Raw genomic sequence first — 72,089 nt, 5'->3', positions numbered from 1 at the left:
GTTGAAATACATTTCTGAATTAGAAGTTAATTTTCAGAAGTCAAAACTTAGACGAACTGCTCGAATAGACTAGACTTTCAAAAGTTAAAACTGAAGAAGTCATTCAAATACTCGGATCGTTTGTTGCACTAGAAAGAAGAAATGAGCATGAAAATCGGAAAAAGATAGATAACGTAATTGTCAACATAATGTATAAGTACGCTAACTTTACCTTTAGAATTTTTATTTGGAACAAATTAGTACTACCTACAGTAATTCATCTGTTGAGGGTTACAGGGTTATCTGAACGATTAGCAAAAGAAGTGGATAAAATATCAAATATCTATAGCAGGATTATATGTATATATATATATATATATTTATTTTTTATTTGGGGGCTTGTTTTAGAAATCTTTTTTGAAAAAAATCCCAAAATTATAGTTAAATTTCTGAAATTTATTTCCAAAAAATTGTGATTATGACCTTTGATATGCTCAAAGCTAACTAAATGAAATGTAACGACAGCTAAGCTACGCTCCTCTCAAATATTTTTCAAATGGTCGGGATTAGCATATTAATTTTCAGTTTCTTCTTTCCCACCAAAAATATCAACAATCTGCAACCATAAGCATAATCTTTGTTTCCTTTAATAAACCCATCAAAAACTGGAAATGAATGCATGAGTCACTCAAGGAAAACTCCTTTAAAGAATTGAGGAAGTGAATCAAAGTGATCATAATGATACAAAAAGTTGCCGAGTATTTTGTAACTCTTTGAAATATACAAAAATAAACAGCTTTGCAGTAAGAAAATACTTCAATGCTCAGCATTTTATTCAAATAACTTTGGAACCTTTAATATTTTATCACCAAATTATTAGTTATTTTTTATTGTAAAAATTTATAAATTATAGTCCTTACAACATATTCTAACCCAAATGAATTTTTGACTATGATAATAAAAATATGATAGAAACTTGAAGATGATTAACAATTAATGATCAAATCAAAATCAAAGATTGTCCAGTTATACTCATGGATTTGATTTTTTGAAAAATTTTACGCAGACAATATGAGTAATTTTAAATGTATAGTCCTAAAAAACTCTATTAGGTAATTATTTCAATTTATTCCACATTAAATATGGTGTACGTCAACATAAAACAACCTTGAACAAAAATCAAGAAAAATAGAAAATCCCAATTTATGATTTACTTAATATATATACACTCAGCCCAATACTTCATCGACAGTTTTGAATCAAATATAGCCTTATTATTCAAATTTGTGGGAAGAGTTTAGATATTCAATAGTTTTAGCTATAGTTTAGAAACTTTATATAATTAAAGAAACTTTTGTTGGGCCCGATATAGCCTATTTTATATAAAAAATATCAATGTATTACTTTTTATTATGATGATCAATTTTGTCTACTTTGAGTGCAATTTATGGTGCCTCCAAAGGGTTAATAAAAATAATTTGTTGATAGAAATTGACGAAAATTTCTCAAACAATACAAATGCAATCCACACTTAATTTTGAAAGAAAAAAAAATCATTCTAGCGTGCTTTTGAGTTGACATGCCACATATAGCATATATTTTTTATATACATATATCCCTTAAATTTTACTTCATAACCTGGATTTTTGTCACTTCTGAGGTAAATAAGTTACGTCGTTGGAAATGTTATTTAAAGACATTAGCCATTAATCTAAATATTCATTCAATACTTCTTCTAAGGTTTGGAGACAGCCCACTTGGAGGAAGACGACTTGACTCTTAATTTTAATAGTATGTTTATTGTTTTTCTAATGACACAAACTAAGTGTTGTGAACATAAGTGATGTCACAGGCTTAGAATCATTTTTAGACACTCTTTCATCTGGGAAACGGACTAACAATTTTTTTGGCACTTTTAGAATTGACAACCGACTTGTGTTCTTATGGAGTACCTCAAACTTTGACTATATCAAAATAGATAAATAAAAATCGTCTTAAATTATATAATGAAGATGTTTTTTGATGTTTATTCAATTTTAAATTATACAATAAATGTTGGACTAATTAAAAACCTATAAACTTCAAAATAACAGTATACCATAATTCTAAAAGAGATTACACTAATCTTGAATCATTATTTAAAATATAAAAAGTTGTTTTTCACAACATTTATAACATATAACCACAAAACCTTTTTAATTTTCTTCAAATATTTGAGCCAAGTCATGTCCAATGTTATTAGAAATAAGACATCTTTAAGTATTCTGATTAGAAAAAGGTTAGGAAAAAAAAAAAAATCAAAGTGGGAAAAAACAGGGATTGCACCGAGTAAAAATATGCCCTTCAGGAGAAGGGCAGTGTTCTATGAATGAAATACAACTATTTTTAGGTGCTTCATTTAGAGAGTATTCAATTCAAATGATTTTTTACTGGTCTTCCATTACTCCACTTTCGAACGAAGGAAGTGAGCTCCATAATTAATTTTTTAATAAATTTATGTGTTATTTTTTTTTAAGCTTTTTTCTTCCTTGGTTTCTTCCTATTTGGTGATTTCAATCTGGAGAGTGATTTACACCATTTTAAAAGCGAGAAAAAAGTACTAAAATTTTTTCGTTGTGTTTGGGGTTCACAATTTCACAACGTTCCCCTTTTTATTCAAAAAGCCTATTATTTTGTGTGTTTTTATTCGAAGGATAAAATATAATTTTATGTGATTCATCTCAAGAATTGTCTATCTTTTTTTTTTGGATTCCAATTTCTATCTAATAAGAGAGGAATAAATATTTATAGTTTCAAATAAAACTTTTCAATTATAATAGTAAATTTAAAATTTTTATTTCTAAGAAAAAATTTATTATTGTTGTATTCAAATTGCAACTTGTTTAAAATATATTATTTAAAGAACCTGTTTAGTTTTATGCATTATTCTTTAATTTTTAAAGTTACATTTGTATACAAAAAGTTGCGAAGCATCACGCAACCTTACAATTTATTTTTTGTTTAAAATATCTAACGACTTGAATGTTTTCCCCTAAAAACGTAATTATTTCTAAGTTAAAGATTTGCAAGTATCTTTTTTTCTTTAATATAAGTTATTATATACACAATAATATTATAATGTGTTAAAAAGTATTCATCTTTTTCACGTAGGTATTTCATTTCATGTGAATGGTTGAAGCCTCCTAGATATATATTTATTTAATTTTGTATTTGATTTGTAGATAATTCTGCAACTTTTATTTGTAAATTTTAAATTAAGAAATAATCATTTTTTATATGAAAATGGAACAGCATTTTTTTCTTAATATGAGGGGACATTTGGTATATAAAATATTTTGATAACTAAAAAAGTTAAAATTACATTAGATGAAGTTGCTATATATATATTTATATAAATTTTTTTTTACATAGATAATTTATTTGATAATAAATCAACAGTGAACTTGTCAGTTATCACCCATTGAACATATATTAAGTGATAATTTCATGCACTGTTTATCATAATCCCTCCCAATATGATTGATCATATTACACATTTCGGCATCCTTGCAATCGATTTTTTCATGAGCATTAAATAGTATTGGAAAATAACCGAGTTATCTTCTGCTGAACATCTTTTTTGCCGGACTGAATCCATCTACTCTGGGTGTATTTCTCCAAAGCAAATAATTTTGTGAACTTATTTCATGGACAATAATATATTTTTCACAGAATTTATAAAATTCACTTCTTTGCTGTGGCCCTCCATCAGTACAAATGTATCTCAGAAATCCAAACCAATGACTCCATGACAAAAGAATTTTTGTGACAGTATTTATTGGCAATGAATTAAATTTGGCTACAAAAGAAAAACCACTGAATCTATCAATCATTAGAAGATAGTGAACACCCTTATACTCAAAGAGATCGGAAGCCAAATGTGACATCGCATATTCGGCCTCTGAATTAATGATTGGATCATCTGGCTTATGTGGTTAAAACTTCTGACGAGAATAAAATTTCTCAAACATGTTTTTTATATCATTGTTGATATTTGGGCAAAAGTAGAGTTGCTGTGCCGCCTTCTTTGTTTTCACAACGCTTGCATGAAGTAAATGAAGCAATTGTATGATTTTTTTATCGATCGGCCGAAGGAACAAAAATACGATTGTTTTCATAAATGAGGAGTGCATATTCATTTTCATCAAATAGAGATAATTGATCCCATATTGAAGAGAATTGTTTCGCTGGGTGGTTCATTGGAAATTTCTTCATTTGTATGATCTACCTCAATGCTTTTGATATCATTTGATATTCACAGTCGTTTGCTACTGCGTCGATCAAATCTTGCACACTGGAATCTGTACAAATTTTGTTACATAACACTGTATTATCCTCAAACTCCCCATTCGACTCCTCAGATGGCTAAAATACCGGAGCTCTTGACAAAGTGTCGACTATCTCACAGGAGTTACCTGGAACGCATTCCAATTCGAAGTTATAAACAGTTAATTTCTCCCAGAAATGGTGTAGGGATTTATATTGGATATCCATAATTGTTTTTTGAAGAAACCAAAAAAGTGGACAATGATCACTAAGACTAAGAAATTTTAGTGAGACATACAGGTAAAACTTTTAACGAGCAACTGGTCATTGCATCTACAATCACTCAATTTCCACTATAGAATATATAAATTCCATTGAAGTTAAACTTCTTGATCTACATACATTGAATTAGTTTTAAGCAGTTGTTGTTCTCTTGTTGTAATAAAACAAATCATGTTCCATTCAAACAAGAAGCATATGTTGACTATTGAGTGGACAACTCGACATTTAAATAACTTAACTTTTAACTAAGCAAGGTTTTTTTTTACTTGTTCAAATGAATCTGTGTGGTCTTCTAGTCATAAAAATGTTCTCTGGATTTCAATTAATAGTTAAAAAAACTTGTTGCCTAATTCGCCTAAGAACCTGTTATGGAGTTATATACTTTGTGTGTTAAAATAGGCAAATAATAACGGATGGATCGAAATTGACATAGTTATGCTGAATGTACACTAAGAGAGCGCGGTTTGAGTACACTTTTTTTTGAGAGCATGCTTGAGAAGAGCCGCCTCTTTCTTAGGTTTTTGACGAATCTGTGTATACTTACTCTTGTAACAAATTCAAGAAGAGTCCTAAGTATCCATTTTTGAATACATTGTATCAAGCACCAAATCCTAGAAGATTCAGAATTAGAAAATATCTACAGGGTGTCCACAATAAATTGGAACTACTTTAAACTTCATCCAGATCCATAATGTGGATATTCGGGGTTAAATCATACAAATATAAAAGGTTGCGTGGACAATACACTATAACTTCCACCACAATTGTTTTGACAACAAACAATAGTCATCATGGAAAAAGCAAGGAGAGACGCCATCCTCGAATTGGCTCGCGCGGGAATTCCCGCGCGAGCCAATTCACAAGCCCTCTGCTATCTACAAGCTTCTTAACTACCCCAAGACCAGGTTGTACCAGGTCTTCAATGCCTGGGAGGTGGAAGGGAAGGTCTACCGCAAGGCCTACAACATGAGAAGTGACCGAATCCGCACTCCCCGGTTCCTTGAAGGCCTCCGGAAGTCCATCAAGTCTTCCCCGGGGACTTCCTTGTCCCAGTTGGCCTAGAACCGTGGAGTGAGCAAGCAGCTCGTCTCCAAGGCTGTGAATGAGGACCTCTGGTACAGGTCATACTGAATGGCCAAACAGCACATCCTCACGGTATCCATGAAGGCAACCAGGCTCACCAACGGTAAGCATCTCCTAAATGACCGGAAGAGCCATGGATGAAGAATCATCTTCTTCTCCGACGAGAAGAACTGGACTGTCGACAGAAGCTACAACGTCCAGAATGACAGGTGGCTTGCCAAGGAGAGAAAAAAGGTCCCTGCGGTCTTCACCACAAAGTTCCCGGCTCCATTACGAGGGAGTGGAATGCTGTCGATTCCACAGAAGTCATCAGGGCATGCAAATCCTTTAGAGGCAGGATGGAGAAGATGGTGGCTGCTGAGGAAGGACATGTTGAATAAATTTATTGTTTAATATCATGTCTTTCTTTTTCATATTAACAAATACAGTCCAAATTCCATTTTTATCAAGCAGGTTTAATTTTAAGATAGTTCCAATTTATCGTGTATCGTAGTGTTAAGAATGACATACCTAAGTCAATTATGGATATTAAAAACTGAATCATACAGTTTATTGCAGATAATGGAGTTTATTGATGGAGGAGATAGATTAAGGCAATAGTTAATTAATGGATTATGGGGTCTCATCTTTGACGCATTACATCACTTATATGCAGAACATAAGAAGCATAATTATAATTATTATAATACACCATAGATCAACTAAATTCAGATAAGAAGCAAGACGTCATTAGTCTTCAGTATTCTGGCGAGGAAGCTCGATAAAGAAACAATAAATAATAAATATTAATCAATTGGTGAGTGAGGATTTTTATTTATGAGGCAATATTCGCTAAGCCATTCGACTGAGGATGATACAGTATAATTTACAGCACTCCGCCCCGCCCCCTCCTCTTTACTACTATCATGTTTAGCAGGGTCTGATCTCCGAAATCATCAGCTTGCCTACAGAGGGAGGAGCCCAAAATAAAAATCATCTTCGAGGCCCTATAGCCTCAGTAATAAAAGTTCAACAATTTTTTACTTGGTCCATTTGAAAGAAACAGACAAAAAGCTACAATTTGATGTTTGTTTAGTTTTTGTGACTTCTAAAATACTCGAGCTACTAGAAATACGGCAGAGGCTTTGTGATTCACTCTATGCACTAGTTGATTTCCAAAAAGAAGATATTTACAGGATCTGTTCGGAACAGGAGAAATGATCGCTTCTTGGTAGAATCAAGAGCTCATGTTGAGGGAACCTTCAGTACCCAACATACATCTTAGGTAATGGTTATCGGCGTCGTGTTGTCCGATGGCAGACAGATGTCTCCCTACTTATTCAAGCTCATCGAGACAAAGTCAATACAGTACTCAGGTACCAATTACAATGTCTTGCTATTCTGGGGCAAGAGATACGGGTCGCACCTGTATGTAACGTGGGCGTGAGCTTTCGCTAAGGTGGACTCTAACCTATATACAAAGTTCATAATATTGTAGAGAAAAACGCGTGCAAGGAGAAGGGGGCAAAAAATGCATATGGTATCATTGTTTAAAATACTGATGTGATTATCATCTGCTTGCTTTATTATGATTTTTGAGGGTATAACGAAAGGATTTATTAGCAAAATTATATAATAATGATAATAATAATCATTATTAATAATTATAATAATGAAGATTTCTACGTATATCAATTGACTTAGAAGTTTTTTATCCGTTATAGTAGATTTGAAAACGTCACACTCCATGAAATTGTAATTCATTATGAACCTTATTCTCAGAATAATAGCTAATGAAACGACAAAGTAGAGTATTTCGAAATATACTTGAAGTTCCAAGTTTAAAAAAGAAGGTTTTAATTAAATGTAATCTACATAATTAAAAATATACCATCATAAATTTATGTTCAATATACAAAATTAAACAATTGGAATCATATAACTAATAACAATAAATTATCTATACAGAATATTGAAATAATAGATTGATCCAAATAACATTTTCTTGTTCTGACATGAATTCAGTAAAATATATCATAACTTTAGGTTGCAAAACACAAGCGAGACGTGGAGTTTAATCAAAAAGATAATCACCCCTCTTCTTCATGTGGAAGTTGCTATATACAATTGTGCACAGGATAGATATATCTCTACCGATGAGATCTAACTAATTATTAATAGTAAAATAAATGTCAAAATCATAAAATTACACAATAAATATACTAATAAAAAAAATGTTAGAAATAAATCCATCTTAAAGATTTAGAGCAAAAGCTAATTATGTAGTAATGTCCGGCGATATTACTCCTTATTAAGAGCATCAAAAAAGATATATAAGAACATACTATTATCATGAAGGATATACACAATTACTAATTATAATGCTACACCCAATGTAACTACCCCCGTTGTTGTGACCATTTAAGCAGTTGTTTTTGGCCTTTTATGAGTTTTCTGAACACCATTTCTTGGAGCCTATCAAACATAGCTAAGCTTTAAGTAATAAAAAAGTAATATTTATTGACTATGTAATATTGGAAAACCTAATTATCATACCCAAGTCTTTAAGTGAAGAAACTAGTCTCAGACAAACTAGTTGCGAACCATCCAAAGCTACTACCCCCGTTGTTGTGACCATTTAAGCAGTTGTTTTTGCCCTTTACTGAGTTGTGTATCATAATTCTTGATATGTTTAGCTAAAATAAAATCATATTTTAGGGTTAGATTTTAAAAAAATTGAATATTTACTGTTAGATAGTACAAAATTTAGAGTTCCATTTCGTAATTTGGTGTGAATGACTCTTAAACATGCTGAAAATTATCTTAACTTCACAATTTACAATGGGGGTATTTCTATAAATGACATCAGTACCAACATCCTCCATTAATTTAATAATGGTTCCTCGGGAAGTGAAGAATTTACTCGTATATTTCTCCATAAATTTTTTGAACGTAGATGATTAACAATGGATAAAGTTATATTACATGCAATAAGCATCTTTGTGAGATCAAAGTTAAAGTCTGACTTGATGTATTCATCGTTAACTTGATTTTATAGATGAATATCCATACTCTTGATATGAGATGAGGATAATAAGTGGCGTGTAATTCTTGACAGGGGACTAAAGGCCCATTTATATCGACAAATCCAACAAACCATCTGTTTCTTATCCGGTAAGTATTTTCCAAATTCCTGGGCCTCCATTTTCATAAATCCAGACAGAAGGCGAAGTTATTTTAGGCATTCTATTCAGTTCGCTATCGACTATCACCATCTAATATTATATTAATATTGAATAATAAAGGCGGGAATGATAACGTTCTTGATTGATAGAAGAAGATGTATATTATTTAATCAATGATGCTATAAGTATTTCTTCTCTTCTCCTCGCACGCTTTTCTATTCTTACCAAAATTATCACCCTTACTATATATATTTCATATGTGAAATTGAGTCTTCAAATATAGCATTATATTTCCTTCTTAACAACTCACCACTCCCCAAATCTTCTTCCAGGGAACAGCATACCTTAGGGTGGTTGGGTAAGGTTTCGTAAACAACCCTCAGACAATCACAAAAACGAAGTATAGGTTGACCAACCTCAGTAACAATAAAGCGTCTATCAGGAGAAGTATTAAGTTGGATAGAGGCAATAGTTTTGATTTCACTACCTCCAAATACATGAAGAGGACCTGTATTTCCTTCCATGGGTATGTAAAGGATAAAGTAAGAAGGTTATAAAGGTGAATCAAAGACTATTTAAAAAGAGCATACTATACACACTGAATATAAAAACCAAGGTGCACATAAAAGATTACTACAAAGTATACACATAAAATTACAAGTAAAACCAGGACATAGATCCCGTCTAGATCTACTAGACGTAAACACAATAATACATAACATCTATTGATGATACAATGATTTACTTTTGATTTAAGGTAATTCCGATTCCGTTATAATATAAACAAAATGATGCTGTGCCAAATAGAAGCAAGACGAAATTATCCACCCTCAAAAGAGCCTCGTTGATAAGATGCACGCGTTTCAAAGTGTGACATAATGTGTGAATATGTAAATATTCTATAAGAAAATTTAAATTAAATTTTTTTTTTTTTTTTTGACAGCTAATCTTTTGAATTTATATTATAAGGTATATTCTTTAGTTTTAGCTATAATGTAAAGCAGGAGTTGATAACCTTTTTGGCTGAGTAGCCCATGAACGCCACATGTTTTAAAATATAAATCCGTGAGAGGCATACAATATGTTTACATTAAATACAAGACTGTTGTGCTATTATTCCGTTCCTACCTAATAAAATTTGTCCGCCCTATGACCGGTCCTTATCAGTATTTTATGATTATAACAACAACTGAAATGACATAGTTACTATCTCTTATCAGAATAACTAGACATTGGCTAAACGACAAATTCAGAATTCCAGTCCCCTAGTTGGGTACAAACACGAAGTTGCTGTTGACCAAAGTGCACCCTGCACAAAAGATCTTGAAATGATTTCTTCCTGCTGTCCCCTGCAGGATATTTCGATACAAATGTAGCATGGTGTTTTTGTTCAAAGTTTCACTTATATTTGAACGTTTCATCGATGGAATTTTATCCTTGCATAGTAGACAGACTATAGCAACTTCTCTCTCCACAAATGCGAATTCCTCAGTCCATTCCTTCTGAAAAGTACGACACTCTTAATCTTTTTTTCTTATTTTAACCATCTTCTTTTCAAAAGGGGTTCTAGAAATAGCTAGCTGCCTACTTGATTAAGAGGACGGAGTTTACTTACTGACATAACATCGACAATTTTATAATATCACATCCACAGGACGACAAAGGAACGAATGAGTTTATAACATGATGTCGTTTAAAACTCACGCTCAAAAGGTTATTGTTGACCACAACCACTCCTCAAGAACAACTTAATTAACGACTCTTTCATCCTCCTGCTCTCTACACATCCAAACTCTCTCCTTTTTGCCGGCTCTTTCTCTCTCTCTCTCACACACACATAGACAGGCACCCTGCTTCCAATGTCACTCACTGTGCTATAATATTTGTATCGTTATCATATCAAAATTTGTCTGAGAGCCAGAAGCAGTTATTAAATGTACCACATCTGGCTCAAGGGTCATGGGTTTCCTACTCCTGATGTAAAGCAATTGAAAAAAAATATTAGCTTCCAAATATAATCCTTCCTTCAACTGGATTTTTGTATGATGAGACAAATTTTGTAGGAATTTTATTAAAAATAACTTAAAAAATAGTTCATCTTTTCAATGCTGGAATGTTTATTATCAATTGTCATTACCTTTAATTTTCATGTATATAGTTATTTCATTTCAAAAATTGGCTCTTAATCGTAATTATTTGTAAAACTATGATTTCTAAACAAGCTTTAAAAGCCAAATGTATTCTAATTGAAAAATTGAATGGCTATTTTCGTGTTCTATGGTTAAATAACAAGAATAGGTCTGTTTTAGCTGGGGGACGAAAATACTGTTGCATAGTGTTGTGATAAGGGATGGTTTTTTGTAAGAGCGCGAAGAGAAGGCGGGAGTGAGACATATGGTACACCAAAGTTAAGACCTTTGTTAATATCAGCTGCTCTTATATGATTTTGGATGTAGAAATTACTGCTATAATGAGGAGAACCTTCAACATCTAAAATAGCATTAGTCTTGGGGAAAATATTATAATTAAATTAAAATTCATATATATTTATATTATGTATTTTTACAAAAATTTACACCAAAGATAGGCGATAACTCTTCAATTAGAAGGAAATGTTACCACACACCCACACCCACGATTATTTAATAATGTACAAAAAAGAAGAATGAGCACACGCAACAACCGTTTTTATTTTTCCAAAAACTATACTTAGTTTTTTCTTTACATATATCCCCCCTCTTTGTTGTGTTGCAATTTTTTGAGGCAAGTGAAAAAACTCTTTAGAAAAGTCTTGTATTGTTCAGCAATCTAATAAATCTCCCATATAGTTTTAAAAGTTAAACATATAAAAAGTCGATTCCTTTTGTTTCTAATTTCTTGTTTGACTTAACCATTCAACTGTCTAAAGGAAAGCCAAAAGATTTATTACAGTCAGCCTTTTCTCATTTTCTTAAATTGAAATTATATCCCTATATATACTCGTACATACCTTTGTTTATACAAAAGTATATGGTTTTTAGGTATACAGAAGCACAACATTATTAAATATCTACTAATTGATTAATTGTTATCGAAATACAATACAAACTTCGATTACAAAATATCAGTAATAGTGGGGGGCTCTCTTAATGAGAAAATGATTTATAAAATAGGTACCATCACGGAAAACGTAAATAAAACTTTATTTCAGTGCGTGTAAAATAATAACAATATAATTTGACATTTTTTTTTTTAAATTGCTTTCCCTGTCATAGTATTGCCAGAGATGGGATTTTTGAAGAGAAAAAATACAGTTTAGAGATAAGAAAACGAAAAATGTTTGTGCTTTTTTTCCTTTTTTTGTGTTTATTTTTCATACTTTGATGTTTGCTAACATCTATTTTTAAAAAAAGAATTCCCTTTTAACTTTTGTATATTTTTAAAAACATGCATTATGAAATAATATTTATATATATTTTTATTAAATATATTCTATTTTTCTTACACTTATTTTATTTTAAATATAGAAGGTTTATATTTGTAGCAGTAATTGATTTTCTCCCAAAAAAAATCTATAATAGACAGCTGATGATAAGGTTCTTAATTCAGTTATTCAGAAAAGTCTTTCTATTTCTAGTTCACCCTCTTACATTACTTAATTATAGCAATATTTTTATAATAACTGTAAGAATAAATTAAAATATGCTCACAAATTTAGTAAAATAAAATTTATAATAAAAAAAGTCATAAAGAAGTTCAACGAAATAAGACAATTCCATATAAATTAGATAATCCTTCATCTCGGAACAATTTTCTAAATTTAGCTCACACAACCTAGGTTAATTATGATGGTATAAATACTGTATACGTCTATTATAAACATAAGAATCTTCTACAGCACCGGACAAAGGTAACTGTTGCTCCTGATGACATTGACCATACTTTTGTGAAGGGGTCTACCTTTGCACCTTACTGCGTACATCATGGAGATGGCTTTAGTGAGAATGGAGTCTGCTTTTAAGGAGTGGAGACCTCCAGCTGAAATAGCAAACATCCAGACTGTTATAGCACTCTTCGTTAGAGTTAAAAATTTCCCTCAGATTTAGGGATATGGACGAAACAACTTCAGATTTAAAGATATTTATTGAGAGTCCAGATTTTTACCAAATTACTTCAAGACTGAGAAGCTCTAGAACTAAGGCATGTGTCACAAGTAAACTCCCCGTCAGGAACACGGTTAGATCGTCAGGGTATAATGAATATCCCATGTTTTAAGTCCCTTTATTTTTTTATTTTTGGTTATATCTTAGCATCGGAAATGGATGGTAATAATAAAAAGCATTGGAGTGAAAATGTTACCTAACCTTACACCTCTAAACTTCGATTTATTACCTGAGAGGTCAATAGTACAAGAGTTGACCTCATAGTTGAAGCAATCATATAGATGAGTTCCCCAAGAGATATTATATTTTGTGAGATGATTTATAATGAATTGGTCAGATATTGAATCTGACAAGAGGATGGAATAATCTGAAACGGGATCCTGACTGTTTTTACGAGTATCGTCCATCATGCAGTCTCTAATCAATTCTTTATGAGATTTATTGACAATTTTTGGAGCGTAGTTTAAAAGCCTTTTATTTAATATACTCGAGAGTATTTTATAGGTAGTGCTGAGCAGAGTTATCAGCCTGGAACTTTTAATATCGAATTTATCTTTGCCTTTGTTAAGCACTAGTTTCAGAGTGACCTCATTCATAAAGGGTGGTACAGATCCTTACTCTCTTCCATTTTTTCACGCTCCTTAAATATCCGTAAGCATTGCTAAACTTAAAGTCAATAAGAAACCAAAATATATTTATGGATAAAGCAGGTAGTGCTCGAAAGTAAAAAAAAAAATGCACCATCAATATATTAAACAACAAGAGAAGGGAAATTACGTCATAAATACAAATTTAATGTTACAGATTTATAAAGTTTTTTCATTTCTTTATTTTTTAATCTACTGTCAACAGTTTTGCAGATTGCAGTATGAAATATTTATTATTATTTTATAAAAAATGTTATATAGGAGTTTTATTATTTTTTTTACAGCTCTAATCATCACTCTTTTTTAACTAAAGTATTTCCTTAAAATGTATACTGTAAAATTGTATACAAAGCCTTTCTAAGGTGGTTTTCTTTTACAACTTTAATTTTTGGAGGGTTTTCCAAAAAAATTATTACTGATTAATTAACAAGACATTATATAACACAAAATCGCAAAATATTGAATGAAGTTCTCCGATAGATTTGGAAACGCGGTATAGTTATTCCTGGGTCTCATGCATTTGATTTCTTATGACTTATGAAGAGAGGTGTATGCAATATGTCCTACAAAGCGGGAGCGGTTTTTTCTAGTTGGTAAAATGAACAAGTGTTTTTTATTTTCCAAAGCTGTTATAATTATTATTTAATTCTTGAACAGGAACATTAAAGACATAATAATATCATCTTATTTAATATAATCAAACAAGTCATAAACTTTTGTCTACGACTGGGTGAATTTTTATTTTTAAATTGTAGTTTTAAGTATGTGCTACAACTTCTATTAATTAATTTTTTTTTTTATTTTATTTTCTACAAATAACATTAAGTAAGTATTATTCAATTCTCAAATAACCGTATTCATTCTCGAAACAGTACTTTTAGTGCTGGTTTGAAATCTAAATTATTCAGCCAAAATGTTTCATCTATAATCTGACAAAATTGCATTAGCATGGCATTAACAATTTATCCAATATTTAAACGTTTTAGTTGTTACTGATAACTAATAAGCGAGAATTATTAATAGCTAACACGATTCAATTCATTACATAGCTTTCCCCCCCGACAACAGCTGACTTATGTATAATCCACTACTGCAGTGCCATCAACTATAACTTTGGCACTCATTATATTGTCTATGCTCATGACGTTTCATTTGATCAGCTACAATCAGCTGTGACTAGGCAGGAAGGAGAAAAGGATATAAACAAGGACATTTGCTAGAATGACTCATCACTGGTGATCTCTGTTAATAGATATTTTGTTTTTTAGCATATTTATTACATTCTCTCATACTTGGTTTTTCACTCGTTGCAATTTAGAGCATATTCTCAGCCTTATAATTAGCCTTAAGCTTTGAAATTAAAAAAAAAGAAATACGTATAATAAGGATGAAATAATCCCAAAACCTCTCAACATTTTATTTTCCTTTCTTTTCGAGTATAAATGTTAAAGACTGTTGCTAAACTAATATATATTTATTTCCATCAGAAAGGCATAAAACTCTAATACATACAAAGTTGAAAAATAATCAAATTGTTCATCAATGTACATTTTTCATCTGGAATATCTCGTAAGGACTCTTTTTATTAAATTGTCATAATACTATTTTTTATGTTGGAACGTTTAAAAACACATAGAAAGTATTCACGTTGAGATTTGATTTGAAAATTACGAGGGTTCAATATTTTTGACCTAAAATGCTTAAGTTGTACATTTGGTATGTTAAAGAAAAAAACGTGGTAACACTGACAATTGAGAAAATATTCGAGAGAAGAGCAGCATAGCTCTTATGACATTACAATAAACAGGGGGGCCGCAAGATTTTTTTTTCTTTTGAATTTGGAAGAAAAAAACTCAATGTATATTTATTTTGACAAATTGTAAAAATCGAAAGTAATTCAAAATAAAAAATAATTTTGAAAATAAAATTTCTAAATTTCTAATATAACATTTAAAAAATTCAAAAATCTATAGATACTCATCAAAAACTTCAAAAATCCATAGTTGTTTACATAAAAAATTCAAAAATTCAAAAAAATTTTCAAAAATCTCCAAACAAAATTCAAATATTCAATTTTTTGCTATACTGCATAATTTGACCAAATGACGTCGTAAAAAATTGCCTGTCAAAAGGAGAATTCTTTTAATTTGTCCGGGGGGCGGGCTATAGCCACTCTATCCCACCCGTGCAGATACCCCTCCTAAGTTAGCTGCAACACGCAGCTGTGAACTGAATGAAATGCACATTGGGACCTTTATATATCGAGTAAGAACATGGGCAGGAATTACTTTGTTTTCGAGATTCTACTCTTAGTTAGACCAACAAGGATTTACACTTATAACTCCCCAACGAATCTTCAATGTTACTCTCCATTATCCATGAGCAGACACACTCGTGGTTACACTTATTACTTTAAAATGTTATCATCTGCAGAATGAAAGTATAATGATAACATCATTAGAAAAATATAAAACGATGTTCAGTTTACAAATAACAAAAACTCTCGCACGCTAAAAAAATTACTTAGGATTTACAGCCCTATACATAAGAGAGTATTTTCTTCATCATTAACTACATATCGAGGTTATGTTTAGTGTGTAGCATCTCTTGGAAGAACACATAGCAACTTTCAGCCTGATCGCTTTATTTTTTTTCTGTTTGGCATTCAATTGAATCGAGGAAGTGGAGTAATTTTCAAAAAATGGACGAAAAAGAATATCGTTTGTTACTCTATGAAAGGAAAAATGCTTCAGGAGGCTTTAAAAAAAAGCTTGATAAACATTATGAGGACTCAGCACCTTCGATGAAAACAGTTTATAAGTTGTTTCAAAATTTTCGGAGTGGCTATATGAGCACAAGTGCTACTGAACGTTTTGGAAGCCCTGTTGACGTTACTAATCCAGAAATCCATGATACGGTGATGGATGAGAGATGAATGAAGGTGCGTGAGATTATTAGTTATGTGGATATCTCAAGTTGGAGCCCTACTTCCCTTAAATTTCCGACCACAACTGCTGAGGTGTGACCTGATACATAAACGTGATGGAAAACATAATTTTTGTGGGCCAATCATGGGGGATTTTCTTCCAGCTCGGCTTTCAAATGGTCCAATAACGATGAATAATATACACCTGTAATATTTTTACCCTTTTCCATATAGTCAATGAGAATTATTCAATGTGAATCTAAAAGATAGGCGGCATAATCTTTCTGGCCAATTCCTGGATTCAAACATATACCAAACAGAAAGAAATGGACCACTCTGGCTGAAAGGTTGTTTCTGTTATATGTGTGTATACATCTGTTACTTACTCAATATTGGAAATTGAAAGTCATTCAAATTAAACTTAACTCATTTACACTTAACTCTTGATATTCCTTCACATCGAAGGGTTAATGATTTTTTTAATGCTCATGAAAACTTATTGTTGGTCTGTTAATATTTTAAAGGGCATTCGTGCTTTCTACTTTAAAAATTATGAATCTATTTGTAACAATAGATGCATTGCAAACCTATAAACTGAATATTTATCCACAATATTTTATTAAAAGGAAAAAATCTATTGTCGTTAATATATTTTTTTTTTTACTTATTCAAAGTTTGATGTTCATATACTAAATTCATAAAAAATACGACCGAACGAGATAAAGTGAAGACATCTAAGTTGAAAGTGTAATCACGAGTGAGTGTGCCCATGAATGGCGAAGAGTAACGATGAAGTTTTTTACTGTTTTTTGTATCATATTCTATATTTTCTTAGAAACAATATTTGTAATCCATTAGCAACCTTGCATAAGAGCAATGTTAAATAATAAAAATAAATAAACTCTCCGGATAAGAAGCACTTAGATTATTAGCTTTCAGTTAAAAAAAGGGGGAAAAAGCATATTTTAGAGCATTTACCCATTTTGTATTTTTTTCTCGTAGGATGAATTTTTATTTTTATTTTATTATAAGTGAAAAAAACATTTATTTTCATGTTTATTGGGGAAATATATATATATTCACATCCATATGTAAGGATGATAATATTCTCTTAATTGCAGTGAGTGTAAAACCAACACACCACGGAATATCATAAAAAATTTGGTAACATTGATTGACAAAATATCTACTCACAGATATCAACAAAAAATATTGTGCTCCTTGAACCACTGGAATATTCAACAAAGGGAGAAATCTTTATTAGTAAAGCAAACATTTTCCTGTTTGTTTGTTGTAAAGTTATTTTTGCGTGTACAAGTGTCGCTTGAAAAGTCCGTTTAAAGCCCAATAGATATGGACTACAAGTGCGTGTCCAGGTTATGCTTAGTTAGTAACATCTCTCGGAAAAACATACACCAACTTTCAACAAGATTTGTCTATCTCTTTCCGTTTGGAATTCGTTTGAATCAAGGAAGTGGAGTGATTTTCAAAAAATGGACGGAAAAAAAATCGTGTGTTGATTAAAAATTACTTTATCAAAGACAAAACGCCTCCGGAGACAAAAGCGAAGCTTGACAAACATTGTCCAAACCTTGCACCTTAAATTAGAACAATTTATAAGGGGTTTTTGGGAGTGGCCATATGGGCACAAGTAATGCTGAACGTTCTGGACGCCCAGTTGAGGTTACTACTCCAGAAATCACGGATAAAATCCATCATATGATAGAAAGAAATAGACTGAGTTTTTATCTATATTAACTCATTACAGGAGATAATTATTTAGTTGGAAAATTTTTGAGATTATCAAATAATAAAATTCTAAAAGACGCCTTGGACCCCGATAGGAGCATTTAAAAGGATTTTGAAACGTATTTGTAATATAAATATTTACAAGTATATTAAATACAGTACTGTGTACGAAACACAATTTGATAATCACTGGACTATGAAATATGTATTCTAGGTAGGTATTAATTAAGCACTGATCAGTACTATGCTATTTCTAAAGGTGTGTTGGGTCACTATCATTTGTTGACACAAACACGGCATCAACTTCTTTTTTTTTATTATTATTATTATTGCTATGTAGTGTAAAGAATGGTTCTACTTCCTGTAAAAAAAAAAATAAGTTTAAAAAAATAAAGTTTAGCTAACTTTCAAACGAAGAAGATTTTTTTTAGAAAAAACGTTTTGCTGAAAATGAATTGATTAATATCATCATTTATAGCAACTTTTTTCAAGATGTTTGACTTTAGATTAGAGAATTGATTTTAAACTAGAATGTTTATATATATATATATTGTGTATTTAACTTCTATAAATGAATCAAGTCATTAAAAAAAATTAACGTTCTTGTCCAGGACATTGCAAGCCCCCCCCCCTCCCCTCACTCCTTTTAGAGTCGCAACAATAGGTTGTTGGCTGGGGCTTTAATAATTTTTTACTTTTTGATTGTTTAAAAAACAATTAAATAGGGTTTTTCTGAAAAATTAAATCTAACAATGTCTATTAGTAGGAGGGGGGGAGTTAAAATCAAATTCAATCTTAGGCCAATTCTTCGAATGCAAATTAATCTTTTAAGCCCTCTGGAAAATAAAAAATCTAGCCAACAAACAATCTATTGTCAAAGTAATAAGAAGTAATTCGAGAATATCGTGAACATTAAAGCCTTTTTATGCTTAAAGCATTATAACATTTTAAATTTATAAAGTACAGTTTTAAGAGGTCAAATTATTTTAAATTTTTATTTCAGTGTTTGTAATGGGCTGTCCAATTTTTAGACTGACCTGCTAATTCGATCTTCTGTTATATTTTAATGAAAAAATTATGTTTGTAAAGTTTCCGTCTTCAAACGACGTTTTCTGACCTCTATAGCTATTTGAAAATGACTTTTTATAACATCATTCTCTATTTTAAAGGGATTTAGAAGTTTCAATTTTAAAGTTATTTTGTTGAATTTCAAATGTTATATTAAAGTTCATTTCCTCAATTGATGCATAAGAATGAAGAATGATGAAGAAAAATAAATTTTAGCCCAACAAAATACTTTTTGGTCGGATTTTTTATTCCAGAGTGCTTAAAATATAATTTTGCCTCCGAAAAGTTTGGCTAAAATTTACACCTTACTATAAGAGTAACTTTTTAGAAATTGATAACGGATTTTTCAAACAACGCCATTAAACTAAATATTGACACAGTTTAGGAAAAAAGAAATAAAAACGTCATTCCATTAAAAAAGAATAAAGTTATTTAAGAAGTAAGGCCATTTATTATGATTATGAAAAGCCCCATATCTTTTTTTTCTCTTTCAATTCGACACATTTTCGATTCAAAAAAATTGAGACGCCAGTGGGAAAATTTGAAAAAAATATCACCACACCCCTAAAGAAAAATTCTCTCACTGCCTTGGTTTCATGTTTAAAGTATTGGTTAATGTAGTACATAACATTATTTCAATTATTTTTCTTTCTAGTACATAAAGGTACATATTTAGGCTTCAAATTTGAGTTAAATGATGGTATTTGTTATATTTAAAAATATAATGTATCTCACATCTATTTGATGTACAGATACCAAGATACATATTAAATACAAATATACTAGTAAAAAGTAAAGAATTTTTCGATGCCTCCTTTCTTTTTAAAGTAAATAAACTGTAGCATTTATCAAAATAAAAGTTATAACATTTCTAAAAAAGGCCTAAAGAAAAATACTATTTTATTCTTCAAAGGTACTTTTAAGGAATTAAAACAGCGGAGTGAAAATGTAAAACAATTTCACTTTTTGTCGATTCACATTTAACATTTAATTTCGTTTTATAAAAATTTATAAGAAATATCAATCAAATGCTATTAACTTCCTGTACATGATCAAAATTTGTTTTATAATCAAGTTTCTTTCAACAAATATTGTATTACCTGTGAAATTAAGTTATGTTTACAATTTGCATATAATACAGGAATCGGGAAGGTATGATTTCCCAGCCAGATGGGATTGTATCGTTCTTGGAGATTTAACAAAATATTCTACTTTTTTTTTCTTTCTTTTTTTTAATTAATTGGAGATTTAACAAAATATTCTACTTTTTTTTTCTTTCTTTTTTTAATTAATTGATATTCCACTGAGCAGGCCTTTTCAGGCCTGCATTTGGTTGCATGAACTATTGTTCATTGTTTTAACACGTTGACTGTCCAACTAACATGGAGCTGCATGCAGTTTTTGGTTCTAACTTTATCAAATCCGGTGTCCCTCAGCATTTTCCTCTTTCAAATCATTGTTTGAAGATAAGTGCCTCGAACCCCAGGGCGCCACTTGGGTACACCGTAGAAAAGATCAATGGGATGTATGTTTCTGAGCCGCAAGAGCTCTAGAAGAGGCCCATGGATTATCCCTGATGAAAAGATGGAGATTGTTAATTCCGTTTGAATCATTGCTCACTCTCGAGAGGAGATAATCTGATGTTTTAACTTTTTAAACGTTGCCATATTGTCGTAAATGAGGGGTTGTTAATTTCTCTGAATACCAACGAAATTAATATATTTATTGAACATTTTATTTATTGATATTCTGATTTAAATTATAAATTATTTATAAAAATGTAGTAGAAGTTAAATTAATTATTTGTATCTTATATTATATTATTGTAACATAATTAATTTTAATTCACCCTTAAAATACATTGTATGTCCATGATAAATTGAATAATTGAAGATGCAAAATAAAAAATAAATAAATTTCATATTCTCATCCAAATAGAAGAATATGGACGGTTCATTTATATGAATATTTATACTGGAATCTTTCAATATAATCAAATAGTATTTCATAAATTAATTTTACTTTCCATTGAGTTATATGTACGTGCCTACATACTATAAAAAAAGCTTTCACTTAATTTTTTTACAAAAATCTATGTAAGCGTCTTACAAAAATTTCCTAGTCATTCAAGATTTCATTAAAGGGTGCAAATATTCAAAAGAAATTATCAAAGGAATCGACTGGAAAGATTATGCATACTGTCTTTTGGTTTCGCAATGAATAATCCTCATTGAGCCATCCGTAAAATGGTAACACTATTACAGGTGCATATTATTCATCGTTATAGGACCGTTTGAACACCGAGCTGCAAGAAAAAAACCAATGATTGGCCCACAAAAAATTGTCCTTTTCATCACTTTTCCATCACAACAATGCACCAGCTCACACCTCAGCAATTGTGGTTGTAAAATTAATGGAAATAGGGTTCCAACTGGAGATGCCCACATCACTAGCAATCTCACGCACCCTCACTCTTCTTTTATTCATCACCATATCATGGGTTTTATCAATGATTTCTAGAGTATTAATCTCAACAGGGAGTCCTGAACATTCAGCATCACTTGTGCCCATATAGCCACTCCAAAAAATTTGAACCCACTTATAAACTGTTTTTTTAATTGAAATTACAGAGTCCTTATATGTTTATCAAGCTTCTTTATAGTCTCCTGCGGCGTTTTGCCTTTCATAAAGTAATGAATACACAATATTCTTTTTCGTCCATTTTTTTGAAAATCACTCCACTTCCTCGATTCATATGAATGCCAAACAGAAAGAAATAGGCCAGTCGGGCTGAAAGTTAGTGTTTGTTCTTACAACAGATGCTACTAACTACATAATACGAGCCAGTGGTCCCATCTCTTGGAATTTGCACGGACTTTTCAATCGATCCACGTATTCTATAAATATTAAGTTTCTTAAGTAAAGTAAACTCTTTAAATTAGGTATTTTATACAATAAACTTAAATGATGTCCACAAAACATAAGGCCTCTAAGATTTTTGAAGTTAGAATATATGGCAGCAGTCAATTTCAAGCCAATCAGGAAAGAGAAGGTTAAAACATGCACTCTTTTTGCAGAGTTTTAACTCTTTTCCTGAGTCCTTTAGTAAAAACTAGGTTATTAAATATTTTAATATCCCTATACCAAAAAATTGATCATATTGTTGCTACCAAAAACAAACTACTTCTTTTCATCGATATGGTATTTTTAAAGGGGTGGGAGCTTAGAAGCAAGAATAAAGTTAATTGGAAATGTCAATAAATAACTTAATCAAAAAGACAAAGGTGACATTTAATTTAAACATTGAAATAATATTGCCTTTTTGTGTTGTAATTAATTGCATATTTCTACACACAGTAATAACTTGAGATACCAGTGTACAACGTACGATTTTTTTAGATTTGAGCTTGATTCTGAGCAAATCAACTAACCTACGATATTTGTGTTTATTTACATGTTGGTTGAAATTTGGCCTTTGGTACATGAGAGTTGCATCAAAGTTAATTTTTTTATTATTATTTTTTTGAAGATAAATTGCGTTGACTCGTGAGGTTCGTCAACGAATAAATTAAACTCGGATGTGAGGTATTACTGTATTGGATATAGGCTGATGTCAAAAAAAAATTTGATCCGATATAATGAAAAAAATATTTTTCGATCCGATTTTTTACAAATGTGTTCCTGAATGCAACTGATTTATTATGTCATAATTGGTTTGTTTTGTTTGCTAACAGATTCATCCCTTAAAGATAAAATATTAAAAAATAAATCAAAACAAAACTTGTTTTAGCCCACTTGATTGAAAAGGCCGACTTGTCGGAGACAAATTTATTTTTATAAACAAATTATACATTTCAGATTCATCAATATTATCCTGGTTTAGTATTGTTAACAAGATGACTGTTTAAATATCAGAACAATTTTAATAAATGACAAACTTATCTTTGAGCGAAGACTCCATTACTATTCTCAGTTTTTCTCTCAATCATCTGAATTCTAAAATATCTGGAATTATAGTAATTCATGACCATTATCATTCGGAGTCATTTCTTAACTTTAAAACGATCCCCAAATTAAAAGTAGGATTAATAAAACTTATGTTAAAGTGTTTCAATGATTAAAAAGTGTTTTGATTGATTCTGTATCTCGTATTGAAATCGATATATTTCTATTTTTAGGCTGAAAAAATGATGAAACCCCACACTCTTATTTAGACTGCTATATCTTCTTAATAATTCATTGTGAGTGAAAATATTGTTTGCTTATTTTATACAACAATATTCATAGCATAATTTTAAAAAATATCAATTTAAACAAGATGTAGAATCAATAAAAATGAGATTTTAGCGTTTCGTTCAAATAGTACATACATAAATTCAAGAGATCAAAAAAAAAAAAAAAAATCTCTTAAATATGATTTAAAGGGTTGATAAAGCAAAGATGAACGCTTGGGAGTCCTATTTTGTAGCAGTGGCACAGGGGGGGCTGAGTGGGCACTTTTTGAAGGCTCTTCTAGGACATGAAAGTTTCCATTACTCTTCCTTAACTCGAACATATAAACTTGACCAGTTCAATACTTCTTTATCATGGGGCCAAGGCTCATCATTTGGCCGTGAATGTTAGAAAATGGCAATTAAAAATAATAAATTTTGCTCTCGTGTGTTGCAAGGGCAACAGAAAAGTCCTGCTGGAATATATAGTTTATCTATGGGTAGTTGGATTTCATCCAGGACGAGACCACGTCATTGAGGACGTCTTAGTAATCATTTCAGGCTTTTCGCGAACCAGTACTTGGGAATCCTCTTCCCGTCCGATACCACGATTCCCAACATCATCACGGAGGCTGGGAACTTAGTCTGGTTGACCAATGGAACATTATAGACCATAAAGGCAAAGTAGCAATCCTTCTTGGAGTTTCTCGACTAGTCCACGGTACAGATTTTCTTGTCTTGTTGTTGTAATGGTTACGAACCAAATTGGCTACACTCTGTCCTTTGGCCTCCATCTTAACAATTAATGAACCTATTTTAGTCAGTTGTAGCTCATTTGAACGCTCATATTAACTGAATTATTGTGTTAAAAAATCTGGAAACCTAGTTGTCAAATGAGGCCTCCCTGACAATATCAAAGTGGAAAACGCAATTGTCTGTGATACAGAGTATATGGTACCCCCCTATGATTGGAACTTGGAATAGAAATAATGGCTGAACGATTAACGCTGAACGGAGAAAAAAAAATTGAACGGAACGCCAAAATAACAGAACGCTTAGAAGCCTACATATATGAAGTCAAAAAATTTATTTTCCTGATAATTGTTCAAGATTGTATTTATGTTGTTGCATCCATGCTTTAGAAATAGAATGTTTTCAACTTTTAAATAAATGACTGATAAAAGAATGATAAATGATAATTCAATGCAAACATATGCAAATTCAATTTATTATCTTCTTTCTAAGTTTTCTCCTCCATCTAAATGAGGGTAACGAATATACAAGAAAGCATTTTTTAACTCATCAATTCTTAGTTCATATTCATCTGAATAAATATATATTTTCATCGAACGTCTTCCGGTATAGTGAAGGTAATAACTAACTACTTATATGGTGCGTAAATATTATCTCAATTTTGAAAAGAAAAATAAGAAATGTAAAAAAAAAACACTTAATTTTTGCTCTAAAATAAAGTAAAGGTTCAAAATTATATTAGGTTCTCAAATATCTACATTCATCCTAGTAATCTGATTATAAAAGGTCATATTTGTCGATTAAATATTGGCTTGTATGTGTATACGTGGGTGGTCTAAACCTAACAAAGATACAAGTCATTTTTTCTGAATTTTTATTTTTCAACAATTTTTTTGTTACTCTACCTACAAACTTCTCACAGCGATGCATCCATTTCTGTAAGCCGTCCAAATAGTACTTGGCGTTTTTCTCTGCAAAATAATTGCTCACATTTTGTTTTTGCCTCAATACCTCGGAGTTTGATTGACGTAGACGCATCAAATTTTAACAACATGACTTCATATGTCTGCCATTGCTTATATATATTTAAAGATTAAACTTTACAACACAAATATTAGATGACAGTTCGATACTGATTTTGTCGATTTCACCCAAAAACACTCACATCAACACACTCAAACGACTGTTAATTAACAATTGCGCAGACTGGATGTTTGTTATATTATCTGGAGGTCTCTACTCCTTAAAAGAGGACTCCATTCTCACCAAAGCTATCTCCATGATTACGCAGCAAGGTGCAAGGGTCGGCAATGTGGTCTGGGCTTGGCCAGTTTTACAGTATGTGGTGGCTGGTGCAAAGATAGGTATTTGTGTGAGTCCTTTTTCATTATTTCAATTGAATTTTAAATGTAATAATAAACCCTATCCACAAGTATGGTCGATGTCATCAGGAGGAACGTTGACCTTCTTCGGGGGCTGTAGAAGCACAATACACAAACCAGTATAATAAACCTAAGTTGCGTGAGCTAAATTTATAGAACTGTTCCGAGGAGAAGGATTTTTTAATATATTGTATTTTGTCTCCCCTGGTTGCATTTCTTTATGACTTCTTTTATTATATGTTTTATTTTACCTAATTTTGTGAACATATTTTAATTTGTTTTTACAGTTATTATAGAAAAAAAAAGTTATTATTATCTTGACGTGTATTTATACAAAAATGGAATACAATTGAATAAAAAAAAATGAATACAGATAGTTCCAAGAGCTTTTGCTGCATGAAAGGGTCAGTCACAATTATGAAGAAACCCTCCAATCCAGAAGGCTTTAGATTAGATGTGTCGTTTTCCATTCCCGATAAGCGTTCCATTCATTTGAACTTATCCAGCAGTTCGTATCATCTTAAGAGGAGTCTGAGGTAGTTACTTCTTTCTGAATAAAGAATAAATAACGGTTTAGTGATTAATTACTTTATTTGAAAGTGACATGTATGTGTAGGCGATGTCATTACAGACGAATCTCCAATTGTATTTACCGATTTGTAATATTCCCACAATAATTCAGTGGTCATGTGCACTAAGTGAACCACTTTTGAGCAATCCCAGACCAGATGGGTTGAAGTCTCTAGACTGTACTTACAGAATATGCAATCTCCTTCCGTATCTTTGATTCTCTATTTATTCGTTAAAAGGGTTGAAGTAGCTATGCTTTAGAGGAGAAACTACCCCTTAGAGTCCATGAAAGGGTTGGATTTTTTTTTTTTTTTTTTTTTTTTGAGTACATCTTCCAACGGTTTACGACCTAATTTAAGGAGTGTTTACGTGTCAAAATCAGCCAGAGAACCCTCAATTTGTCTTTCAAAGGGCTTTCTTGCAGATATATGTTATTAAATTTAATTTTTTGGGGGGGATTTTTACATAGTTCAATAACTGTGCTATGAAAAGGAATTTCGCACATATATTCAATCAATTATAGATAGTTTTGTAGCAAATGGGTCCTTTTAAGAGGATTTAAAAAGATCAATTAAAGATCAATTTAATTTATAATCGAGTAGGGAAAGAAATTAAAAAATGTATAGCAGTAGCTATGAAATTCTTAATTGCAAATACATTTTTCCTATTAACGGTTTCTTTCTGTAGAATAAAGCGTAGTTTGAAAGCTTACTACATTTTTTTCTGAAAGCTTTTCTTTGAGAGCTTTAATAATAATTGTCTGTTTTCGAAACAGTAAACATATTAAAAAACAAATCATTTTTACTAAGGATATAAAATTATTCATGGGGCCTATATAGGTACATATTAGAGCATTACTCTTTTTATTCATAGCATATTTGAGAAATTTCATGCATCCCTTCTATGAAAGATGTCTGCATGCTTTCTACAAACATTCAATACAATCATTCTGAGGGTCTTATTTCCAATCGTCTTCATGGAAGTATTTGTACATAAAAATTGCCCTCCTGCGTGTGTTCTATTCTTTTTACTCTTGATAAAAACAAGGACCTCTCTTTTTTTACATACATACATATATGTTCCACCAAATACTACACTGTATGCCTGTGGTCCAAATGTAATGAAAAAATATATATAAGAGGGAAAGCTATGAGCGCTACTCTTTTTTGTGAAAGCGTTGTTTCTTTTCTGTTACGATAAAAAAATGTATTAAAATCATATAATTTTTACACTCAAAATATTTTTTTCTCTTAGCCATTAGTTTCTTCATTTTCTTTCTGGAAGGGCCTACTATGGTGCTTTCAAAAAAGAAGTGTATCTCTTTCCATTTTTACATTATACCCTAGAATATCATCATTCTTCCCATAGGAATTATCTACAGGGAAACGAATAAAACTTCATCGCCAAAAGGATGAAAAAGAATGTAAGAATAGCTTCTTTATGAAATATGCATTTTATTTCGAGGATTTGAGTTTTTTATATTCCTTTAAGGGATCAATAGAAAGTAAAAGTTATTTTTCTATTTCTTTTCTTCGATTTATGATTCAATTCTTTTATATAATAGGCTGGAGAAAAAGTAATCTTTTAATTAGTGCCAAGTATGCCCCTTCTGTTTGATAACTCATTGCCAACAAGAATCCAACTTCATAATGGCCTTCTCGTAGATGCATTTGTCCTTTTGGCAAAAACTCTGACAACCAATTTTCACAGTCCTCTATTGAGGCAAAATTTGTACCTCCAAGTAGATAGGATTAAGAAATAGCCACTTGGTGTCAGGTCCAGACTGTAGGGTTGATCCATAAAAACTTACCATCCATGTTCATGGAGCTTCTAGCACGTCATCAAAAGATGTGTGCAGCCTGGCGTTGACTTGATGATGACCACAGTTGTTCACAGTAGAGGACAAAATTGAGCAGTGAAAAAATCGTGAAAACCACTGTTGCGTAACTCGAACCAAAAGAGTATCAGCCCCGTATACATTGCAAATTTTCTTGGTCGCTTTTGACGAGTTTTTCCCGTTCAGGCAGAAAAAGTGTGAAGTATGGCAAATTTATTTCTTTAAGACGCACTATAATTCCCGACTAAACTGGCCAAGTGCAATACTCTCCCAACATCTATTGTAGTATACACTCATACCTTTATAAAGCCTTATGGTATGATCCGATGTGACCAATAATGAAGAAGATATACTTTGTTTAAAAAAAGGGGGGAAATACCAAATTACCTTTTCCCCAACTTAATATATACTTTAGTAAATGCTTGTGTAATTTTTTTTCTTCAAACTTTCGTTGTTGTTTTTTTTGCGATAATAATGAGTTTATTTACAAACGTAGCCTGAAAAACTTTTGTTATCTTAAGGCTGCATAAATACAATATAGGTATATGTCGTTACCGCAAGGAAAGAATATACAATTGTTTTTCCTAAAATTGAGATAAACCCAGTTTCTTATTTTTTTCATACAGCTCCACAATTTATTATCTAAATATCCAGCTTAAAAGTAATGTAGCTATAATAATTTGTACAACTAAACATAATGGGAGGCAGTGATGCCTATAATATTTTTCTGTTGGTATGTAAAATAAAAGAAATCAAAAATTAATATAGTAACCCTAACAATTTAAAATAATGTTTTGGAGGAGAACCGCTTAGATGCTAAGATTTTTTTAATAAGACTTTTTAGATCTGACTTTAATTGAACTGCAAAAAATCTCAAATTTCACAGTAATGGATCAGTTTCTTCGATTTTGTTTGTGGCAAGTCCTTTTGTACTGAATTAATAGAATATGACTATTTCTTGCAATGAGAGTATCTGTTATCTTCTCCAACAAAGGTTATTTAATATATCGATTTCCATATGGCTAAATTAGCTTTTACTTCTTGGCATTACCGTTTCTTTCGGGATCTTATGCTTTTGACTAAAAGTAATCTGTACTCATAACTGCAAAGATCTCCTATAAATCGTCGTTTGAGTTTCCTTTCTTCCAAGATTATGAGATATTATTTCCTAATTGAACTTTAGATACATTTCTAATAATAATGGAAATCTTACAAAGTACCTTTGTTTCTCCTCCTTTTGAGTTTAGAGGTTTACTTTTTTAAATCATGATATTTCATGTATATCAAAACTGGGAAATATAATCTTAGTTATCTAAGTTCAAATAATTAACATTATTAACGTTATCTTGAAAGTTTGGGAATCTCTGAAATAGTGGATATTCTTCCATTAAAAAATATATTAACGGAATAGATTTTGATCTAATTTTAGTTTAGATAATGCTACGGTTCTTTTTAAACTGTAATCTAGTTGAAATTAATCTTGATGTTTACTTACGAAAGGTTATAATTATTACTAATTATAATCATCACTTAGTTTTGGAACATTATTCCCATTTTTATTACAAGAGTCATCCTATTAATTAAAAACTTGTTGGGTTTAGATTTACAAAATTACGTCTCGTGTAGTATAGGAAATATTTATATCTATGATATGATGATCTTAAATTCCATAAATAAAAAAATTCATTGAAGCCTTTAACTATAAAACTAAATTGAATTAGATTTAATATTCAATAAGCATTACTTATTCACATCTCTGTATACAGGGTGCATGAGATATTCATAGCGCAAATATAGTGTAGTTTCTAATTAATCAAAACAGTACTAAAAATTAATTTCAACTTATACACTTTTCAGGAAAAATTAATTAACATATAATCTAATTTATATAATTCAATGAAATCGCCATTTGCTTCCACAGCCTCCTCTAAGTGGCTCCTGACCCGGTTGCAGGGGTAGGCGATGTCCTAGCTGGACACCTCCATGAATACCTCCATGATGCCCGTAATGAGGGACGCCATGATATTATGAGGGGACCTATTGCTATCCTTCTCAGTTACGCCCCCTACAAAAAAGTCCGGAAGATTGATATCAGGGCTGCTAGGAGGCCAAACCGCCTACTCCCAGAAGTGTGAAAAATTTACCTGGCACTAATCCGGGGTCTTGTTGGCAGCATAAGCAGGAGATCCATCTTAAATGCCATATGTATGGTCTGTCAGCAGCTACACCATCCATCCAGGGCTTCACCACGGTCTTAAGGACATCAATGTATGTAACTGCATTGATTTTGATGCCTTGGGCAAACACATAGGGAAGGGGAGCATAACGTCGCCCTCATTGCTGACCACCCCAAGAAGCATCACCTGGGCAGGTAACTTCGTCTTTATGATGATGGGCACCTCCTTTGGGTCCTGGCACAACTAGCAGTTGTTTTTTCTTTTGGCCGTTTGATCTTGATTAAAATTCCGCGCGGATTCTGGAGAGTATGGCTCCCCTTTTGGGCCTCTGATACCAGCACATTCATCTTGAGTAAACTTACTTCTTTTTTTTTCAACCCTATATATGTATATATATCCTTGATGTGTTAAACAGCAACAACCTAAAAAAGCACGTTAAGAGGTCAAGAAACCGGTTTGATCTTGCACCACGAATACCCCCACGCACCCTGTACATATATTTTTCCATTAATATAAAAAAGTTAGACATAAATTTAAACACAAACAAATTAATATTTTCTTTATTAACAATTGAATATAATATTTGAAAAGGCAAAATAAAATACAAATGTACTAAAACTTTCGTATTGCTGTGCATATGTACCAAAATAAGGTGGAAAAATTAATTCTTCTATATTTATTATTTAATGTGTTTGTCTTTGGCATATTTGCTATTAAAAGTAACACTAATAAAATTATATAACATAAAAATTAATACATTATGATGTTAATGAGTGTTATAGAATCTTATAAATAGATATGGGATAATAATTTTTAAATCATTAAAAATTCTCAATCCTCTAATTTATCACATTTTTTCCCTTACTTTCTGTACAACAGTTATATTATTCAGTTTTGTTATTTTTGTACTTATCGTTTAAAGTAACAATGAAATAATTGGGAAGATAGTTCTTTATTTGAGTACATATCTTCTCCCAAATAATTTGACGGCGAAGATACAATTGAGAAGAAGTGAACGTAGGCACGTAATCGTTATGTTGATGAGAAGGAATATGTATTAGTTTTCATTTTGTTTCTTATAGATTAAGAAACAAAATGAAAACCAATACATTCTTAGGAAATAAACAACAACTCGAAGGAACGACTTTCTCCATTAGATACTCAATTATTTACTCCGATAACACTTAAAAAAATATATAATCTATAAAAATTGATAACTGCAATTCCTTGGACAAAATTCCATATTGTAATAAGCTTAAAGAAAGAGTTTGTGAACTATTATTTTACGTGAGCAACTCAAGAAGTAGATTAAAAGTTGAATAGAATACTATGAGATTCTAGTCTACAAATCTCTTCTAATGATACCAATGTATTAGTGGGCAACCACTCTTCTTGGAGGATAGAACAATAAATTTAGAATGGAATGCATTGTCCAAGGCTGTTACTAAATATTCTACACATTCAATTTTTTGTTGATTATAATAATATATCAAAATTACTCCAAAGCTCCGCTTTGACAAAAATATTGAATTAATTTTAGAAAGGAAGTGTAGAAGAACTTCATCAAAGGACCTATAAATAACCATGTATGCTACAAAATCCATAATGATATTTCTTGTTAATTCCAGTCTCTATATTCAAAATGTCTTACCCACTATTATCACCTATTCAATGTATAAAAGAGATACCACACAATTTGCGAATTTCTCCATGGTTTCCTAAATTGATTTTAGAACAAAATTACAAAGACTGAAAACATTATAACTATTGAATGTTTCTTATTTTTTCATTCTCAGAATCAAAAAAGTTAAATTTATAAATAAAAATGAAATGTGTTTTCCGATTTGAATTGACAAGTAAAATAATTGATTTTTCTTTTCAGGAATGTCTATAGTTATTAACGTAACATATTTTTGATAATTTTAAACGTATTCAACCCTTGTATTTTAATTTATTTGTTCATTTTGGACATAGAACAAATGTTCTTTTATACTGTTGTTAATAGTCGGTGTACAATCAACCAAAGGATTTTTTGTATAGAATATATATAGAAAATATTGATGCCAATTTTTGAGAATAATCATAATAAATATGCCAAACATCCCTCCACCAAAAAAAATTACTTTTTTGTAATAGCTGTAGGTTTTACAATTTTTTTCGGAAATAATTTAATATTTGATATTGATCTTTAGAAATGTTTTTTTTTTCCAAAAAGTTTTTATTTTAGGATTTTTTTTTTTAATTCTAAAAACCAAGGAAATATTCAGTGCAGAAAAATGTCCAAACACATAATATTATGAATGACTCAATGAAGAAATATATAACATTTCTAAACACTAGTCTCACCAATAAAGAATTCCTTCATATTTCAACCAATGAAAACAAAAATATTGTTTGCTGATGTTCCCAAAGATCTCAGAGAACAGGAACAACCATTTCCAAGAAACTAATTAAAGTTTCAGGTTATTCTTTCACATAACCAAATATGACGTTTCCTTGTTCAAATATTGATAACAGATGATTGTGAGATGAATAACAAATCAGGGGATTTAATTACGATTGATGATAGTACAATAAAGAAAGAATGTAATTTCAGATCAACCCGCTAGGAATATCATATTAACAACATCAATTTTTATCATCTTTCTAAGTTAGTAGCGGTAGTAACCGGCATTGCCCGGAGTTATTAGGCGTCGACGAAGATACAAATTTTTCTTTAATAATATACAAATTTTGCTTTAATAATATAGAATATAACTTACAAACAAATCCTTAGTGTTACCAAGGTTAATGGAAATACAAGGTTATAACATAGCGCGTATACGACTGATGTTTGACTTCCACCACACTTTTAATATTGACGTCATCGTAATGAGTGGTTGCGTGTTTTGTCAAAATCTATTTTTCTTGCCCAGCAGTAAGGACAATACATCAGATTGAAAATTCTAGCAAACCCGATTAGATTATGCTATAACCATGTATATCTATCAACCTTGGGTGTTACTATCCGATTTTCTTGAGCAAACTCAGGCGTAGCTCTTCACTCAATACTTGGACGTTTTCTTCTCAATAATAATAAATAAAGCTTAAGGAAGAAAAAAATAATATGAATTGATGAGCCAAAAAGTATCCATATTCTCTCTTTTTTACTATCAGAATATTCATTGCAAATATAAAAAGTCTTATTGCATAATTGGGATTTTCGTAATTACATATAAAATAGATTTATTGATCAATTAATTAATCTTTATATCGTTAATGGTATATAAATAGCCCACATATCTCTTTTTGAATAAAAAACATTTATTCATTTATTTTGATCCTATTTAAAGGTAGGTTACCACATCTATCATTTGTCTGCACACAATTTATTGTATAGTTCTTTGCATATTTTAATCTTTAAGCTACAACAAAATCCTGTCGAAATAAATAGGCTCTGTGACTTAAAATGTGCCTTGTATGGGCAGAAAAAATGCCACGTTAGTAGCTTATGTGCTAATAAAATATAATTTTTCTCTTACAAATCAGACACATTTTAAATCACATCACCTTTTGAATTTGAGAGGGAAAATTGTTGCGGTTAGGTGTGGCAATCCCCCATAAGGCTTCATCTCAATGAGTCGTTTTTTTTCTTCTCATTGTTAGTAACTACGAGTATCTTGGGAAGGTATTAATATTTCATGAACAATTGTATTGTATGGGGTTATTAATCTTAAGCATTTCGACCATGTAAAAAAAAAGATAAACCATGTCGTTTTTCAATTGGACTACTCTGAGTCCAACAAGGACTTTTTAAAGTCAGAACTCCCTTGTGTCCCTCTTTATCATTCAAGAGCACACACACTCGTGGTTACACTTGATACTTAAATGGTATATGCTCAAGAATAATGGTTTTAGTTTAAAAAAATATGAAACACTGTTCAAAAAATATATTTATCCTAAATTTATTTTTCATCATAGAGCTTTTAAATTAGGTAAATGGATCTTAATAATTACATTCAAATCATTAATTTAAATTAATAAAAACATTTTCTGTTAAAAAGTTTCATTTATCTTCTCGGAAAATTCTACGAATAACATAATATAAAGTTATCTATAAAATATGTTGTCATCGAATGTAATATCAAAAGAATACTTATTCTTTATGATTGAGATTTTGTTTTTCTCCTAATGAGATAAGTTATTAATAATATTTCCTCAATATTTTTTCAAAAACTAATGTTTATTGTAGAGGTTTTATGCATCTTCCATCTTCAAATTATGCTGCATAAATTGGTTAGGCATCGGTAGTATGATTTCAATTTTTATCATTTATCTTATTGTACAGCCAATGGCTGTACAAAGGTCGGGAGGTCATGGCTTGTGAGCCAGATGTGGCTCTTTCGATGACTGCTTCTGGCTTGCAGACATTTCTTAAAATAAAAAAATAATAACATAAAAAAATATTGTAGCAACCCTGAAGAAAGCTGCTATTTTCAGTGTGGCACAGTGTTATACATAGTTCTGATTTCCTATTGTGCGAATGAACAGTGAATACAGCATGCATGTGAGTGACATTGGAGTCAGAGCGCGTGTAAATGTGTGAGATTAAGAGGGAGAGAGCTGGCGAAAAGTAGATAGTTTGGATCTGCGGAGAGCAGAGGAGTGTTAAAGTGTCGTTAATTAAGTTGTTCTTGAGGTGTGGTCATAACCAGCAGTAACCTCTTGAGTGTGAGTTATAAAACGACATCTTTTTTTTAAACTTTGTCGTCCTGTGGACGTTACAATGTACAATTGTCGGTGTTAGGTCAGTAAGTAAACTACCTCCTTTTAATCTAGTAGTCAGATAGCTAATTGTAGAAACACTTTTGACGAAGAAGATGGCTAAAATAATAAAAAAATATGAAGAGTAGTGTACTTTTCAGAAAGAATGGACAGAGGAATTCGCCTTTGTGGAGGGATAAGGTTCTGCAGTGTGTCTAATATGCAAGGATAAAGTTCCATCGATGAAACGGTCAAATATAAGCGATACTTCGACACACACCATGCTACTTTGAATCGAAATATCCTGCAGGGGACAGCAGGGAGAAGGCATGTCAAGAGCTACTGCGCCTAGTGCAATAGTGCAAGAACGTCAGTAGCAACTCCGTATTTGGACCCAAAAAAGGTTACTGGAATTCTGAATTTTTATTTTACCCAACGCCTAGTTAATCCGAAAGGAAATAGTATTTCAGTTGGTGTTGTTATCCTTAAAGACCGATAAGGACCGATCCTAAAGCTGACCAATTTTATTTGGAGCGAGAGCAGGTTACTCCATTACGTTTTCTTAGTACAAAATTAGTTGCAACTAGAACAATGTTATTTATTTTCCAAAGCTGTTATCATTATTAATATTCTTAAAGAGAGAACATTTAAGTGTAAAGTAATCACTTTTTGCTTGAAAGCTGATGAGTAACTCTGAGAATTTGTTACGAAGTTAAAAGTGTTAGTAATTGTTGGACTCGAAGTAGATTTGAGGAATGATATCGATGTATGTTATTCCTGTCTATATATTTGTAAGATACAATTTAGAATTTTTTTAAATTTATGTTACTGCTTGCAAATGCTGCTATTCTCCCAAATAGTATACAAATTATTAGGACTTCCAGGTCCAGTTTCTTTTTCTTTTTTAATACACTATTTGTACTCTTTTGGAATTGAAGCCATCAATATACTTCTTGACGCCGTAGATCTCATATTTTTTTTAATTACTTCCTCCAATATGTTGATATCCACGGAGACAAAATGATGAATTTTTGATGATATTTTCAAAATAAACTTTCAGTAGTTAAATAACTCGCTCCTTAGTTACATTTTGAATCGAACCTTATGTCCAGATATTGTTAATATCTTCATAAACAATCGCATAAACATACTAAGTGGATGAATCCGTTCCATTATATTTGAATTTCAAGTCGTTTTTGACAAATAAAATAAATTTAATGACGTCCCTTATAGTTTGTGACTGCCGATCATCAAATTCTTTGTAGAGTCCTAATATAGCACAAGTATTTTCGTACTGTGGCACGCATATTAATTCATCGTGAATTTCTTACACTTATATTTGAATAATAATATTTTTCAGGGGTTTAAGAATTTAAATTATATAAATTAAATAAAAAATGTAATAAATAACTATTTTTCTAAGTTTTTGGGTTAATTTAAAAGCTCTCCTTTTTTTATTTTTCTATGTTTGGTATCTTTGATTTTAATAATAAAATAACAAAATTTGATACATCTTGCGTTTGTGTAGCTTAAAAGAATACCCGGTACTCTAATTTTCTATGTATGATATTATTTTGAATTTTATTGAGTAGATAAAAATTTGTGTTCAATGTAAAAAAGATTATTCAATACGGGAATTAATATTTTTATTTTCAAATTTTATTAATTACTCTAATTAAACATTCCTGTCAATAGAAAATTAATCAAATTATAAAGTCTGATTTTTTTAATCATTATGTAAAATTCTTTATAGAAAATAAATTGAATTTTTTAACATTTTGATTATATAAAAGTCTTCATGAATTGAGTGGTTCTCTTAAAAAGTTCTGTAATGAGATAAGTATCCTGTATTTCATTAATTTAATGAGCCTTCTTTTTAATATGGTTATTTTTTTCGAATTTACTAGAATAAATGAACACATTTACTTTGAGTATTTCAACAGTATAATGTAATTATTCTTTTATAAAATAAAACTATATTCTGACAAGGATTGCAAAATTGCGGAAATTTTCAAACATAGAAACTTTCTATGGATAATTAACAGGAATTTTTGGGAATTAATGAAAATTTTATATTAAAAACAAACAATTTTAAACTGAATTTTCCATTTTGAAGTCTAGAAAAATCAATAATATTTTTGAAAAATATAGTTTTATAATATTTCTACGGAAAACAAACAAATTAATCGAAATTAATCGATAAAATATGAAAAATGTGTGTAAAAAGTTGCAGCATTGAATATGGGAAAAATTATCCGATTGATACGAGATAGAATGTACATCGTTATTGGCTTCTTTATATTTGATCATAGTTTACCTGTTACTCTCAGTCTCAAATACGAACAGACAATCACATAAATCATTTTGTTATAAAAGGACATTTTTTGATAAAATGATATATTGTCGTTACTCTTAAGGCGTAAAAAAGTATCATTGTAGGACCATGTAAAGATAAATTCGTAGATGAACTATAATATATATTTTTTAGGTATATATGTAACATTTATTAAAAAGAAATCCTTTTAAGTTGTGGGCCTGGAATATTGATCTCGCTGTACCTTGATAATTCTCAACTATCAATGTCTTTAATTGAAGAAAATTAAAAAACTTCTTGTCATCTTCCACGGCCCCTTACACAACAAAAAATAAAGATTTATTGGGGTTAAGTTAAGACTAAAATAATTCTAGTAAGAGAGTTAACATTTTTAAGAATAATGACTATAAAAATATCTTTGGGGTAGGAAAAAGGAAGATCGGGATTTTACTAAGAAGCTCAATATCAAATTATTAGAGTATGAACACTAAAAATCCTAAAATATTGTATTTTAAAAATGTATACGAAACATTTCAAAATCATATAACCTACTTATTTGAAAATTCCCAAACCAAATTTTCTATGGACATTTTCAGAAACTTTCCACCACTTTGCAACTGATGGAAATTGTTTGAATTTACTCCTGAATTCTTTTTTTTTTTCTTTTCTTGAAAATAACATTCCCTAATTTTATCTTACCATTTTTAATATAATTTCGTTATGCAAATAAATCCTTATAAAAATGAAACAGCTATTAAAAGAGATGAATACGTAAAAAAGAATATGTACTAAGTAGATGCTTTCTCGTGTTTTAAAAAGTAAATATTATATCCTATGTATTTTTGAATATAAGAATGTACATATTTTTAACAATATATTTAGAGTAGTAAAAAAATCTGACTTCAAACGAGTACCAAACATTTTTAATATCACACCAAATCGTGTTTTTTTATTTTATTTCACCAAAGCAGTTATCGTAATTCTTTCATTCCCAGGGAGAGAATATCTAAAAATAAAATGTGTGAGCTCAGAAATGACGGAAATAACTCTGTCAATTGGTTGGGAACACGGCTGGTTCTACGTAGTAGTGTGGGGAGGGGGGGGGATATTAAAATTAGGGAAAAAATGGATTTCAGTCGAAATTTTTGTAAGGTTTAAGCAGTAATTGAAATAAATAGATATAAATATTAATTTCTAAAAAAAATCATTAAATAATGTAGAAAAGGAAAGCCGAAAAAGGTCTTGATACTATATCAATTTATCTTTATTAGTTTGACATATTATCTAAAAGAAAAATATTAGTAAATTAATTATTTATGCATATAGAAAGGTATTACTAAATAATATGATTATCAAAATGGATCTAATAAAATACCCTGTCTTATTATTGAGATATACATAGTATCTTTCTATTCAAATCACGACAAAAATAGGAATATTGCGCAGTTTTAATGAGAAAACTTAAAATAATTTTTATGACTTCATAATTGTGCCTCGTCAACACAAAAACAAACCAAAAACATCATTTAAATTGAGCCTTGTTTACATACCGGGCCGTGCAGAATTATTCACCGATTTTTGTTCAGAACATATCGCGGACAATAATGACATTTGAATGACTTGAGAAACAATTTATTCATACATTTTTAGAATAATAAAATAGTTTGTGATCAAATTTAATCAATGTAGCCACCATTTGACTCAATGACACTGGTCAGGCGACGTCTGAAGCTGCCACAGACTTGCTGGATGTCATCGGCGTCCATGGAGGCCCAGGCCTTGTTGACAGCAGCCTTTAAGGCATTTATGTTCTTGTGTCGTTTTTTGCAGGCCTTGGTCTCCACGTATGCCTAGATAGGGAAGTCTAGTGGGTTCAGATCTGGGCTCTGAGGGGGCCAGTAGTCCTTGGCAAAAGTTCATGTTGTCCTGAGCCACTCCTGAGCTTTCTTGGAAGCGTGGGCGGGTGCTCCATCTTGTTGATGAAAAAACCAAGGAGAGTTGCCGACTATGGATTTGATCCACAGAAGGACCTTGGACGCCAGAATCTTCACATAATCATCCACTGTTAATCTGAGCCAGTGGGGAACCATACCAGCTTCATGGTCTTCCCGTTGGATCTCCAAACATCTCCAAAGCTCACAATACGGTCATTTTGCCTGTTGAAAATAAGATCGACGTAAAAGTTTTCTCATCTGAAAAAATGATGATGCGTCCAGATGAGCTCTTGATATCATTCAAGATTTTCTTGGCACACTCAAGTCTGACTTCTCGCTGACGTTCAGTTAGCAGAGGGCGTTCAGTACGCCTCAGGGACTTTCCTCCAGCCCTTTTCAATACCCTTGAAACAGTTGATGTCGACGTTCCCATCTTTCTGGCCATGTCGGCAATGGACCTGTTGGGAGTCCTCTTGAACACTGCCTTTACTTGCCTTGTTGAGACAGTGGGCTTCCTGCCAGCCCCAGGGGAATGCTTGAGATCACCCCCAGCCTCCAAGCGCTCAGAACCGTTGTAAACTGTCTTCAACGAGGCCCCAGCCTGTTCCTTAATGTTGTTATGAGGCACTCCCGCTCGGAGGAGGGCTGCAATTTCGATCCTCTTTGTTTCCTGATTGGACATGGTCTACGTGTGGAAGTTGTTACGCTCTCACAGGAAGGATTTTTGTTTATTTTAACAGTAAAAGTACGAAACAATCAGATGGGTTGCCACAAAACCTCTTAAAAAGTATATTTACATCATCGGTAAATAATTTTGCACGGCCCGGTATATATATCTCGACGAATAATTATCGTCAATTTTTATCAACAAATTATTCTGATTAACACTTTAGTGACGATGATATCTTCCTATTATAACTTTTCTGTAAAATATCATTCAATTTTCAAACTCTAGCCTTCCTAGAACACCACGTTTTTGGAGCTATAAACTTTTAAATTTTGTTAAACAACAATTTATGTTAACTCACCGGACGGTGGAATAACTTTCGTACTCACCAATGTTTAGTTGCTCTAACATGGAATCAAACATATCAAAAACCCTACTTTTGATGTTTTGCATCTAGTTAATTCTTGTATTCTAACTATATTAATCATTAATATTTTTTTTTTTTTTTTTTTTTTTTTTTTTTTTTTTTTTTTTGTATGCCAAAATACTCTTGAAACTTTGTTTGGATCATTTTTGATACCAGAAATCCACGAAGGGAGGCACTATACCAGCCTTATTCTAATGTGCGTTAACTATTATTTGTAAAAAGAAATGAAGAATTATCATAAAATCTCCTTTTCAATTTCGAAACTTTTTGTAATTTAAAAATTTACATTACTTAAAAACAGGTGGGATCATTTTTAATATCATCAATCTGCAAAGTAAGGTGCTAAACAACGTTGTTCTAGTGTGTATTCTTTGGAAGCGTTGTAAATTGCGCTGGTAGTAGCAAAAATTAAAAATTGGATTCTTCTTTTTATTATCGTCTTTGAGAGGTTAGACTTAAAATTACGTATTAACTTAGTATTTAATTGATTTGCAGGGAAGAAACTCAAGGGCTATATAAAATGGAGAGAACGGACCATGTTCATTTGGTATTCCCAGCTTCCTCATCGCCAACATATGTCAATTCTAAATGTATTAAGTGCAAAAATAGATACAAACTTCTACATGCAAATGATAAAAAATATCGTTATTTTAATTAGTGTTGAAATATTAGAATCTAACATATATATTCACCATATTTTTATGGAACAAAAAAAAACAATCCGTTCTTGATTCTTCTTTCAAATAAAGAAATATAAGAGAGAGACTTGGACTTTTGTATACGTCCAATAATAACGTCCTTTTTTTCCTCGTCAAACATTATAATTAGGCCTTTTTTAGTCTGATTATATACAAAGGCAAGCAAAAACGTCTGAGGACGATGTTTTGTTTTTGATTGCAAGAGTTGATCTCTGGAGGTCATTCCTGTGTGATAGAAGAATTATCCTCTACTGTAGATCATTGTGTTAAAGTTTGGAGGTTCGTCTTGACTGAGAAGTGGAAGCACCTTCTTTTTAATTACAGAATTCCATGAGAAAGTCATGTTTTTCCAGAATATATTATCACTTTTGATTGTAGTGAATAACTACCCCGGACCCATGAATATTCTTTCTTCGAACTTTTTCACCGTGTCCTCCAAAAATGTGTTCTTTATTTTCTTTGCCCAGAGTCCCCTTAGCCATGATAAATTTAAAGTTTTCTAGAAAGATTCAACATTCGTAATCCCAGCATATTTCATCTTTAAAAATCTCGTCATTTACAGAATTTTTGGTATAACCTATTTGAATATAATCCTACAAAAAATGTTTATTTGTAGATGGTGTATGATTATTCTTAGTAGGTACAAATGATTGGCTCCTATACTACGAAGAAAAATATGACCGTTTTATTCTGAGTTGTGTGTTTAATGCTGGCCATATCCTTAGAATAATAATGGGCCATGTTGTTCGCACACATGTGTAGTTCTGAAATATTGCATATCTAAGGAAGAATATATGTTCCTGGTAGATTATTATTTTATATCATTTCAATTTTTAAGATGCTTAAGTATCTATATAACACTATGTGACGAAATTTAAACATTTGTTTCTGTCCTTCTTCAAATTGTCTGTTCAAGATTTCTTTAAATTAAAAAAATATCAGACAAAAAAAGGTATTTTAGCCCGAAACGTGCTTTTGCAGTATACAAACTGTTTTAATAAAATTTTAACCGTATATCATTTATTAAGATGATTTTTTCATCTAAAAATAAATGAAAAAGGAATTAATATAATTAATGATTCTTCATTTTTCATTGTAGAAAAAGGCTTACAAGCCTGAAAAAAAATTTAAAAATTGTCCGTTGTATTTCAGATATTGTAACAAAAATTGACCCAATGAACAGAGAAACGGATAATCCAGTGAGTGTAATGGCCACTCTCTAGGCCTGTAAATTAATGTATTTTAACTGAATAAACGGATTGATATTATCTTAGTAAGTTCCTAGATTTTTCCAGTATTTCTTCTGCATCAGTGGTTCTGACAGAATTTTCTCGAAAAATAATATCTGTATATTTTATTAGTAATTTGATTAGTATATTAGGTTATACCATCATGTAATCGTGCATCCTAGAATTTTCAATTTGATATATCGTACCGACAAGACGAACAGATTTTGACAAAACACGTAACCAATCATAGTCTATGACGTCACTATTACTAGAATTTTGAATTTAATGTATCGTACCAACTGATAGGCAAAAAAGATAGATTTTGACTAAGCACGCAACCACTCATACACTATGACGTCAACATTAAAAGTGTGGTGGAAGTCAAACATAGGCCGTACACGCGTTATGACATAACCTTTGATCTTAATAAAATGTTCATATCATGGATAAATATAGATTACATGAGGGGTTTTTATCGTACGTTTTCATGTTATTTCCTTCTATGCAAATCATTTAAATCCTGTTCATTGCTCATTATCAACGTCAAAATGGGGAAATCAAAGTGTTTCTATTCGTGAAATGTTTCAAGAATCCCCTTTTTCAAGAAATAACCAAACGGTTTAATTTTAATGTGTTATTACTATGAACAAATTATACTTATTTACCCATTGTGTGCGTCACAAATTTTAACTCATACCACAAATTTGAATACAATCCCTATAATTGACTCAAATATGTCCATGAAATAATGATATGTATGTATATATAATTTCTTTCAAATATGTGTTTATGTTGACGGAAAACAAACCTTATTTCCTTCTAATTCTGGACAACTCATAAAGAATTGAGAGTTTTTAAAAGGATATGTTGATATCTTAACATTTTTTTGAAACATAACACGTTTTTTTTATTATAAAAATGCCACTGACTATGTGGCATTTGTTTGTACATATCTACTTAAGTTTGTATATATTTTATTTGATGAAAAAAAAAATTACTTATATATTATGCATGTTTATATACACAAATGTTTGAAAAAATATATTTATATGCAAATATACACACATAAATATACAAAAATATATGTTTAGGGGGGTCTGGGTATTGTTGCAAAATATGAAATAAAAAAATTAACAAAAGATGCCAACAAATGTCGACAACTGTTTGAACATATTTAGAGATTATACGAGTCATGAATTTATTTATTGAAATTGCATCTGAATATGATATAATACTGCATATTCCTTATCGCTGGCTACGGTTAAAACAGTTAAATAAATTTAGAAAGTTAGAGTAAACTATATTTTACGTAGAAAAAATAACTAAAACTTTCAAGGGGCTGAGTTATTGACATTCATTGTATTATAAGAGATTAAGATATAATCAGATTTACATTATCATAACTGATCAATAGAGTTGGATCAATCGTAGAATTCCTAATCAGCCTTTTTTTTTCCCCTTTCATCTTTTTTTTTATCTGTCCGATCTTTTTTACACTTCAACGGTCCTAAGAACTGATAAATCCGTCTTTAAGTCCAACGGTCCTAGCTTTTTTCTTTACTCCAAACTGGGATTGAAAATATAAGTAACAACCCACCTATTTGTAACTTCAGGTTATCTTGTCTCTTTGAAAGAGATTATTGAAATGCAGCGACACAAATACTGTAGTTAGCAATAAGTATGTGATTTTACCTATCGTAGTTTCCGTAAAAGACCCATAAGGACCGGTTCTTAGGACCGTACAGAAAAAACCACACTCTTTTCAGTTTTTTATACTGATCCAAGATTCCAGATCAGTGTTATAGATAAGAGAAGTTAACACTCACAAACCTCTTCAGGGCCTTGTCCTGAACCCATTAATATACTTGCTCTAAAGCGTAAATATATCAAATAATATGAAAGAATAGATGCAACATGAGGAAAATTGAGTACTTTTTGCAACTGGTACTCTTTTGCTGAGCGTTACCATATCTAAGGATGAACTTTTTGTAGAGCACAATGAGAAGGTGGAGTAAAATTAATAGTATTGCTGAATTAAGACCCATGTTAACATCAGCTACTATTTTATAATTTTGGGGAATGCCCTTTCATAAACAAAATTGACACCAAAATTAGTTGAGAATTCTTCTTTCAGAGAGAGATGCTAACACCATTATGATCTATTAAAGAATGAACAAAAAAAAGTACATTTACCAACCGTTTTCCTTTTCTAACCACTAAACTGTGTGGTTTTTTTAATACTATATTTCAAATTTCTCCTCAATGAGAGAGTTTTAAATTCGTATATGATCATATATACTGAAAGCAAAATAATCATCAGTCAAATGATATATTTTATACCAAAAACCTACGGCATTATAAAAATACTCCCCTTTCAAAAAATTACTTTTCCCCTCGAAATCGAATCGAATCGAAATATTTTCTGCCAGATCGGTCTATGTCTTTTTCTTTATCATTCTTTTGAATCGATAAAGTGAAGTGACTTTCAAAAAATGGACAAAAAATAATATCATGTGCTGATTAAACATTACCTTATAAGAAAAAAGCTTGATAAACATTATGGGGTTCTCTGCACCTTCAGTTAGAAAAGTTTATAGGTGATTTCAAAATTTTCGGAGTGGTCATATGGGCACAAGTGACGCTGAACGTTCTGGATGGCCTGTTCAGATTGCTTCTCCAGAAATCATTGGTAAAATCCATGATATGGTGATGAATGACAGAAGAGTGAAGGTGTGTGAGATTGTTAGTGCTGTGGACATATCGAGTTGGAACCCTATTACCATTAATTTTGCTACCACAACTGCTGAGGTGAGAGCTGGTGCATTGTTGTGATGGAAAATAACTTTTTTTTGGGCCAATCTGGGGGTTTTCTTGCAATTCGGTTTTCAAACAGTCCAATAACGATGAATAATATGAACCTGTAATAGTTTTACCTTTTTCCGGATAATCGATGAGGATTATTCTTAGCAAATCCATAAGAAAGTCACCATAATCTTTCTCACTGATTCCTCGATTCAAACATATGTCAAACAGAAAGAAATAAACTGATCTGGCTGAAAGTTGGTTTGTGTTCTTTCAAGAGATGTTACTAACTAAACATAACCCATATGCACGCCAGTACTGCCCTTTCTTGGACTTTGTATGGGTTTTTCAAACACCCCCGTAGAGCCAAAAAATAAGGATGTCAGCTAGAAAATTTGAACAAGATACTCCCACCTCTCCCACAAGAAAAATCTTAGGAAAGGCTCGGCTTGCAACATTCACGGGTCTCCTCTACCTTTTATGATTGTATATTGTACAAATACCTACATAAATGCATTTCTATTTTTCTAAAAATAACTTTAAATGTACACATTTACCAATAGATAATAAAAACATACTTTTTTTTGTTAAATATCCGAGTATGTACACTGTACAGTATTCAGTACACATGGGTATATGTTTCAACTTATAAGAATAAGATTGGGTATTTGGAAAGAAAATTACTTTTCGAGGAGTGTAGGTCCATAATTGAATATGTCATATCAATTCCTATATTCAAGCATTTGCTACACTTTAATCATAAAAATAATTTTAAATGCTTAATTCCTTTAATTCCAAATTTGAGGCCCCTCAACACAAAAGCAAACTAGAAGGATATTTCTGAAAATTGAGCCTGAATTACATTGGTATTCTTCGACATATTAATCATCATCCATTACTATTAACAAATTATTTGTATCAACCCTTTGGAAGTACCGCAAATTGAAGTTAAAATAGCCAAAAATTGATCACCGCAGTAAAAGAATGAAAAATTGATATATTTTAGATCAAAAACCATATTGGGGCCAATGTATGTATGTCTTATAAATCAAATAAAGCTCATAAACTATAGTTACATTTTTTTGGGTATCTAAACTCACAAATTTTGAATAAAAATCTCGTAATTGACACAAAAACGTCTATGAAATATTTGGCTCTATTTATGTAATGTTAAAAAATAAGTTGAGATCTTCTTTCTTATTTTTTAATCAAGATTGTTTTTATGTTGGTATACATACCACATTTAAAGAAAGCTCTTTCTTTATTTGATCGTTTCTACAGCCTTATCTTACCCAGAGATGAATCCACTTAACCTTTCTACTAACCTGGTCCAATTAAGTATTATACACCAAACATGTTTTTCAGACATATTAATGAATCATTTTTTAAGTAATATTTTAAATGAAAACAGTTTCAGATATAGGAAAGTATTTCTTAAAATAAAAACTGCACCCTGTAAGTTCCCTTACCCTCTACAGTGTATCTTGTTGTTATTTGTCGATTTTTCTACATCTTTTCCTCTTATCAAGTTTCTGAAAGTTGTTTGATTGAATTTGAATAAATTCTTATTAAACTGTAAAACAGGGATTGGCAACTGCTGGCACGCGGAGGCATATTCACTGACATGCGCTAATTAGAACATATTCTTGTAGTTTTTATATGTTTTTTACCATTATTGTAGATAGTGGCACACTCATCCATTAGAAATGTTGAATTTGGCACTCCATGTCTCGAACAATGCCTACCCCTGCTGTATACAATTATCAAATGATATTCGCGTAGCTGGAAAGGCCTTTATTTATGTTTCTTTTTTTAGGAAAGGTTGCCATAGTTAATTTAGGTAATAATCATTTTTAATTGTTTTATAATCAACTAAATTTTGCATTCACAAAATACCCAAACATTTCAATGGAAGAAATCTCATTTTTGGTGAATCAAAATACTAAAAAGCATTTCATCCTTTGGAAAGTTCCAAAAATTATAAAAGCAACACCAAAATAGTTAGAAACAGTGCTTATACTTAATGTTTTTGAGAAAATATTTTATGTTGTCAACTCAATTTTGAAGATATATTGGATAAAAATTAGAATCCAAACAAAATTTTTGGCAGGTAAAAAATTATTAAGTTTCTACTACTTGCTATATCAATAAATATCGCTTAAAAAATAATATTTCTACTGGATATGTGTTATTCTGATTACAATTTTTTTAAATATTCCCAAAGTAGGTTTATTTTGAAATAATTGATAATAACTAACCTATACAATTTACGAAAGGGCATAATAGTATAAAAACTTTGAAAAAACAAGGGAATTCAACATATACGTAATTTAGTACATTGGTAGTTAATATTTAAACATTTCAATACCATAAAAATGACGATAAACTTTAGTTTGTAAGCAGGGAATATTATATATTTCCACTCTACATATTATTCCCATTTGGTAGAATTGAAGTTAGCTCAGAAATATAACAACAAAATCTTATCAACAACAAATAATGACAGACTATAAATAGAAGTACCGCAAGATTTTTATTTCGAGCTGTTTATAATCAAAATCAAAGGCACATAATTACTAGTGTTGGGACTCTGTTCAACCCCAATTTTTCATCAGTTCTGTCATAAATGATTTTTTAAGACCGGATTGGATGGATATTTTGATCCAGGGCGGGATCTGAGACCGTAAAAGAAAATTAAAACATTTTCGAATTGTGGGTCTATTTATTGGATCTCACGTTACTTGTATTGTATCACGCAACCTTTCCTTGAAAAAGAAATAGCAAAAAGGACTGAAATCATCTGGTAGTTAGCCAAATAATTCAATCATACCAATTGCTATTTATTTCTTAACTACTACCAGACTATAATTTTCCTATTATTCTCCTCCATTTTGAAAATGAATTATATATATATAATATATATTTCATAATATTATAATCTTACATAGTATTATATTTGATACTCTATTATAATATTACCAAGTAATATTTTATCATAAGTGTAGCTATAGATTTGTAATGGTTTATGATTTCCAAAATTCTTTCATAGAATAACTAAATGGCCAATATATATTAGTGTTGGGTTTCGGTCTGGAAATCTTAGACCGGTTTGGGACCGTTATAGTTTTTGTCGGACCAAATTAGTTTGGTTTAACAAAAAGATAGGTCTGGACCAGTCTCATATAAAAATTCGTTCTAGATTGGTACAAAGGAAAAATTCGGTCTAGTTCGGTGCTAAAAAAATCGGACTAGACCAATTTTACTGATAAATTGATTATAACATGGCATCATATATTTTTTCAAGTACAATGACATTATACGAGGTTTAAACAGAGAGATAGTTTGGTTTAATTTAGATCCCACCGTCTCTTATATGTACACAGTATTTGTTCTAGAGATTTATCGTGTACTTTCGAGATTTTTTTTGAAAGAAATGAATGACAGTTGATCTAGAACAAAAAAAGTATCTCATAATATATGACACTGAAAAAAAATCTGTCCATAAAGTGAGACCGAAAAAAATAGTGTGTGAGACTAAAAAAAATCGGTCCACGGTCTGAACCAAAAATTGGTCTAGAAAAAATCACTTAAGGTGAGACTGAAAAAAAAATATTCCGTACTGGACCGAGTCTCAACACTAATATATATAACAACTACTAGGGATTAACAAGGAATTGTATTTCTGTCCTTTTGGGATCAGAGCATCCGTATAATTTAACTTATTTATAACTACCATTTATTTAGGTACATCTTTAATTTAATACAAAATAGTTATAATAAATTAACAATTTTAAAGTAAGAATAGAACAACTCTTATTAAATTAAAAGTGGAAACATAATAATGATTTAATACATCAGTACCTTAAAAGCTTCAATGACTTCTATGTAAGATAATAAAAAAAATGGACATAATTTATTTTCAAGACATTAAATCGGAGAACTCTTCCTCGTCTAATTGTAACTGTCCTATTTGTTTACTCAAAAGGTTTTTGTGGTTTTTTTTACTGGGAATGGTTTGAATAGAGTAGACTTAACTCTGATTACGAGGAGACTTGAAGATGTTTCTTGTATCTAAGCGTACTCCAACAAAAGTGATTTGCACGAAATTAGAATAGACACTCTTGGATTCAAATTATGCCTTTTCAATGCTTATGGCCCGAGTGAGAAATCCTCTTCTTTCTTTAAGGCTATTATTAATAATCAAAGGAAATATATTTTGCCTTTTATTTTGATTGGTGATTAGGGATGGTTTCAGGTATATTTTTGGTGAACGGGTAATTGCGGGTACTGAATCTTTGGACCAAAGTAAACCCAGGTAATAATTCGAGTACTTAAAAGAGTTTCATTGATACTCGAGTATTTTTTATTTTCAACGAGAAAATATTATATTATTTATCTTTGTGTATATTTTTTAGCAATTTAATCATAAAATAAACACAAAAGAATTGTCCTTACATTTCTTACAAGAACAAGAAGTTACATATTATAATTCATGCATTTTATTATTAAATCTATCATTTCCGATTTCAACTCCTCAAGACAAAAATTTACGCTGTTTTTCTTTACGAAATGTTGATTTTTTTATAGCGTGCCTCCAAAATTGTAGCTTTAACAAATAATTTACATTTTTCTTTTAAAGACGAGATAGATAAGATTTTCTTTAATTTGCTCAGTTATTTTAGAGGCCCATGGGCTGAATCAGCACAGAAGTTTGTATATTTAAAAAATTAAACAGTTACTCAAGGAATAACTTTGCTACTATTGACAAGTTTTACCGAGCTAATCTCAAGAGTGGCATAATTGAGGGGTTGCAAAACTTTCATGACTTGTTACCCATTCCTCTAGAGAAATTATTTCCATATTTTTTTCAACCGCCATTGTTTCAATAAAAAGTAGAGTTGCTCGCTTATGTTCAAAAAAGCCGTTAAACATCACAAAAGTAATGTTCCTCTGTATAGAAATCTATTCCTCTTTTCTTTTCGAACATGACGCACTTTTCTATCTTAACTTTTAACATATTCGAATAAATAAAGAATAAATTTATAGGCTCAGGTCACTATTAAATTCAAAAGTGTAAAAATGGTCGACGAACTCCTTTTAGTCAAATGTAAACTGAAGTTTTAAAAGGAAAATTTGGATTTATAGATTGTGTTCACTATTTTGTAACGAAGCAGCTCGGTTCAAATTCTTCCATCTAAATACTTATCAAAAAAGACAACAACAAGACTATTAGACATTAATATGGATCCAATTGGGTTTCGGTCTGAAAATTCTAATCCAGTCTGAGATCGTTATAATTTTTAGTAGACCAAACTAATTTTGTCTTGACCGGTATCAAAGAAAAATTCGGTTTCGTTTGATCCCAAAGAAAAAATTGGTAGGGATCCTTCTCACTTGAAATTCAGTCTTGATTGAATCTATAGATGAGTTATTGTTGACGTCAGGTGTATTTTGAAATAGTACATTAATGTCATATGAAGTACATCGATTGAGATAAATTTAGACCTACGGTCAAAATTCGCTGTCTAGAAAATATCACTTAAGGCCAAACTGAAAATAAAATTTGGTGTCGCACTGAGTCTCAACACATGTGTCCATCATTGTTGGAAAATTTAAAATAGTCAATAACCTGAAGCAAGTTAAAAGCATTACACTCCCCATGAGGGAAGAAAATTATTTGTGGGGAGAATAAGGATTTTTTTTGAAAAATGATTTTTATATGTCCATATATGTAAGGTCAGTTTAGTTTGATGATGGTTTGACTGTTTGAAAAAATGGCAATCGTGAACTTTTCTCCTGGTGTACTTTTGTAGTTTAAACAATCAATAAATTTTTTTTATTCTAACAAACGTTATACAGGAAATTAGTGTTTTTGGGAAGAAAGCATCAACTGACCAAGACAATAGAGCTCTTTCTATAAAGCAATTCCACGTTTATATATCGATCTCATAGACAACAAATAATGTCACAAGGCCGCATTGAATGAAATAGTGCAAATATGTTCGTATTAATTTTGTCTAGTTTTATATACAGTTCAAGTGGTTTTGTGGTATTTAATTAAAAATACCATTTTTAATGTATTATTTACTTTCAAAATAGTTTAAAACAAACAGTTTTGTATGACTAAATATAATAAATTTTACAAATAAGTTTTTTTTTTTTTTTGTTGAAGAGAAGAAATTAAAATAATTCTAAAACAGGTTTATGAACTTTAAATGATTCAAACAACAAATACCAAATATGTAATTGCTTGTGTGTTAAATATAAAAATGCATTTATAAAATTATATTTTTTATCTATTTGTATTTAAAATTGAAACATAAAACCATTAGATAATTTCTCTTTTTTCTTGACAGTTTTATCCATAACTCAAGTGATTCATTATTCAATATAACTATTTTCTTAAAAGAAAAGAAATGGAACGAAAATCATCCTTCGAAGAAAGGTCTAGTCGACCTCGACCGGAAATACTCGCTAGACGATCTATGAGCATTTGCTCTGCGAACATCCTCTCACCCATGCCGATCCCTTCTTCTCCCATTAAGAATGAAATTAATGATTCAAAAAGCTCCAATAAAACATTATCCAATGGAAATGCTCAGATTCAAAGACGAAAATTTGGTATCCGAAGTAAAACTGTAATGGACTGTCAGTGAGTCATTTTTTTACTCTAAAGTCCAACTTAATCATTTCTTCAATGTAACATATATGTATACTTTCAGTTCTTACATGGAGAATAAACAGTCTGTTCCCCCCTAAAGCAAAGCGAAGTTCAAGTGTAAAAGATTGTCGAATGACTCATTCTCGTTCGTCTGGAAGATCAAGTCCAAGAACACCGCAGAAATCTCCATCAGATCAATCAATGGGATCAAAAACTTGGGACACGACAGAGAAAGTCCTGGGCGTTCATACGGTTTTAGGAACGGCAGGGCTAACATCCACATCCCTGATTACAATTCCAAGTCTAGGAGGTGGGATCGTTGGTGGTTGTGCGGCTGCAGCCCTAGGAGTTGCAACTGCTGCTAGTTTTGTGACTGGCGTTGGTGTAATTGCAGGACTGGGAGTTGCTGGGGTTCAATATGCGAAGGCAAAGCATCAAAAAGTGGAGGAAGAAAAGGAAGAGGAAACCAATCAAAGGTCTTTGTCGACGAGCTCCTTTTCAGATCAGGACAATGGAGATAGTAGTTGTTCAAGTAGTCTGAGTGAGGACTAATTTATTCATCCATATTATACAATATCATGTACATTACCTGAACATTACCATTACATATTATATCTGCCCTTCTAAGAATGGTTGAATCTTGAAATCCAAGTACGCAGTGTTGCATATCTTATCTTTAAATTCATATATTAACTATTAGAGATGGGAAAGTTGCTGGAATCCCGGGGAGTATATATATTTTTACCTGTAAAACATTTTTTCACTTATTGACATGTATTTCTCCTTATTGTGAACATCCAAACATTCTCAGCAGGAAAAGGGCGCATTGATGATCTTGACTCGTTTTACGCTCGCCGGAATTCCAGTAATTTTTACATCCCTAAATTATATTTCGTATGTTAAATACTTCCCTTACGCTTACTTAGATTATTTCTATGAATGTTTATCAAATCATTGTAATACATATTTATTGTAAAAAGATAATATGTAAATTTATAATTGTATATTTTTATAAATGTAAGTCACTTTGATAGTTTAGATATTTTTTTGCACCAAAGAATAATATATCAGAATGTGTATGTAAAAAACAAAAGAAAGAAAATTTGTTGTTAATTATTTTACTTTTAGGAATTCTGAAAACATTACAAAATGATATTTAAAAGTACATTTTCTTCAACTTCCATCAACTTCCTCCTCTTTTTCAAATTATACATAACATTTTGAATTGAAGCAGAAAATTCAATATTAATAGAGCAAAATTTGTTTGTCAGTTTGTCTATTTGTCTGAGGAGGACTCATTTTTAACGACGAGCGGGTGTAGTTATAATTGTAAGTCCTTGTTGGACTCAGAGTAGAAGTGAATGATTCGTACGTTTATACCGTAAGTTTCCCATATATAGAATATATCACTTAACCTCCATCAAATATTTCTATCCCTTTGACTTTTTTATTAAGTTATTATCAATATATTCAAGTGAAGAAGCATATATTTGTGTATTACATGGTAATTCATTAGCTCGCTACTTTGAGTGCACTCTAATTTGCACACACGAACAATTGCAAAGTCACCAACCCACCAACGGAATTGTTTTATCAAAATAACTGATTCACTTAAAGAAATGAATCATCAAAAGAACTGAATTATTTAGAGAGTATTCGTATTTCCTACATTCAGGTAACAGTTCACTTTAGTCTACTCTAACTATTAAATGAAAAAATCTTACACAGCCGCTTCCTTGAGAATCATAAATCCCATATAATATCTAAAAATACATCTTGGCCGACAGGTTGTGCAGGTTTTCTAAACTAAAAATCATTTATTAGCTAAAATGCACGCTAATATTAATATTGGATTAACTAGAGGACAAGTTAAGGATGTTATATCATTATGAAATATGGAAGTTTTAGGATTATAAGTATCGTTGAACTGACCTTAAGTAACGTCACCATGTATTCCTTAATACTAATTTGGATTAAATGCAGTTGGATAGAAATGAATACCGTAGGGTAGTAATCAATGATGCACCATATTTTTAAATGTATATTTTATATAAATTCAATAAATTTATATCTAAAACTCTACCATTTAGAGAATTTAAGAATTGGCTATATTGATTCAAAACAGGTTATTTAAATATCAGTTAGAATCATTCTTTATCTGGATATTGAGAGTTGGATAAAAAATGAAGTGGAATCAAGAAATGATTCTGAACCATGCCCCAAGTTTTATATTTTATAAAATTGTTTATATTGAGCGATTTACTTACAAAGATTTAATACAGCTTCTTTTAATATCCAGAAGTAAATGTTGAATATATCAAAATTTACTGTATTATAAAATAGAAAGGGGTTTCTGACAGCCTATCCATGAGTATTATGCACCTACACAAAATACTTATTTGATTCGATTTGGAGGTCAGTACAGGGTTTGTGATCGTTTATGTATCCGAAATAGTTCTTTGTGCAATAATTTGTTTTTGCTCAAAATGGAAATTGAGGATTATATTCTTTTGTACAACTTGGGGAAGAAACTTTAATGAAACTTTTAAAATTCAGCATTATAACTTTAAAATTAAAACATATCAATCCCTAAACTAAAAGTAAATTCAATTTGACAAAATTCATTTTCAAATAGCTAGATAGGTCAAGGAAACGATTTTTGAAGACTGAAACTTTTCAAACATCTTTTTTTTCATCCATACACAATAGATCATCCAAAATATGAGATACACACGTTAGGATAATCATAGTTTACATAAAATCTTGACTTTATGTATATTTTTATCATTTATATTTACAAAAACAAGAGTTAATATAATCTATTTCGATTTGCTCTTTCAGAAGGAAGTTCCTCATAATTTCATAATTAACGATGTCCATCCTAGGAATGGACTTTCTGAGTTTGAATTTTACTGTGAAATAAAAATTATAGTTACTATTATATGATTAAATGAGAAGTTGACTTCCTACCTTTATACTCTCAACACGTCACTCGTTTTATCTTGGAGTTTAATTCGTTTTAGAGGTGTTCAAAGTTCATTTTCCCATATTTATTTACTTAAAAAGTGTTATAAGTACACATCCTTCCTCTTCTGAACTAGCATTGGACCTCAGGTATCTTCATTCCACCAATAAATGGATCAATCAAAAGCTGAGATAATGATATCATCTTCTTCTTATTAAGGGCATTTCCAACTCTATAATTGAGCGGAACATTTTTCTCATATATCACTCAACCTTTGACTATGGCTGAAAATGAAGAGAATAATACTGATGGAACATATCTGGATATAAATAGAAATGGCGTAGACCTAAAATGGGAGACCGTCACATACAAGTGGGATAACAGTGTAAGAGCCCATCCCACGAGGGAAGAACAAGGTTCCAAAGAACCTCAAAACAAAAATAACAAACTTGGAGTCAAAATCCTAACCCCAAAAAAATAATTATCAGAAAGTGCAACTCTCTGCACATGAAAAAACTGAAAATCAAGCCCCTCGAAGTTAGAAACGAGAGAGGGAGGGTCATTCTAACGAAACTCCTCCATCCAAAAGCCATCTGCAAGCTATTAACTTCCCCTAAAAGTGGCTTCCACAGAAAAGGTGCACTTTCAGGACCCCTCAGAACGCGCTTGTAACTTAAGAAAGTGAGGAAGATGTGGAAAAGGTGAAAGACTAAGATGAAATTTGTAAACCCTGTGTTGATAAGTCTAATCATCACAAAACACCCACCATTGTTTATGATTGTGCAGGTACTTCCACGGAGGAAATTGTAAATGTCTGTGTTGATGCCGGGACTAATAAAAATTATTGTAAATATACTCCAAAGGCCAAGGAAACTGGCAGTCAGAGACAATGCTACTGAGGACCACGGAATGCCAGATGAACCAAGAGAATACCTTCTAAATCAAGGAGCAGGTGTAAAAGACTCTGGAAAAAATTCAATTATATTTTCAAAAAGTTGTGATGGCAAAAAGCAGTCCCAAATAGATATGTTCTTCGATTTGGTTGTAAAGCCAAACCTTCAATAAAACCTATGTATTGAAGTTTGAACAGTTGTGATTGGATGTGAAGGGGATTAATGATATATTCTATAAATCTATTACGAGACACAGCATGATCCTATGAATGATGACGATTGTTGTAACTTGTAGGATTCAATCCAGAGTTGAGCTTGAAGCAGGGGAGAGTAAGTGAACCGGAGAAGGGAGTTAGGGGCTCGAGCAATTTGCTTATATTTATTGTTTACGTAGATTTGAATTGAAAAGAGGAAGGGGAGAGAAAAGGGGATGATGAAAGTGATGATTGTCGATGGATGAAAAGGAGTAGGAGTGAGTAGAATTAGACGATGAAAAAGAGGAAGAGCAATGATGGCATTTACTTGTATTTTGCAAGGTATAAATAATATCAACGGATTTGGATTCCATTTCTACTCACTATTAAAGATTTATCACGAAGTCATTTCTAATCCATAAATCAGTCGTATCCATCTACCACCCATCACTAATCATCATTCATCACTCATCTCCAGTGCCGACTGCACAGTGCCAATAGAGGGTATAACTTTGCGTCATATATTCGAAAACACACAACCTCTTCAAATATTCAATGCTACTATCTCCATCAGTAAAATTTTAATTTTCCTAGGAAAGAATAGGATCTCTACTAGGAGAATCAACGATTCTACTGGATTTCAATCTCTACTGTGACATTTATATCATTTTCTCCTTCCTCTCTTGTCACAGCTGATTTTACTTGATGTCATTAAACTAATTAAATTAGCCTTTCTCTCCTCCAAAACATTCTTCAAATTGTCAGGGTTACCATTTAGATTTTCGTTGTTTTTAGTTTTTATTCTCATCTTTGGTAATATGCATAAATGAAAATAATATTATAATGGAAGAGGACCCAGCATTTAGTGCTGCTCACAGTGTATTTAATGAAACGTCATATCAGCTTTGCTGCTCTTCTGACAAACATTCCTCAAATCATAAGTGTGACCACGTTAATTTTCGGTTTATTTTTATTAAGATACAGGCTGATAATATTATTTTTATTTATGATATTAAGTATCATATCGTATTTATTGCAAATATTATTCCTCTGGTGTAGTTTTCCTAGTTTGAAGTAGACTATAATGAGTAATTCCTGCAAAATAAATAGGAAACTAAATTTAAATTTAGTTGAGTGATATTGTCAACGTACGGTTTCTTTTTGATCAGAGTAGTGTATGTAGTAATATTTACTTTATTAACTACAATTCGTAACGTTGACTCCATGTTCAAACGAGAGTTATTTTCAAATTAAAACTGTATAATGATTCAACTTATTATGTTTCCTCAAACTTTTTTCTTTTTAATAAACAGCATTTAAAACTTTTTTTATTTAAAAAAATATATATAAAAGTTTAAAAAGAGTTCTTACACTTCTTGGAAATAAAAATTACACACCAGTGGGTACACACATTTAGGAGCTACACTTTTTTTTTTCTTTGTACGTACATCTTTTATATTCTTAATTAATAAGATTTAACTATCTTACAGGAGGGTTTAGTACATTTAAATTTATATAAGATACTGTACAATTTGGTAATTATAAAACTAATTAATTCCTTTTCTGGGTCGGTATAAATATAACAAAAACTATTTAATCTAAAAATCTTATATTTTCCATATATTACAATGGGTCAAATGATCCAATATTTTTCTAGTCTTGCTGCATTCATATAAAAAATGCTTTCTGATCCCTAGTTCCCTTCCGCAGAAAAAAAAAAAAACAGATCCTCTCTTCAAAAGTATTGCCGTAAATCCTACCAAGAGAAAAAGTGCTGCTAATTACCCTTTACTTAAACTAGTATAGAGAGAAATCCATCAAATTACCCCCAGACTACTTAATAACTGTTTTGCCGTGATCTTCATGTCATCTTGTTCAATTTTTATATCTATTTGGCCCAGAAATACCGACTTTCTAGACTTTTCCACCAAAACCCGTCCCAAGAATCTATTTTCCAATCCTCCAATAAAACGACAGTAACTGTTTCTAGGTCCATTTTCTCTTTTTATATATATTTTCCTTCCCTAAAACACTCACTTCTTCTCGAGTAACTAAGATTAAAATTTGATATGTCATTAGAGACTTTCCTAAAAAAATCTATTTTTTTCTTAATTGAAGTTTTACATAGCCACTTAAACCTTCCATTATCTTCAACTTATTCTTGACATCTCCCAATTTATCTCTGAGTATGTCTTCAAAAAGGAATTATTTCCCTCGGAATGGCAATTACTTGGGTTTGGCCTTTAACTTCTATCTCTTCAATTGTACGACCAATTATTCATTCAGTTTTTTTTGAAAAATCCTATTCCACATAGAGTCATTTTCTATTAATCTCCTGAATCCATAGAATGTCAGGACCTTCCAAAAGTCTTTGAAGGAAATAAATCCCCATCCCCCGTACTTTTGGGAACTATTGTCCTCTTCCACGTAATTATCGTGGATGGTTTTAGTGGAAACAATAAACCACCAAAAACTTGTTCCATTCTTAGAGACAAGTTCTTTAGAAGGAGTGGCCTTCAAAATGTTGATAACTTTTGGTAAAATAAGCGTGTATCATGAATAGATTCTAGCCTGGATATTTCTTCCAATTAGAGTTGCATATCCCGATAATCTGTTCCTTATTCTATGTTCGATTTCCCTTTGGTTCTCAATTGTGTCCCTGTCGTCCAACGTCACCAAAGTACACAATATTTGAAGGGCCGGAACCATTTCAAAGTTCTTCATACTTAAACGTCCTCCACACCTTGACACAATTTTTAACTTTAGAAAAAAAATCTGAATCCAGTTTAAAATCTTCAATAATTTTTTGTGATCTAATTATAGACTTTTTTTAATTTCCTCCACTCTCCAAGAGTACATTGTTGTCATTTCGTCTGTGTAAACTTCGACTGCATTATCTTTTTTCCAATCCCCACGCCTCTGAAATGTTCACACAAGTCTATTTCTTTTGGCAAAGATGCCAAGATACATAAATTTGGAGAGATAGGGTATTTATGTTGGCACCCTTTACAATGAGTGAAATGGTCTTTCTCAAGTTGGGAGTGCGTGTAAATTTAACTTAAAAATACACCCACCATCTGAATAAAATTATCACCAAAACAATGAGACTTTAAAGATCCTAATATCCACTCGAGGGATATACCTTCAAATGCTTTCTTAAAATCTACCTCCATTACATCAACCTCCAAGCCACTTTCTTTTCCTATTGATGTTGCATCTTTAATTCTTCAAACAATATCTTCCATGAACCTTTCTCGACTAAATTCCTTCTGTGCTTGATGCAGTATGGAAGGTAAAAATAACTGCTACATATTTATGAAAAAGAAATGGATGATTGATAATTCATTATAGTTGTTTATGTAAAACGTATCTATGTACAATTACTAAGTCGTACATTCCTTAACCGAACGATACTGAATTTATAACACTATATAAAGTAGAGCCCAATTACGGCGTCATTTCGTAATACATTTTTTAAAACTCTCTTACAGTATACGTACATTTATGAAAGTCAAGAGTTAGTTACTTAATGATTTCTAAAATTGTTTAACGAAAATGACTGAAAGGAAAATCATGAAGATAAAAAACTGAAACAGGACAACTACTCCACGCACACTCTGCTTGGAAAGGTTGTCTCCAAAGAGATGAGCATTTCTATGCTCAAATAGATTCAAACATGGTTGAGATCATCTATGGACAAGGAAATACTTAGTGGACTTGTAGTAATAAGTATTTATTTTTTAACTTGGTTCGTAATACCATAAAATGATGTCATTGTTGACTTATTAAGACAGTTTTTGACAATAATTGACATTGATGCCCCCTAAATTAAGGAATTTTTTTTTTGTACTAGAATGTTTGATTTTTTTTTTTTTTTTAATTTAATTTAATTTTGTATGAATAGTCATGGATTTTTAAATTTTTCTCACAAAAAATTTAATATTTGAATTTTTAAATTTTATAATTTATAAACAGGTGTGAATTTTGAGTTTTTTTCCAAAAAAAAAACTTTATTTTTTGAGTGCAAATATGGATTTTTGAAATTTTTTTTTACCAAAAATTTATTTTTTTGTGAATAGCTTAGAATTTTTGATATTTTTTCCAAAAAGTTTAATTTAAAAGCTATGGATTTTTTTTTTTTTTTTTTTTTTTTTTTTTTTTTTTTTTTTAATTTAATATTTTGTAATTTTCAAAAGCCCCCCCCCCTCTCCAATATAGAATCCTGCAAACGTCCTTGTCACTGAAATTAAAAACTAAAAGTCCTTTATGCTGGTCAACACCAAAAAAAAAAAATAAATTAGATTAAATAAATAGTTTACAATATGATACATCAGTTTAAAAAAGAGGATTGACAAAGTCCTGTTTTTGTTTATAATTCAGGACGACACCAACGTACATTATAGTTATATAAAGAACACTATATTAAAGAAATAGTTTTCTTAAAGTAAAGATGAAGCGGAATTGACTTTAAGAGGAATTGACTTAAAAGTTTCAATTAAGGAATTGTAGTTGAAGCATGATAGGTTTATCGGTTCCTTACTGAATTTTTCATTATACTTTTCTTCATAGATCTCTTTTTATAGAAGTATAGGATTATTCCATACAATATCTTGAGTTATTAATGTATTTTGAGCATGGAAACGATAATCTACAATATTAAAAGTACCTGACAACGATTTTGATATTACAGAGTACCTACATAATTAATGATCCTTTAATTAAAGGAAATAAGATCAAGAAAGTACAAAAAAATAGTTAGGGATGTACCGATAACAAATTTTCACCCTTTTCCGGTTCGGATACCAAATTCCGATTCCTTATTATATATAAAGAAATTTTATTATCAATTAACTTACTTTTTTAATGTTTAGCTTTTTATTAATTACGGATAGGAAAAAAGCACCTAAATTTATCAATCATAACAACATACAACAGCATTTTTGCCACAGGCTGAACCCCACTTTCAGTATTGTCATTTTAGCCGTTGAACACGAATATGACCATTAAAACTTTCAAATTGATCAAAGATTTGGCCTTTAAAGCCTTTTTTTGACATTCACGTTTTGTATAACTACAATTCAGTGCCATATTTCGATATAAAAGAACTATACAAACATTTTAGCAGTTGAAATATGGCTGATTTATTATTTTATCTTGATTACAATTAATAAAAAATGAATATGACCACTAAAAAATCGAGTAAAATGAGTAAAACCTTACTTAGAAGCTATTATTTTTTTTTATTTCTACTTCAAGTGCATTATATCCCACCTCAAGTTATAGAATATCCTTTATATTATTATCAAAATAAATGAATTATTTTTTATGAAGCATCTATAATCTTTTTTTAATCCTCTTATATCTAAATTATTAATTGTAGTATAAATTTCTTAATAAATATTAAAAACTATATTAACAAAAAATCAATGAAAATTGACTTTTTTTCAACGCATTTTTTTAAATTGAAATATTAGGTATGTTCTATAACTTCAGCTAAGATATAAAGTACTTGAATAAGAAATAAAAAGGATATTAGTTTTAATGTAAGGTCTTTCATTGTACTCGAAATTTTGGTGGTTTTACATATTTTATATTAATCGTAATCAAGATAAAGTAATAAATAATTCATTTTTCAAATGCTGAAATGTTTGTATCAATTTGTTAGTTACTTTGATTTTTATAATCTTTCATATCGAAATAGGGGGCTGAATCGTAGTTATACCCTAAAAACCTGAACTTTAAAAAAGTCTTTAAATCCCAAATCTTTTGAGCTATAAAGTTTTAATAGTCATATTCGTGTTCTACGGCTTAAATAACAATAATTAAAGTGGGGTTCATCCTGCAGGCGCTCCATGACCTTCATTTTGTTGCATAGTTGCTAATTATAATTAGTTGTGAGTAAATTGAAATTGAAAGAAGTTAATTACTCTCTGTAATCTGGAGTCAATAAATTTCTGGTTGGCTCATATTAGGGAGTTTGAAGCTCCTTTTTTGTAATATATTTAAGGTTAGCCTCCTCTCCCCTCGGCCTCTGATCTAATTTCAACTGCCTCACTGATAATAAAAAAATAGTTGCGACACTAATAAAATGCTATTTTCTATTATTTTACTGGTTTGGACCACGTGAGATCAAATGGTCTTGAACTGTCTCCAGTTCCTGACTGTGTTTTATGTGCTCGCTTTAGGAAATAAAATAAATATAAACCAGTTCTTGCGTAATGTAACTCAAAATTTATTTGCCTCAATTAATTGCAATTCACACATTTTGAAAAAATTTCTAAGCATTTCACGAATAATATTATATTGCACAAAGGTAGGCAGTATTCTATAGATTCTTTATTAGAGGGATATGTTATCACAACAATGATTTGCTAAAAAATTGGAATACATTTAAAAAAAGACAAAAGTATCAACGGTTTTTCCTCCTTTCATCATCAAAATGAAATTTTTCTCTTGCTTAGCCGCCATTTTGACCTAGAACACATACAAGATTTTTTGTAGCTGCACACTAAATAGTGTTTTTTTTCTTCCAAACCTGTTTTTCTTAATGTTTAGATCTTGAGGTAAGGAATATCGAGATTTTCTTATTCTAAATGAATCAGACCACCGGTCCCAGAATGTAATTGTAAGTGGGGGATTATATGTATTATGGTGAGGTCATCAGTGAGCAAATAATAATTTGACAAATAATTTTTTTACAAGATACAAAAAATATTTTTGAGTTAAATTTTTTGCCTATATTATTACATAGGAAAATTATTATACGAGTAATAGTAGATTTGTGTTTTTTTACAACTATAAAAATTCTGCAAAAGTCGGAAGGGGCCCTTGACCCCTATGGCTATGGTGCCACTGAAGCAGAGTATCATGGAAGATTTGTGGAGAGTTATAAGTGTAAGTCGTTGTAGACTTAGAGTAGAATTGATAATGGACACCAGAGCAATTCCTGTCTATAGCTTTCCTTGATACTGATCGAGAATTGTGTTTATTCCTTCATCTCACAGCAGATTGCTGCTAATTGAGTGTAAAGTCATGACAGCTAAGCTGCTCTCCCCCCTAAAACATTCTTCAAAACCTGAGGCTTTCTTAATTTTCGATCTCATTTTGTATCATAGAGATTAGTCATATTTTATACAACTAATTATAAACGAACATACAAACCCCTTAAGTTCAGGGGGAATTATCTTCAAAAGAACGACTAATTAATTTCTCCTAGTGTGTATGTGTCTTTGTGTGTATGGAAGCTTTAAAAAGACTTCTATACCTTCCTACCGAATACTTAATTAGACTTTTTACATAATATTTGCAATAAGCTTTTTATTTCTTTTATATCGGATAGTAATTTTTTTTTTAAATGCTCTAAATAAAGGACAGTACTTTTTCTAATGTGTAAAATCCCAGTGAGGTCTATTAACACTTATTTTGATCATTTTGGGAAATATATTATTATTATAAATAACAATGTTAAAGTAGCATGTCGGCTGTTTTATATCAATATTGTGACAAATAACTTTTTGATTACAATGTTTATCAGTGGAACTGGAACAAACTCATAGACAATTCTTATAAAATGTAGTAAGACTTGTATGAGCTCCCCGTTCCACGGGCGCAAAGGGGATACAAATCAAAAGTGGAATGTGATATCCATAAGCTAACCTACTCCTAAATTGCCTAAAGTGAAGATCGCTTAATACATGCACCAACTACAAAACAACTTTAAAATGACTTTACCTCCAAATAAATTAGTATCCTACGTCATATCCAATGCTTCAATAGAATGTTTATGGGGTATAGATACTTCAAAATATTACCAAAGTAATATGTCAAATTAGTTATACAATGTCACTATTTGGCTTTACTGAACAGATTAAACTTTTATAAATGTTCATTTGAATTGTAGCAATAAGTATTCATTTGAATTGGAGCAATCCGAGACGAATTAACTGGCTAACGCAATCTCTCTTCATGTTACTACCTAAAAAATTATTGAGCAGATTAAATTCTCATCAGTGTTCATCCAAGACGAATTAACTGGCTAATACAATCTTCCCTTCACTTCATATTTTTAATAGTAGATAGAGCAAGAAGAAAACAAAAACTGTTGCTAGGCAGCAAAAACGGAGGAGGAAGATAGATATGTTTATTTTTAATATATTTTTTTATATATTTAATTGGATTTTATTTTTATTCTCGATAAAGTATTATTTTTTCAAAAATGTTCTATTTAAAATTATATTTTTTTACCAATTGCTGTATTTGGCTCGTAAAAACTTATTTTTTGTACTTCAAATCATATTTATCCAAGATGGAAGAATGGTTTTATCAGCTAGAAATAAATAATGTTACTTAAGGACCCAATAAATGTATCTTATTATTTTGTTACAGAAAATGGAATGTTGTATAAAAGTTTTCTGGAGTAAGTACCATTACATATATTTTGGAGTATTTCAATGGTATGCAATCAAATCAATATGTACTTTTAAACAGTCATCATTGATCAACTCTTATACTTAGTATTAAATACCAAACAATAGGGGATTGGATAATATTATTATCTTTTATGGTCTTGCTCATTTTAAGACTTATTGTTAACTTCCTTCTTATATAGATACATATTTGGCATTACAAGAAGTATTAATAAATTGATAGGTGCATACAGGGTGTCCATGATAAATTGGAACTATCTTAAAATTCAACCTGCTTGATAAAAATGGAATTTGGAGTGTATTTGTTAATATGAAAAAGTTAGACATGATATTAAACAATAAATTTATTCAACATGTCCTCCCTCAGCAGCCAGCATCTTCTCCCTCCTGCCCCTAAAGCATTTGCATGCTCTGATGGCTTCCGCCGAATCGACAGCATTCCACTCCCTCGTAATGGAGCCCGGGAATTTTGTGATGAAGACCGCAGGGACCTCTATTCTCTCCTTTGCAAGCCAACTGTCATTCTGGACGTTGTAGCTTCTGACAGTCCAGTTCTTCTCTTCGGAGAAGAAGATGATTCTTCCTCCATGGCTCTTCAGGTCATTGAGGAGACGCTTACTGTTGGTGAGCCGTCATGGATGCCGTGAGGATGTGTTGTATGGCCATTCGGTATGACCTGTACCCGAGGTCCTCATTCACAGCCTTGGAGACCAGCTGCTTGCTCACTCTCACGGTTCTTAGCCAACCTGGACAAAGAAGTCCCCGGCGAAGCCTTGATGGACTTCCGCAGGCCTTCAAGGAAGCGGGGAGTGCGGATTCGGTCCCTTTTCATGTAGTGAGCCTTGCGGAGACCTTCCCCTCAACCTCCCAGGCATTGAAGACCCGGTACACTGTGGTCTTGGGGTAGTTAAGAAGCTTGTAGATAGCAGAGGGCTTGTGTTCCGCGAGAGTCAATTCTAGGATGGCGTCTCTCCTTGCTTGTTCCATGATGACTATTGTTTGTTGTCAAAACAATTGTGGTGAAAGTTATAGTGTATTGTCCACGCAACCTTTTATATTAGTATAATTTAACCCCGAATATCCACATTATGGATCTGGATGAAGTTTAAAGTAGTTCCAATTTATCATGGACACCCTGTATATTACAATAGAATAGAACTGCACTCAAGGTAGAAGAGTTAAAAATGATTGAGAAGTATTTACCAACAACATTTTTGTTCCAGCATGTCCATCAAAGTAATTATACCTTGTATTAAGTTCAAACACATCCATTTATATTTTCTGAAAGTAAAATTGATATTTTACTTGAACAATAAACATCCTAATGAATATTAAAAGTTCCTAATGTTAGAGATTAAAGAGCTTTTATTCAGAAGAGTTATTTAAAAATTGGATCTTGTACCAAAATTCCCAATTTTTGTAAATGATATTCATAAAGATATATTTAGATATAAAAATAATTTCAGATCTTATTTTCACTAAAACCTATTTAAATATGATATATTATTAGTGTTAAGGCTATTAAATTTGTTTATTTTTTTTATTTTCTATAATGTGGAAAGCTTTATTTGAAACCGTTTAGATTTCTTCTTCTCTTAATAAAGTCAAACTCAATTTAGTATAATCAAGTATCACTGAATTGTGTTATAATTTTATCGATCACAATTGTTCGTATAAGTTTTTACATTTTATCCGGAAAATTATCATTTCTGACAATTGGGTACGGGGCAGCCTATCACAACTTTGGGAATTAGTTTGATATGATACACTTTACTGTAGTGCATAAGTATAACTGTGTGGATCCATTAACTGGAGCTCATACTCAGACGATTGTGTCTTTGTGGAGTCATCTCAAGTCTAGGCTCAAACTGTTAGAAGTAATGAATATCTATAGATATATCGATGAGTATATATGGAGGAAGTGTCTCAAGGATATTAGTCCTTTTTATAGAATCCTCGACGACATTATGAGCCAATATCCGATATGAGTTAATTTCATAGTTTTCATTTACTTTTTTAAATTTCTTTTATGTTTATATATGTATATATTAATATACTCCATATTTTTAATTTATTTTAGAGTATTTATAGGTATAAGGCAGCTGTTAATTTTTGAATTTTTTTTTCTTCAAAAATTTATTATATACTGTTAAATAAATAAGACTGGGGCAACATGCGCGTAAGATTGTCGAACTAGCACTGATTTTATTAAAATAAATATATCACTGATCAAACATTACGTACTCGAATATTAGTGATGTAACGGTACACTAAAGATGTGAGCACCTGTTAGGGGATCCAAAACAATTAGTTATGCTGTTGATAATTTCCCAACGTGATGAGTTGAAGTGAAATAACTTGGGCTCTGAGAGACTCCATACGGTACTTGGCTGGAATTATAATCCGGAGAGAGATTTAACCATCAATCAAATATTGAAGGTATCCATGGAATAAATTATCTTGCGGAGCTAGAAACGAAGATTTTTAGAGGATCAGTAACATTTAATCGATTTCGTCTCCATTGGATACCTTTTTAGAAATAATAGTATAACAAAACTTTTAAATTCCTAAGCTTTCACATAAAATAAAAACATTAAAATTTAAACAATAACAATACTTAAAATAATTTATATGAGTACATTAGTATATTAATAATAAAATATCAAAATACTTTCCAAGTACAAGATTGTAACCTCAAATTAATTCATAATCGTATTACGAATTTTTTTTTTTAGTGATTTTTTTTAAACAAAACTGTTTTAAATCAAATTTGACGAACGTTCAATTCAATCTCTATTCATACCAATGGTTATTTTTGACTGAAATTGATTTATATACCATTTGTCTCGAAGCAAAAGCATCTGCATCATATTAGCAGCGGATTTTATGGGCCGGACTTGTTCATATCATATTCTCGAATTGAGATATTCTCCAGTGGCTTCCAAAAATTTATAAATATATCTTATGAAATCACTTTTCCGATCTTTTAATCTTATTTTGGTTTGGTCGACATATTGCTTTGAGTATTTCGTAAAACCGATCACATTAAAAAAATGGGTGGAATGGTATGTAAGCACATAAGAAAGTTCCTGAGTAACATCCGATGCTGATGATTTGATAAATGAAACTGGTTGAACATATGAACAAAATCTTCATCTACGGATAAAATTTGCTTGAGCTGCAGAGAATAAGTCAAGGCATACACTTGACGATCATTAGATTTGGATTCGGTTTTCTTGAGTACTTCATTCTTTCTCATTAACTTTTGCTTTCTCCATCGAAGCATCAATAGCTCTTGGTCGATAATCACGTGCTGCAAGCATTTCTTTAATTTCTTGAAAATGATTTTCTCGCTCATTTTCATAGCTGCAAATTCTCTAGATTCTTAAAGACTGACTGTAGGAATATTCTGACACACGTGGGATGGATGTGATGACGATTTATCTTCAGTATCTAGCTATTTATTCGCCTATTTATTTTTTTATTCTACTGTCCGAACCTTTCATTTATCTGATTTCACAATTTCAGACACTGTCCGATAATATTAATTTGTCAATTATTTGGTTCATATTATCAAACAACGATTATTTGGATGTAAATGTTATAAAAATGCAGCAAATAAATAAAATCATTATGTCAAAACTTCTATTGAACTAAAACATGGCAAGGATCTTCCAATATTATAAAATGGAAACGAAACATTTTCACATTATCACACACCAGAAAATATAGAAGTGTTGAATTTTAATAACATATTATAAGAACCTCGAACTTTAAAGTTCTGTTAATGAAAAAGTGCATCACCAATTGATTTGAAATTTTGTAGGATTATTTGGAAATTTGTGAAGATAACATGACAATCTATTTTGATATCCTAGGTTAAAGTACTAACGAATTGTTCCGACGTAACTGTTACATGTCTGACGATTTGGAACGTCCGACGATGTGTAACTTACTCTATGTGACTAAAAATAGTTCTCCTTGCCAGAGATATACCTTCTAGTTTCAATATACCAATAGGGCACACATCGCTGAGAGCATCAACAATGCAATCTTTAAAAAAATCTGCGTCTGAAAGTAGCTTCTTGTGTTTTACAATTTCGTTTGCTAATGCAAAACTTGCCTCTATCGCTCTCTTTTTTAATGACAATGCTTCGATGAATACCATTTGCCCTTAGCAATTTTCTAAGTTATGTTACTTTTTTTCAGTAAATTAGATAAAGTGTGGCCATAAATAGAATGCTTGGTCTGAAAGTGGCATTTCATATATATATATATATATACATTAGGTCAACCGTGTCACAAGAAAGCCTGACTGGCATGGCTATCTTCGCCAAAGATGTTCAAAATGCTATCCACCGGTATGCTAAATAAATAGAAACCGAAAGTTAACCTGGTAACCCTGACGATCTGAAGAATGTTTTGGAAAAGATCAGCTCAACTGTCATGACGTTTATTCGATTAGCTGTGAGTAGCCTTAAGATGGTTGAAAAGGAAGTAAACACAAATCTTACTCCATACTTCGAAGTCGATTGTAAACTCTAGTCTTAGTCAGAGATATATAAAAAGGGGGACTTATTACAAAATTAGACTTTGCTCAATGTCTCTACGATAGTTTGTGTCATCTGTCGATGTCTACTTCTATTCTGATTCAGTCATCCATCCTCCTCATCTACTCCGGGTTTCGGGACATTAAGAATCCTTATTTCTGCTATTAAAATGATAGAAATTCGTCTATTGTGTCAGACTCGGATCTAACAACTTTATCAATGCTCCTTTATTTCAAAGAAATTGGAGTCGGGAGTCTGTCTCAACAATCTACATTCTCGATTCTACCATTTGACAATATCTTCATTTTATTAAAGTCATACAAACCCATTAAGTGAAACATGTATTGAAGCATATGAAGCTAAGACTCATATTCTCAAGAGGATCACCTTTCCATAGTGCACTACAGCGAGGAACGAAGAAGACTGTCTGATTTCACACAAATCTATTTGGAAAATGAAATAAAGGCTTATTCTGTGTTAAATCTTTAGCCATCGTCATTAATCTATCATTCAATCCAAGACCAAATGTACTCAATCCATATGTACTGTAATTACTTATTTATATTGACTGTCATTTGTTCGGATTTATTTCAATTATCATAAGCTTTCTTCATCAATTAGAAGATACTATACAGAGACTCCTTGGTGAATGTTTGGTATTGCATCTAACAAAAGATTGTGTGACTTTGTGACTCGGCATTAAAGAACAAATCACAGTAGATCATAACTATATATAGTGATAATAAATAATTAATTGTAAACATTCTTTCAGTTTGATTCCACTCTTAACATTTAGTCAGCTTTTTAAGTGACAAGGAGACATAAAAACCGACTATGTATAAGGATTGCTTGAAACAAACAACTTTTAGCATGAAATGTAGTTCAAAACTTTCTTAGTATATATTGTTATGTAATGATTGAATTAAACTTAAACTTATCTTAAAGCTAATACTTTATTGATATTGAAATATAATTGATAATAAATTTAAGATTATGAATTTAATTTAACCAGTGGACCATGCGATAATTATATTTCTCTTGTCATATGTATAATGCTGTTGGATTCATTGATTAAATTTAAATTTATTTCAACCAATAAAGTCGATGCGTCTAGAACAATTATTGTTACTTTTCAATGTTCTGAAGGAAGCGAAAGGATTCTTTAGTGCTACGTATTTGTAATTATAATTATCAACCAAGTACATTCTCCTCTGTTTTGGTTTTGATATATTGTTCAACTGTTCAGCTCTAAAAGTTGTTTTCTTTCAATGGTATTTAGAATTATTATAAACTGTTCAAGCTTTAATTCGAATATCTAAAGAACCTGTTCTTTCAAATTTTAGTATTCGTGTCAAAAATAATTGCTACATTTTTACACCGTTCCTAATCTTTCTTACCATAATCACAACTTCCCAAACAATCTTGTATAGCAAAGAATGCTACAATATTAATCTTACTCAGTTTTTATCAAGCTTGAATGACTTAGTAAATGTTCAAATTTGAAGAAAATGACCCAGTCCTGGATCATTTGTGTCCTAAAATGGCATTGCTTTTAATAAAGACACGCAAAGAGTTGACGATATGGATCTTTAATATTGCAATATATATTTACCATGACCTCTAAATATTGAATTCATATTAGCCCAATAATTACAAAATTGTTATTTCCATGAATCGCATTCAATGTTATATAGAACGTCAAAGAAAAATTCCCTTGTCATCATCAAGACTAAAAAAAAGAAAAAAACAGACAACAGAAACTGCTCAAATGTATAATTGTGATGAAAATGTCCGAAATTTGATTAAAAATTAAAAAAGAAATGATGCGGAATTTAATAATAAAATTAATTTTATAGGTTGTAGTCTTCCTTTATATAGGATAAAACAATAAAATTATTTCCATTTTTATAAAATAAGATGCGTATATTATATAGATAGTTTAATATTTGTAAATTTATTCATTTTAAAACTTTTGTAGCTACAACTCCAACATTACTTACTTTTCTTATGATGTATTCTAACACGTTTTAAACAAAATATTATGCATCTAAGAAGAACAAATAGATATAACAATTATATTTAATTTTCTAACATTAAATAACATTCAACTTTATTATGTAACTTTAATATATAAACATTAGTTTTAATTCTGTTTTACCGAATATGAAGGAGAAAAAGTTTAGATTTATGACAAGGCTTTTAGAATTGTGTCATGTGGCCTTTGTAATTTTGTGAGCCTAGCTTTTAGAAAATTTGAACTTCAACAACATAATAAAAGTCGTATTCATGATAATCATTTGAAGCTTTATTCAAAGAATATAGTTGAGTCAAGTCCTGATGCTTTTAATTTTATGTCGGATATGAACATTGCAAAAATTTAGTTTCTTAATTCTGATGAACGAAAACGATTGATGACAACGTAGAACACTTCAATTCAGTCTCAATGGTATGGATGAAAACAGTGATGTAACCAATAAATCAACAACGATAACGTTATCCATTCATGGCATATTAAACTTCTGTTATTGTGAAATTTGTACGCACAATTGATATGTGTACTGATGAATGATACCACACCACATTTTTATCAAGGTTATCATCAATAAAACCTACATAGTACAATCAATATAAGAAACCGAATATTAATATATATTTTTTATATTATACTCGTATCTACCTTTATTCATAATTCCCATTAATTATTGTACATCTTCATCTAGATCCTCTTCATATTCCATAGAAAAATTTACTATGGCTTACTACAAAAGCTAATGTCATTAAATCAGTAACTGAAGTAATCAATATTGCTGCGTTTTTAGGATCAAAAGAGTTCTTCAATAATGAAGAAAATTATGTATTCATCATGGGCTTATTGAACAAACTACTTACATCCCAGACTTGGTGCCGATTCATTCTCCAAAATTGGTTTTAAGTATAGAACAGATGGCATTACTCTTCAAAAACCCAATAATATGAGATTTTCATCTTGTCTTCACTCTGTTTTGTCTTCTGTTTCAAAATATTAGTACGGCCCTCAGTTTCCTTACAGTTCCATGTCCCAAGTATGTTAGAACTCTGTCTACTACAGTTACCGTATAGACTGGACTACCGTCATCTTTAGCTAAATATCTTGGAACAAGGATCATACACTTTAACAGCAGAGAGCGTAATGGCAATCTTATAATCGATTAGGTCTACTCCACAGAAAGAGTCGAGTTTGTTAGAAGTAAGTTCTTGGGCTGCGGGAACAACTAAAACCGTCATTACATTTATGATCAAATACGTTGGTGAAAACTACATGGATGTGTTGT

At 31.0% G+C, this 72,089-nt stretch overlaps 1 long non-coding RNA gene across 1 annotated transcript; it reads left to right on the top strand.

Annotated features, from left to right (window-relative positions):
• The first annotated feature begins 27,440 nt into the window (after positions 1-27,440).
• On the top strand, positions 27,441-52,852 carry LOC121118874 (uncharacterized). The gene is made up of 3 exons (XR_005864597.2): positions 27,441-27,684; positions 51,446-51,741; positions 51,812-52,852. It is a non-coding gene; the product is annotated as an uncharacterized lncRNA (long non-coding RNA).
• Positions 52,853-72,089: the final 19,237 nt, after the last annotated feature.

This window comes from Lepeophtheirus salmonis, chromosome 5 (assembly GCF_016086655.4).
Source record: "Lepeophtheirus salmonis chromosome 5, UVic_Lsal_1.4, whole genome shotgun sequence".
Taxonomy (NCBI): Eukaryota; Metazoa; Arthropoda; class Copepoda; order Siphonostomatoida; family Caligidae; genus Lepeophtheirus; species Lepeophtheirus salmonis.
Note: the sequence above shows the minus strand (reverse complement) of the source record. Positions and strands in the feature narration are given on the sequence as shown.